This window comes from Amblyraja radiata, chromosome 40 (assembly GCF_010909765.2).
Source record: "Amblyraja radiata isolate CabotCenter1 chromosome 40, sAmbRad1.1.pri, whole genome shotgun sequence".
Taxonomy (NCBI): Eukaryota; Metazoa; Chordata; class Chondrichthyes; order Rajiformes; family Rajidae; genus Amblyraja; species Amblyraja radiata.
In genome coordinates this window covers 1,168,236-1,240,324 of record NC_045995.1, presented here as the reverse complement: position 1 = coordinate 1,240,324, position 72,089 = coordinate 1,168,236, and the positions used below count along the sequence as shown (strand labels likewise).

The window sequence follows — 72,089 nt, the reverse complement described above, 5'->3', positions numbered from 1 at the left end:
GCCATCTTTCAGCCCATTCTTCCAAATGGCCTAAATCACTGTAGACTTTGGAAATCCTCTTCATTATCCACAACACCCCCTATCTTGGTATCATCTGCATACTTATTAATCCAATTTACCACACCTTCATCCAAATCATTGATGTACATGACAAACAACAAAGGACCCAACACCGATCCCTGAGGCACCCCACTAGTCACCTGCCTCCAACCCGACAAACAACCATCCACCATTACCCTCTGGCTTCTCCCATTCAGCCACTGTTGAATCCATCTTGCTACTCCTGCATTTATACCCAACAGTTGAACCTTCTTAACCAACCTTCCATGAGGAACCTTGTCAAAGGCCTTACTAAAGTCCATATAGACAACATCCATTGCTTTACCCTCGTCAATTTCCCTAGTAACCTCTTCAAAAAATTCAAGATTAGTCAACCATGACCTTCCAGGCACAAATCCATGCTGACTGTTCCTAATCAGACACTGTTTATCCAGATGCTTATATATATTATCTCTAAGTATCTTTTCCATTAATTTGCCCACCACTGAAGTCAAACTAACAGGCCTATAATTGCTAGGTTTACTCTTAGAACCCTTTTTAAACAATCGAACAACATGCGCAGTACGCCAATCCTCGGGGACTATTCCCGTTTCTAATGACATTTGAAATATTTCTGTCATAGCCCCGGCTATTTCTACACTAACTTCCTTCAATGTCCTAGGGAATATCCTGTCAGGACCTGGAGCCTTATCCACTTTTATATTTTTCAAAAGTGTCAGTACTTCTTTTACTTTGAAACTCATAGTATCCATAGCTTCTCTACTAGTTTCCCTTACCTCACATAATTCAATATCCTTCTCCTTGGTGAATACCGAAGAAAACAAAATTGTTCAATATCTCCCCCATCTCTTTTGGCTCTTTGCTTCAGACCCCGGCGTCTTTGCATCACACCCCGGCGTCTTTGCTTCACACCCCGGCGTCTTTGCTTCACACCCCGGCGTCTTTGCAACAGACCTCGGCGTCTTTGCTTCAGACCCCGGCGTCTTTGCTTCTGACCTCGGCGTCTTTGCTTCACACCCCGGCGTCTTTGCTTCACACCCCGGCGTCTTTGCATCAGACCTCGGCGTCTTTGCTTCAGACCCCGGCGTCTTTGCTTCAGACCCCGGCGTCTTTGTTTCAGACGGTGGGGGGGGGGGGGGGGGGGGGGGGGGGGCGGGAAGAAGAAAAGAAGCGGAGACTGTCGGCTGTGGGAGAGCTGGGAAGGAGCGAGAAATTGGAGAAGTCAATGTTGATACTTATGTTCGTATTATCTGAATGGTGGCCAATTAGGAAAGGGGGAGATGCAACGAGACCTGGGTGTCATGGTACACCAATCATTAAAAGTAGGCATGCAGGTGCAGCAGGTAGTGAAGAAGGCGAATGGTATGTTAGCATTCATAGCAAAAGGATTTGAGTATAGGAGCAGGGAGGTTCTACTGCAGTTGTACAGTGTCTTGGTGAGACTACACCTGGAGTATTGCGTACAGTTTTGGTTTCCTAATCTGAGGAAAGACATTCTTGCCATAGAGAGAGTACAGATAAGGTTCACCAGACTGATTCTTGGGATGTCAGGACTTTCATATGAAGAAAGACTGGATAGGCTCGGTTTGTACTTGCAAGCATTTAGAAGATTGAGGGGGGATCTTATAGAAACTTACAAAGTTCTTAAGGGGTTGGACAGGCTAGATGCAGGAAGATTGACCCGATGTTCGGGAAGTCCAGAACAAGGGGTCACAGTTTAAGGATAAGGGGGAAATCTTTTAGGACCGAGATGAGGAAAACATTTTTCACACAGAGAGTGGTGAATCTCTGGAATTCTCTGCCACAGAAGGTATTGAGGCCAGTTCATTGGCTATATTTAAGAGGGAGTTAGATGTGGCCCTTGTGGCTAATGGGATCAGGGGGTATGGAGAGAAGGCAGGTACAGGTTACTGAGTTGGATGATCAGCATTGATCATATTGAATGGTGGTGCAGGCTCGAAGGGCCGAATGGCCTACTCCTGCACCTATTTCTATGTTTCTATACCGTTGGGGTGTAAACTGTCCAAGCGGAATATGACGTGCTGCTCCTCCAATTTGCGGTGGAACCCACTCTGGCCATGGAGGAGGCCAAGGACAGAAAGGTCGGATTCGGAATGGGAGGGGGAGTTGAACTACTGAGCCACCGGGAGATCAGGTTGGTTATTGCGAACCGAGCGGAGATGTTGGGCGAAGCGATCGCCAAGCCTACGCTTCATCTCACCGATGTAGAGCAGCTGACATCTAGAACAGTGGATTCAATAGATGAGGTTGGAGGAGCTGCAGGTGAACCTCTGCAAAGACTGCTTGGGTCCTTGGATGGTGTCGAGGTGGAAGGTAAAGTGGGAATGTAGCATTTCCTGTGGTTGCAAGGGAAAGTATCAGGGGTACACAAAATTGCTGGAGGAACTCAGCGGGTGCAGCAGCATCTATGGAGCGAAGGAAATAGGCGACGTTTCGGGCCGAAACCCTTCTTCAATTGCCTCAAAGTATCAGGGGTTTGGGTGGGAAGGGACGAATTGACCAGGGAGTTACGAGGGGAGTCGTCCCTGCGGAAAGCCGAAAGGAGAGATGAAAGATGTGGCCAGTGGTAGGATATTTCTGTCCTGGGCCTCCTCATGGCCAGTCAGTCCCACTGCAAATCGGAGGAGCAGCACCTCATATTTTGCTTGGGTAGTTTACACCCCAGCGGTATAAACATTGATTTCTCCAATTTCAGGTACTCCTTGCCTTCTCCCTCCTTCCCCACCCCTACCCAGCTCTCCCACAGCCTACTCTCTCCGCCTCTTCCATTCTTCTTTCTGCCCCCACCCCCACTGGAGGATCCTCAGAGACACTGAATTTCCTCAATTGCCTCAGGTGGTAAAGGCGCTGCCTTGCCTTACTCACGAGTGCTGCAGCGTGTGATGTCCATGTCATATCCTCGGAGATGTGGACTCCCAGGTATTTAAAACAGCTCACCCTATCCACAGTATCCCCATTTATCTTCAATGGAGTGTACGTCCTCGGATGATGTGCCTTCCTAACGTCCACGATCAGCTCCTTAGTTTTTTTGATATTTAAGAGGAGACTGTTGTCCTGACACCAGAGTGCCAGATCAGCCACCTCCTAGAAGGCCTTCTCTTCATTGTCTGAGATCAGGCCCACCACCACAGTGTCATCAGCAAACTTGATTATCGAGTTGGAGCTGAACCTGGCCACACAGTCATGTGTGTACAGGGAGTACAGTAGGGGGCTGAGGACGCAACCCTGGGGGGATCCTGTGCTCAGGGTGAGGGACTTCGATGTATTTCCTCCCATCTTAACTACCTGGTGAGAAAGCCCAGGACCCAGGCACACAGGGGGGTGTTGAGCCCCAATTCCAGCAGCTTTTCGGACAGTCTGGTGAGGACTATCGTGTTGAAGGCTGAACTGTAGTCTATGAACAGCATCCTCACATAGCCCCCCTTCTGGCTTTCAAGATGATAGAGAGCGGTGTGCAGAACCTGGGAGACTGCATCGTCCATGGATCTGTTTGGACGATATGCGAATTGTAGCGGGTCCATGTTGCGAGGGAGTAGCTGGGGTATGGAGATAGCTGGGGTATGGAGGTACCACTGGTCAACAGAGTGATGAAGACAGGAACCCCAAGCACATTTACACTGGGTGGAGCTGGGCAGCCATTGTTCCACCGTTCCTCAGAGTCAGAAACAAGCCACCCCAGAAACACACCGACCACCACCCCAGTCACAGATTCTGACCCCTGGTTCTGGATTCTTCACTCAGGGGAAAAACCAGGAGTCAAGAGTGTTAAATTCTCACACGTACAATGGAACAATTAAATTCTTACGTGCAGCATAACATAACACCCGGCATAATCCAATCTATGGACATTTCATTCAGGTCACCCCTCATTCCTCCAAACACTAAAGAACAGAGGCTGAGCATCGGTCTCGCTACACACGGCAACACCAGTCTGATGAAACTTGATACAATATTATTCCTTATTTATGTCAATAAATGCTATCTAATACTGGTGCTTCTACAGCAAGGCATCGGGATAATTGTATAATAGTACAAAACACATTCACACAATACAGCATTGCTGCTTCATTGTCTGCTGGCGAGGATGGCCTCACATTTCCCACAGTCACCCCATCTGGCACCATGCTGTCACCCACCCACTCTGTCCCCACCCTGCTGAGCCCCCTCGACACCCTCCACAAACTCCTGAACCCTCCCCACTCCACCCTCCTGAACCTTCTCTTCACCCTCCACCTCTCACCCTCCCCTGAACCCTCTCCTCACCCGATCCTCACCCCCCTGAACCCACTCGGCATCCTCCACACATCCTCCCCTCCTGAACCCCCACCCCATCCTCACCCTCCTGAACCCTCTTCACCGCATCTTCCCCTCCTGAACCCTCTCTTCACCCTGCACGCCCCATTACCCCCATTCTGAACCCTCTCTTCACCCTCCACACCCCACCCCCCATCCTGAACCCTTTCTTCACTCTCCACATCCCACATCCCCCTCCTGAACCCTCTCCTCCCCCTCACCCCATCCTCCCCCTCCTGAACCCCCTCTTCACCCTCCACCCTCCACCCTCCACCCCCCTCCTGAACCCTCTTCACCTTCCACACCCCATCCTCCCCCTCCTGAACCCCCTCTTCACCCTCTACACACCATCCTCCCCCTCCTGAACCCTCTTCACCCTACACATCCCACCCCGTCTCTCCCAAACCCTCTCTACACCCCCCAGACCACATCAAATAGTGAAAGGCCTGGATAGAGTGGATGTGGAGAAGATGTCTCCACTAGTGAGAGGGTCTAGGACCAGAGGGCACAATTTCAGAATTAAAGGATGCACCTTTAGAGTGGAGAAGAGGAATTTCTTGAGCTGGAGGGTGGTGAATCTGTGAGATTCATTGCCGCAGGCAGCTGTCATTAGGTATTTTTTAAAGTGGAGATTGTCAGGTTCTTCATTCGTATGGATGCTAGGGCTATGGGGAGAAGGCAGGAGAATGGGGTTGAGAGGGAGAGATAGATCAGCCATGATTGAGTCTGACAAAAATCATCATCTATATCTCTCGTTTCCCTTATCCCTAACCAGCCTGTAGAAGGGTCTCGACCCGAAACGTCACCCATTCCTTCTCTCCAGAGATGCTGCCAGTCCTGCTGAGTTACTCCAGCATTTTGTGTCTAACCATGATTAAATGGTGGAGTAGACTAGATGGGCCGACTTGCCTAATTCAAGTCGTCAAATCAAGTTTATTTGTCACATACACATACGAGATGTGCAGTGTAATGAAAAGTGGCAATGCTCGCGGACTTTGTGCAAAAAGACAAACAACCAAACTATAAACACAATCATAAACACACATATTCTTTTACATAATAAATAATGGAAGGGAAAAACGTTCAGTAGTTAGTCCCCGGTGAGATAGGCGTTTACAGTCCGAATGGCCTCTGGGAAGAAACTCCGTCTCAACCTCTCCGTTCTCACCGCATGGCAACGGAGGCGTTTGCCTGACCGTAGCAGCTGGAACAGATCGTTGCATAGCTGGAAGGGGTCTCTCATGATATTGTTGGCTCTGGAGTTGCACCTCCTGATGTATAGTTCCTGCGGGGGGGGGGGGGGGGGTGAAGTTCCCATAGTGCGGCTGAACGCACTACTGTCTGCAGACCCTTCTTGTCCTGGGCAGAGCAATTCCTAAACCAGATGGTAATATTCCCGGACAAGATGCTTTCCACAGCCGCTGCGTAGAAGCACTGGAGGATCCTCGGAGTCACTCTGAATTCTGTGCTCCTAGTATGAACATCCCCACGGCATAAACTCGGGGTGTCACTGGGCGGCTGCAGCTGCAGGAACCCCTTCATTGAGCGGGGACTCGGTTGACAAACGGCGCCACTCTCCCCGGGGATTCACGGTGGCGCAGCGATAGAGTTGATGCACTACAATAAAATGCAGCGCTGGAGACCCGGGTTCGATCCCGACTACGGGCGCTGTCTGTACGGAGTTTGCACGTTCTCCCTGTGACCTGCGTGGGGTTTCCCTGAGATCTCCTCTTTTCTACCACATTCCAAAGACGTACAGGTTTGTAGGTTAATTGGCTTGGAGAATGTAAAAATTGTCCCTAGTGGGTGTAGGATACGTTTGCAACAACCAGTGATGGTGACTATAGTCAAAGATACAGATGCAGAATGGGGTTAGGTTAGGTAAGGGGGAGGTACAGCGAGACCTGGGCGTCCTTGTACACTGGTCACTGAAGGTTGGCGTGCAGGTACAGCAGGCAGTGAAGAAAGCTAATGGAACGTTGGCCTTCATAACAAGAGGGTTTCAGTATAGGAGTAAAGAGGTTCTTCTGCAGTTGTATAGGGCTCTGGAGTATTGTGTCCAGTTTTGGTCTCCTAATTTGAGGAAGGACATCCTTGTCTCCTAATTTGAGGAAGGACATCCTCTCTCTCTCCCCCCCACTCTCTCCCTCTCCCTCTCCCCTTTCTCTTTCTCCCCTCTCTGTCTGTCTATCTCTGTCTATCTCTCTCTCCCTCCCCCTTCTCCCTCCCCTCTCTCTCTCCATCTCCCCCCCTCCCCCCTCTGTCCTTCTCTCTTAGTCTCCCCCTCTCTTCTGAAGAATGGCAGACTGCAGGAGTGGGGCGCTGTTGTGTAAGGCTGCTCTGCCTGCAGTCCACCCTTTCACCCTTTTTTATTTTTAGTCCTGTTAAAAAAAAAACAAATGTTAGTTGGAGGTCTTTTATGTGGTGGGTGGGGGAGGGGAAGGGGAAAACTTTATTTCCTAGTCCCTACCTGGTCGGAGAGGCGGCTTGCCTCCGAGCTGCTTCTTCGCCACTTCCTCGCGGCCTACCATCGGACTGGAGCGGCGTTTCCTGTCGGGACCGGCCAGGGCTACAGCTTCGACGGCGGAGCAGCGCCGGGACACCATCACGGAGCGGGCGATGCCTTACAGGTCGCCGTGCGGTAAGCTCCGGAGTGCTGTGACCTCCGTCTCCAACATTCGAGGAGCTGTGGCTGCGGGCGTCCAGCCGCGGGTGGCGCTGGATTTAAGACACCGTGGAGCCTGGGATCCGCGGTCGCCAGAGTCGGAGCTCCAACCAGCGCGGCCGGAGGACTTCAGGATCCGCGGTCTCCAGGGAGGAAGAGGCCGTTCCAGACATTCCAAACCGCTGAGGAGTGTTTCACCCGATGCCAGAGTTCCAGCTTTCTGGCAAGAGGGCCTGAAAACATCGGACTGGCTGCGGAGGCCACAAATTGGCCCCGACCTCGGGTGATTCACAGAGGAAGAGGACTTAACTTTCTGATGCCTTTCCCCACAGTGGAAAATTTTGATTCTGTTGTGGGGGGACGTTCATGTTGAATTCTATGGTGTGTTGTGCCATTTTTCTTTCTTTTAATTTTTCTATGGATGTACAGAAACTTAATTATTTATTTTATGTAAAGAACTTTGGTTTCAACGCGAGTTGATTTAAACGTGGTATATAAATAAAATGTACTTACATACTTGTGATTGAGGCAGTGCAGCTTAGGTTCACGAGATTGATCCCTGGGATGGCGGGACTGTCATAAGAGGAAAGATTGAAAAGACTAGGCTTGTATTCACTGGAGTTTAGAAGGATGAGGGGGTATCTTATAGAAACATATAACATTACAAAAGGACTGGACAAGCTAGATGCAGGAAAATGTTTCCAATGTTGGGCGAGTCCAGAACCAGGGGCCACAGTTTAAGAATAAAGGGGAGATCATTTGAGACTGAGGTGAGAAAAAAAGTTTTCACCCAGAGAGTTGTGAATTTGTGGAATTCCCTGCCACAGAGGGCAGTGGAGGCCAAGTCACTGGATGGATTAAGAGAGAGTTAGATAGAGCTCTAGGGGCGAGTGGAGTCAAGGGATATGGGGAGAAGGCAGGCACGGGTTATTGATAGGGGACGATCAGCCATGATCACAATGAATGGCGGTGCTGGCTCGAAGGGCCGAATGGCCTCCTCCTGCACCAGGTTTCTATGTTTCTAGCGAAGATCCTGTAGCGGATCTTTGGTTTCTAGAGCAACGGAGACGCGCTGCGCCTGCGCGCGGGATTGGACCCGCATGTCCGGGGGAGGGAACTGCGTGACGTGCACGCGCAAAGGACGCGACTCCGGGCGGTGACGTGACAGCAGGAGAGCTGTGACGAAGCTGCCCGGTGATTGACAGCGGTTGGGGACGGGGCCCATCGGCGCGGCACCGCCCTGAATCTCCAGCGCCCTGAATCTCAGCTCAGGCGGTGCCCGCCCCGGCCCCCCCCCCCAGGCCCCTCCCCCACCCCACTCAGTGCGGCAGGTTCAATCCCAAGCCCCGACCACAGCTACACATGCATCCGATACATTAATAATATTTAATTAATGGAGACTGAAATTCATCTTCATACAAATATTAATACAATCTTAATACATCTTAATACAAATATTAATATAATTTGTAAAATAAAGTGCTGGAGTAACTCAGCAGGACAGGCAGCATCTCTGGAGAGAAAGAATGGGTGACGTTCCTGGTCGAGACCCTTCTTCAGTCTGAGAGTAGGGGAGAGGGAGACACAGAGATAAGGAAGTGTAAGGTGTGAAAACGAGACATAGAAGGGGTTAGGGATCAAGGAAAATGTAGAATAGATAATTGTTAATTGGGAGAAGGTGATAACGAAACTCACAGTGATAACATTTAATCACGGGTCAGTCAGACTGGTCGGAGAACTAGGAAGGGGGTTGGGGTGGAGATAGAGGGAAAGCAAAGGTTAGGGACGGCACTATTCATACTGCTGGAGTGTAAGCTGCCCAAGCCAAATATGAGGTGCTGTTCCTCCAATTTGCTCTGTGCCTCACTCTCACAGTGGAGGAGGCCTAGGACAGAAATGTCATTAACTCAGCAGGACAGGCAGTAATTCTGGAGAGAAGGAATGTGTGGTTTCGGTTTGAGACCTTCTTCAGACTTCTAATCTGCCTTGCCGAGTTACTCCATTCATTTAATTTACTTGTCTGAGGCTTTTATTCAACCATATTAATCAGCAGAGAAGTCGCCCCTTAGCCTAACAAGGACGGCACGCGCTGAGGATTGCCTCAGCGCAGAGGGAAAGCAAGGAGGGAAGAGACAATGACTTTGGGACTTTAAACTGTGTTGAGTATTTGTTATTTATTCTATGTTATGACTGCAGGCTAAACCATATTGTTTGTTTTGTTTTTGTTTTTGTCTTTTGTTTTTACCTTGTTTGGGATGTGTTTACCTTGTGTGGGACTAAAGATGGAAATTAGCTACTGGCTACAATCTTGCATATTACATGCAAATGTTTATTAATATGCACTGTCCCTAATAAAATCAATTCAATTCAATTCAATCCCACCTTTCAATAAGAACACAGCTGATCTGATTTGAACCTCTCTCCTAACGGCTCACATGGCTCTTTGCCTCATTTCTTATAAACAATATATGCAATTGTGCCTTCAGCATAATAGACAATAGATGCAGGAGTAGGCCATTCGGCCCTTCGAGCCAGCACCGCCATTCAATGTGATCATGGCTGATCATCCCCAATCAGCCTTGATCACATTGAAGCTGCCCAAGCCAAATATGAGGTGCCTTCTCCCGATATCCCCCGACTTCTTATTTTTAAGACCGCTATCTAGCTCTCTCTTGAAAGCATCCAGAGAGCCTGCCTCCACCGCCCTCTGAGGCAGAGAATTCCACAGACACACTCTCTGTGAGAAAAAGTGTTTCCTCGTCTCCGTTCTAAATGGCTTACTCCTTATTCCTAAACTGTGGCCCCTGGTTCTGGACTCCCCCAACTTCGGGGACATGTTTCCTGCCTCTGGCGTGCCCAAACCCTTAACAATCTTATATGTTTCAATGAGATACCCTCTCATCCTTCTAAACTCCAGAGTGTACAAGCCCAGCTGCTCCATTCTCTCAGCATATGACAGTCCCGCCATCCCAGGAAATAATCTTGTAAACCTACGCTGCACTCCCTTAATAGCAAGAATGGCCTTCCCCAAATTAGGGGACCAAAACTGCACACAATACGCCAGGTGTCGTCTCACTAGGTCTCTGTACAACTGCAGAATGACCTGTTTGCTCCTATATTCGATTCCTCTTGTTATAAAGGCCAACATGCCATTCGCTCTCTTCACTGCCTGCTGTACCTACATGCTTACTTTCATAGACTGATGAACAAGGATCCCCTAGATCCCGTTGAACTTCCCCCTTTCCCAACTTGACGCCATTTAGATAGTAATCTGCCTTCCTGTTTTTGCTACCAAAGTGGATAACCTCTCATTTATCCGCATTAAACTTCATCAGCCATGCATCTGCCCACCACCCCAACCTGTCCAAGTCACCCTGCATTCTCATAGCATCCTCCTCACAATTCACACTGCAACCCAGCTTTGTGTCATCTGCAAATTTGCTAATGTTACTACGAATCGCTTCATCCAAATCATTGATGTATGTTGTAAATAGCTGCGATCCCAGCACCGAGCCTTGCGGTACCCCACTAGTCACTGCCTGCCATTCTGAAAGGGACCCGTTAATCCCTACTCTTTGTTTCCTGTCTGCCAACCACTTCTCTATCCATGTCAGCACTCTACCCCCAATACCATGTGCCCTAATTTTGCCCATTAATCACCTATATGGGACCTTATCAAATGCTTTCTGAAAGTCCAGGTACACTACATCCACTGGCTCTCCCTTGTACATTTTCCTCGTTACATCTTCAAAAAATCCCAGAAGATTTGTGGGTCGGGACCCTTCTTCAGACTGGCACGATGTTAACAGATGAGGGGATGATTGGCAGGTGAGTGGAGTAAGTGACAGAGGCGAGAGAAAATAAGGAGATAACAGGGTGTGAGATAAAGAGAGAGGAATGTATATGTGCAGTTTTAAGGGACATTGGTCAGGTAGCATTTGGAGTATTGCCTACAGTTCTGGTCACTTCATTACAGTACTGATGTGGAGGCTTTGGGGAAGGTGCAGAGATGGTTAACCAGAATGGTTTAAAAACAAGGAACTGCAGATGCTGGTTTTCAAAAAAGGACACAAAATGCAGGAGTAACACAGCGGGACAGGCAGCTTCTCTGGGTAGAAAGAATTGGTGATGTTTTGGGTCGAGACTGAAGAGGGTCTTACTGAAGAAGGAAACATTACCCATTCCTTCCAGCATTTTGTGTCTACCTAAACAGTGCCTATCCACGTCGCGGTGTGCCAGCAGGCTGGAGAAGCGGGCAAAGGCCTTGCCACAGAGCGGGCAGGTGATGGGGCGCTGGCCAGTGTGGACTCGCCGGTGCTCCAGCGGGTGGTCAAGGCGGGTGAAGCCGTTACCACAGGACGGGCAGGGAAAGGGACGCTCACCGCTGTGGGCACACTGGTGCTGCCACAAGCTGGACATGCGGGCGAAACCCTCGCCACATTCAGTGCTCTCAAAGGGTTTCTCTCTGGTGTGTATCCACTGGTTCTCCCGCAGCCCCCGTGCTCTCTTGAAACTCTTGCCGCAGTGGGTGCAGCTGCTCGCCGGCGTGTGCCCGCCGGTGCTGCCGCAACCCCCGCGAGCTGTCAAACGACTCACCGCAGTACGGGCAGTCGTAGGGCTGGCCACTGGTGTGCACGCGCTGGTGAGACAAGGCATGGGAGGCCATGGAAAAGCGCTCTCCACACATCGGGCTGGGGAAGGGACGGTCGCTGTCGTGCACCCGCTGGTGGGACAGCAGGCTGTTGGAGCAGATGAAGCCCTTGCCGCAGTCGCTGCAGGTGTAGGGGCGCTCGCCGGTGTGGGTGCGCTGGTGGGACAGCAGGCTGCTGGACTGGGTGAAACTCTTGCTGCACTGGGTGCAGGTGAAGGGGCGCTCCCCGGTGTGGGTGCGCTGGTGGGCCAGCAGGTTGCTGGAATGGTTGAAGCCCTTGCCACAGTCGCTGCAGGTGTAGGGCCGCTCCCCGGTGTGGGTGTGCTGGTGGGACAGCAGGGTGCTGGACTGGGTGAAGCTCTTTCCACACTCGCTGCAGGTGTAGGGCCGCTCCCCGGTGTGCAGGCGCCTGTGCACCTTCAGGGTCTTGCACGACTTGAAGCCTTTGCCGCAGGCGGAGCAGGAGAAGGGCTGCTCGCTGCTGTGCACCTGCCGGTGCTCCCGCAGCCTCCACAACTGGCCAAAGCTCTTGCCACAGGTGGAGCAGCCATGGGGCTTCTCGCCCATGTGTACCCACTGATGCTCCCGCAGCCCCGACAACCAGGCAAAGCTCGTCCCGCAGGTGGAGCAGCCATAGGGCTTCTCGCCCGTATGCACTCGCCGGTGTCTCTCCAGTTCATGTGCCGTCTTGAAGCTCTTGCTGCAGTTGGAGCATTCAAAGGGGCGTTCTTCCGTGTGCACCTGCCGGTGCACCCGCAGCACCGACAAACAGGTAAAGCTCTTGCCGCAGTCGGAGCAATCAAAGGGACGTTCTCCTGTGTGCACCCGCTGGTGGACCTCCAGCTCGCTCGGGTACTGCCAGGCTTTGCCACACACGTCGCACTTATAACGCTTCTCCTTGTTGTGCCCCGTCATGTGGTCCTCCACTGAAGCTTAGGTCGCACACCGAGCAGATGGGGAGGGGTGGGGGGTCTCACCAGCACCCTGGCCGCCCTCAATGGCCGCTCACATCCCCGTCTCTCCGTCCACAGCAATGGCTCCTCAACCCTGCAGGAGGGGAACACAGAGGGTCAACAAGCTGGCAAACAGGACATTACTAACACGAGAACATTTCTGGTGCTTGAAGGGGGGGGGGGGGAGGGGAGCGGGGGGGGGAGCGGGGGGGGAGGGGAGCGGGGGGGGGGGGGGGTAAGGTGGAGGGTGGGAGGAGGTGACTGGGGGAGATACGAGGTGGGTAGGAGGGGAGAGGCGGTGAGGAGGCAAGGGGGGGAAGTGGCGAAAGGACAGTGGAAGTGAGGGGAGGGGGAGAAGGGAGAGGGGTTATGAGGGGAGAGCGGGAGGGGGAGGGGAGTTGTGGGAGGGGGAGATGGGAGGGGATGAGGAAGCAAGTGGGAGAAGGGGGGTGCTGCATGATCAGCGCATTGACGTCACCACCAATCCGAGGGGGACTGCTGGCCACGCACCCTGCCATTGCGCAGAGTCACATGGGGGGGGGGGGGGGGCGCAGCATGCATCATGGGAAGAAGGTCACACAGTGCTGGAGTCACTCAGCGGGTCGGGCAGCTTCTGTGGAGAGAGGGGATGCGTGATGTTTCGGGTCGAGATCCTTCTTCAGTCCGATGGGAAATACGGAGATAACGAAGTGTAAGGAGTGAAAACAGGACAAAGGGAATGGGGTTCAAGGAAAATGTAGAATAGATCATTGTTAGTTGGGAGAAGGTAACAGGCAATAGGTGCAGGAGTCGGCCATTCAGCCCTTCGAACCAGCACCGCCATTCAATATGACCACGGCTGACCATCCAGAATCTAAATACTCTGTTCCTGTGTTTTCCCCATATCCCTTGATTCCATCAGCCTTAGAGCTAAATCTAACTTAAAAATCTAGTCTTGAAAACATCCAGTGAATAAGCGAGTTCGGTATTCTGACTGCGCATGCCCAGGTCATAGGTCACTCGCTATAAACATTCTGGGCGGCTGTGCTGCTGTGTGGGTGCAGTTCTGCGTTTCGCCCGTGGTTGGGCCCGGGTCTCTGGCACTGCATGCTCCGTTGAGTTGCTGCTGGACCTTCCCAGTCAGAATACCGAACTTCCCCGTCCCCTCCCGGGTGTCCCGTCCCTGTCCGGGAGTGTCCGGGTTGGCCCTGAGCTGGCGGGGCGGTGGTGGCCCCGGGCTTGCAGCTGGCGTGGGGAGGGCAGGCACTGGCTCCAGCTCGGTTCTGCCTGTCCCACCGGGTTGGTCTGCAGCCCTGGACTGGTGGGGCGCCGGCCCTATGCGATGGTGGCCCTGGACTTGCAGCCAGCGCTCGGCTCTGCTCCAGCTCCCAGGGGGTCTATTCCTGGGCGGGCCGGGGACCGTCGGCTGCACTTCTTGCCTTGTCCAGTGGCTGTCGGTTGGTCACCTCGGTGCCGGCGGGAGCCGAGCGCCGATCATCGGTGGGGATGCACACGGGATGCTGCGGTGGCTCGGCGGGTCAGGCAACATCTCTGGAGAAGGGTCTCGATCTGAAACGTCACCAATTCCTTTTCTCCGGAGATGCTGCCTGTCCCGCTGAGTTGCTGCAGGGTTTTGTGTCCCTCCCCGTTGATGGCTGGTGCTCGGCTTTCACCGGCGCCCGGTGGAGTTGGCCGGTGGCCTCTGGGTGGGGCGGCGAGTGCGGTTGTCTACTGCGGGAATTAACCTAGTGAACCTACGCTGCACTCCCTCAATAGCAAGAATGTCCTTCCTCAAATTAGCAGACCAAAATTACACACAATACTCCAGGTGCGGTCTCACCAGTGCCCTGTACAGCTGCAGTAGGACCTCCTAAACTCAAATCCTCTCGCAATGAAGGCCAACTTGCCATTAGCTTTCTTTACTGCCCGCTGCACCTGCATGCGTACTTTCAGTGACTGATGTACAGGAACACCCATGTCTCGTTGCACCTCCCCTTCTCTTAATATTGGCTCATTACCGTTCCGTGTACCAAGATACGGGTGTCAGTGGTTACGGGGAGAAGTCAGGAGAATGGTGTTAGTAGGTATGTTGCAAAGCGTACCTGAAGCGTCGCTGAAAATCTGTCGCTGCGGGTGTGCGCGATTTTGGCGCCGTTTAGAGGGGGACGGGTTTAAAACGCGATTTTCTCTAGGCTGTTCCAATCGAGGATGTTCAGCCTGGTTAATTATTAATGAAAAATCGCAGGAAGATTACGTCGCTTCAGCTATTATTAGTTTTAAAGGCTTTATTTAGCTTATTATTATAGTAGTTCAAAAATTAACCTTTAAACCCGCGACCACCGGCAAACGGCAGGGTCTCATAGAGCAGACAACAGAAGGTAAGCTGTTTATTTTTACATTAAAAAGGGCTTCATAAGATCCCTTTATACAAAGTTTAATATTGCGAGTAGCTAATTTTGGGCCCATTATATCCCGCAGTATTTTTCTGGGCATTTGGGGGTACAAATCTACCGCAATGTGAACGTTCTAAACCAGCGCGTTCACAGAATCCCACTAGAAAGCTGATTTAAATGGACTTTAATTTACAGCAATTGAACACTAAATTCCTTCCATTTGGTCTATAAATTAATGTAAATAAGATTTAAAAATCATGTTTTATTGTGAATTATTTGTGAATATTATTTGGACACTTAAGCTATTTAAAAATGTTAATCATTTATTAAGAAATGGATAGATGTTTAGATCTAGTAATTGAAGTTTGAAATTAGCTACAATTGGGTAACTAACTAATTATATGCTTTAATTCCAGGTCATCCAAGTAAGATTATTTTATATTTGTTTCAGAATGGTTCAATCTATGATAACTGAAAATTTCATTCAGTTCTCTTATTTTTTAAGAAAGTTATGGGCTTTTGACTGTCCACGATCACAGCTTTTTTGTTATGTCCATAGAAAATCAATAGGGAACAAGATGCTAATTTCCGAGTATGAAAATGTCCATAACTTTTTAAATACTTGAGATATGAAAGTGAATTAGGTGTCAAATTAAACTTCTTTTTATGCTTTATCTGATGGGATAAATTGCAGACTTGATTTTTTAAATCTCAAAATTTTGTAACATTGCTAGTGTTAGGAGGAAGAAATAGATCAGCCATGATTGAATGGCGGAATAGACTTGATGGGCCGAATGGCCTAATTCTGCTGCTATCACTTTTGACCTTATACAGGGAGAAACCTTGTCTCCGCACTGGAGTCACACAAGTCTTACACTCAACGTTATTCTCTTCATCCCGTATCCGTACACTGTGGACGGATCGATTGTGATCACGTGCTGTCTTTCCGCTGACTGGTTAGCAACAACAAAGCTATTCACTGAACCTCGGTACACGTGACACTAAATTAAACTCAACCCTCCCGCCGCCAGGTGGCGCTGCAAACAGTGGGACAAAGACGGTGCGTCACGGACTCCCGCCGCCAGGGGGCACTGCACTCGGAGGACCAGAGACGCTGCACTCGGAGGACCAGAGACGCTGCACTCAGAGGACCAGAGACACTACACTCGGAGGACCAGAGGGCGCCCAGACTGCCTCTCCTTCCTCACTCACTTACAACCCCCGCTCCTCACTGCCCGCACGCCTCGGGCTCCAGCTCCTCGGGTCGCCGGCCGCAGGATGGCGCTGGGGAAGGGAGGAGCGGGTGGTGAAAGGACGCGGGGCCGAGCGGCGGCGGCGGTTGCTCCCACCTGAGCTCCTGGCGCTGAGCGGGGCCTCCCTCCTCCCGTCGTTCGCGGCGACGCATCGTCCCGCCTCACGTGACCGGCGACCAGGTCCCGCCCCTCCCACTGACGGGCAGCGCCAGCGGCCAATGGGAGACAATCCCGCCCCCTCATAACCACGACCAATCAGAGCCGCGTCCCCGCCGCCGGTGACCGCATCCTATTGGTCGAGTGGTAGCCCCGCCCCTCGGACAGACCGCTCCCTCCGCCAATCGGACCCGCCTCCTCACACGTGACCCTGTTTGATATTCAGTTGCAGCCAAAGTTCCCATCTTTGGTTGCAGCCTCGTCTCTGTCAATGATTATAGAGCAGCGCTATAAGGTGGGAAGAAGTGTAGTCCAGATCAAAGATCATATAGTAGGTATGTTGCAAAGCGTACCTGGAGACCCAACTTCATACGCTGCGGTACATCAGGGAGGGGGAGTATTACCTGGATGTTTTGTGCCAGGGGATGGTCACACCGACCAGTTTAACTAATTCAGTAGTTAGTGAGCAAGGAAAGGAAGGTGTGGCCATAAGCGAGGCAGGTAGGGGGAACCAGGAGGAGATGCGGCAGGAGCCACAGCCCTTGTCCCTGACGAGCATGACCGAGGCTCTTACTCAATGTGAGGACGGGATCAGGGGCTGTGGGAGGGATGAGCAACCTGGCTGCAGCACCGTGGATCAGGGGGCCATTCAAGAGGGGGGAGTTAGAAGAGATGCCGTTGTGATAGGGGATAGTATTATTCGGGGGGTAGATAAGGTTCTCTGCGGCCAGCAGAACATGTCCCGAAGGCTGTGTTGCCTACCCGGTGCTAGGGTTAAGGATATCTCTGCGATGCTGGAGAGAAATTTGCAGAGGGAGGGGGAGGATCCAGTGGTCGTGGTCCATGTGGGGACCAATGACATAGGAAGGACGAGGAAGGAGGATCTGCTGAAGGAGTTTGAGCAGTTAGGGAATAAATTAAAAAGCAGAACCTCGAGGGTACTGATCTCCGGATTGCTACCTGAGCCACGGGCCAAATCGGCGAGGGTACGTAAAATTAAAAAGCTGAATGCGTGGCTCAAAGACTGGTGTGGGAAAAATGGGTTTGGTTTCTTGGGCCACTGGCACCAGTACTGGGACAGGGGGGATCTGTTCTGTAAGGACGGACTTCACCTGAACGGTGCTGGGACTGGGGTCCTGGCAAATCATATAACTAGGGCAGTAGAGAGGTCTTTAAACTAAGTAGCGGGGGGGAGGTATCAAGGGGGGTAATAACGGCAGGGGTAGAGGAAATAGAGCAGGGTATCAGTGGGGAAGCGGTAAATCAAAATGTGACAGGAGGATCCAGAATGTGTGAAGATAAAGCTCTAGATGTAAAAGGGGCAAAAACGGAAAGGAAGGGTAGTAAAAATCATCTGAAAGTGCTTTATCTAAATGCACGGAGTATTCGAAATAAGATAAATGAATTAACGGTGCAATTAAGTATATATAGTTATGATATCGTGGCCATTACGGAGACATGGCTGCAAGGGGATCAGGACTGGGAGTTAAATATAGAGGGGTACTCGACAATTAGAAAAGATAGACAGGAAAGAAAGGGAGGAGGGGTGGCCCTTTTAATAAGGGAGGGAATAACGGCAATAGAGAGGAAGGATAGTGCGTTGAAGGATCAGGATAGTGAAACAGCTTGGGTACAGATAGAGAATAACAAGGGGAAAAAAACACTAGTGGGTGTAATTTATAGACCTCCAAATAGCTGTGACGCTGTTAGTCAGAACATAAATCTGCAAATAGTTGACGCATGTAAAAAGGGAACTGCTGTAATCATGGGGGACTTCAATTTTCATATTAATTGGGCAGACCAAACTGGGCAGGGTAGACTAGAGGAAGAGTTTATAGAATGTATTAGAGACGGGTTCCTAGAACAGTATGTCACAGAACCGACAAGGGGGGAGGCAATCTTGGATCTGGTCCTGTGTAATGAAGCAGGATTAATTAAAAATGTCATAGTTAGGGACTCGTTGGGAACAAGTGACCACAATATGGTCGAATTCCATATTCAAATAGAAGGGGAGCAGGTTGAAACTCAGGCTAGGGTGCTTAGTCTAAATAAGGGGGATTATGAAGGTATGAGGACTGAGCTGATCAAAGTTGACTGGGATAGCAGACTCAAGAATAAGACGGTACATGAGCAGTGGTGTACGTTTAAGGATCTACTGTATAACCTTCAAGAAAAATTTATTCCTATGAAGAAAAAAAGGGGTAAGGGTAAGAACAGTCAGCCATGGCTCAGTAAAACTATAAAGGATAGTATTCGGCTGAAGGCAAGGGCATATAAGGTAGCCAGAGATAGTGGGAGGGTAGAGGATTGGGAAGCATTTAAAGGTCAGCAAAAAATAACTAAGAGATTAATTAAGACGGGGAAAATAGACTATGAAAGGAATTTAGCGAACAACATAAAAACTAATAGTAAGAGTTTTTATAGCTATATAAAAAGAAAAAGGGTGGCTAAGGTGAACGTTGGTCCATTGGAGGGTGAGACTGGAGAGTTGTTGGTGGGGAACATGGAAATGGCAAAGGCATTAAACGAGTATTTTGTATCAGTCTTCACCATAGAAGACACAAAAAATATTCCAACGCTGGATAAACAGGGGGCGGTAGGAATGGAGGAGCTAAATACTATTAAAATCACCAAGGAGGTGGTATTAGGGAAATTAATGAGACTGAAGGAGGATAAATCCCCTGGGCCTGATGGATTACATCCAAGGGTCTTGAGGGAGATAGCGGTGGGGATTGTGGATGCATTGGTGATAATTTTCCAAAACTCCCTGGAGGCAGGAACGGTCCCAGTGGATTGGAAAATGGCCAATGTAACACCTATATTTAAAAAAGGAAGTAAACAGAAGGCGGGTAACTATAGACCGGTTAGTTTAACATCGGTGGTGGGTAAAATGTTAGAGACAATTACTAAAGAAACACTAACGGGGCACTTGGATAAACATGACTTCATCGGACAGAACCAGCATGGTTTTGTGAAGGGGAAGTCCTGTTTAACGAATCTGCTTGAATTCTTTGAGGAAGTAACAACCCGGGTGGATAAAGGGGAACCGGTGGATGTGGTATACTTGGACTTCCAAAAGGCTTTTGACAAGGTGCCACATAAGAGACTATTGCTAAAAATAAAAAATTATGGGATTGGGGGTAATATATTAGCATGGGTAGAGGATTGGCTAACAAATAGGAAGCAGAGAGTGGGGATAAATGGTTCATACTCGGGATGGCAACCGGTAACTAGCGGGGTTCCGCAAGGGTCGGTGCTGGGACCCCAGTTGTTCACAATTTATATAAATGATTTGGAGGAGGGAACCAAGTGTAATATATCAAAATTTGCGGACGATACAAAAATGGGAGGAAAAGTAGGGGATGAGGAGGATAGGAAGAGTCTGCAAAAGGATATAGATAAGCTAGGTGAGTGGGCAACAACTTGGCAGATGAAATTTAATACTAATAAATTTGAAGTCATTCACTTTGGGAAAAAAAATGACAGGGCAAGTTATTTTCTAAATGAGGAGGAGCTGCGTTGTAATGCAACGCAAAGGGATCTAGGGGTATTAGTACATGAATCACTAAAAGTTAGTATGCAGGTGCAGCAAGCAATCAGGAAGGCCAATGGAGTTTTGGCCTTTATTGCTAGGGGGATTGAGTATAAAAACACGGAGGTCTTGCTGCAGCTGTACACAGTATTAGTGAGACCACATTTGGAATACTGTGTACAGTTCTGGAGTCCATACTTAAGAAAGGATGTACTAGCCCTGGAGGCAGTGCAGCGAAGGTTTACAAGATTAATTCCTGCAATGAGGGGATTGACATATGAGGAAAGGTTAAGTAGGCTGGAACTCTACTCTTTGGAGTTTAGAAGAATGAGAGGCGATCTCATTGAAACATATAAGATCGTGAGGGGCCTTGATCGGGTGGATGCACCGAGGATGTTCCCAATGATCGGGGAAACTAGAACTAGGGGACATAGTTGCAGAATAAGGGGGGGCTCTTTTAAAACTGAGATGAGGAAGAACTTCTTCACCCAGAGGGTGGTTAATTTATGGAATTCACTGCCCCAGGGAGCAGTGGAAGCAGAAACGTTAAATATATTTAAGTCTAAAATAGATGGTTTTTTAGCTGCCAAGGGGATAAGGGGCTACGGGGAGAGGGCAGGGATATGGACCTAGGTATGGTTAGTATAGTAGACCTGAGTGATCTCCTGGACAAGTGTCGATCGCCTGGATTGGGGTCGGAGAGGAATTTCCCGGATTTTTTTCCCGAATTGGACCTGGGTTTTATCCGTTTTTTTGCCTCCCCCAGGAGATCACGCGGTTCTTGGGGTGGAGAGGGGTGATAGCGGTATAAAGGGGAGGGTAGTGTCTTGTGTTCTGTGTCTTGTGTCTACTGTTTGTGGGTAAGTGTGTCTGTTTAGTGTTCAGCCATGAGCGAATGGCGGTGCGGGCTCGACGGACCTGGTGGTCTACTCTCGCACCTACTTTCTATGTTTCTATGTTTCTATGAAGCGTCGCTGAAAATCTGTCCCAGCCCGTGTGCGCGATTTTGGCGCCGTTTAGAGGGGGGCGGGTTTAAAACGCGATTTTCTCTAGGCTGTTCAAATCGCGGTTTTTCAGCCTAGTTAATTATTAACGAAAAATCGCTGGAAGATTCCCTCGCTTGAGCTATTATTAGTTTTAAGGGCTTTCCTTACTTGTTATAGTAGTTTAAAAATTAACCTCTAAACCCCCGACCGCCGACAACGGGCCAGATCTCATACAGGGGAAAACGGAAGGTAGGCTGTTTATTTTTACGTTAAAAAGGGCTTCTTAAGATCCCTTTATACAAAGTTTAAAGTTGCGAGTAGCTCATTTTGGGCCCATTATATCCCGCAGTATTTTTCTGGGCATTTGAGGCACAAAACCACCGCAACGTGAACGTTCTAAACCAGCGCGTTCACAGGATCCCACTAGAAAGCTGATTTAAATGGACTTTAATTTACAGCAATTGAACACTAAATTCCTTCCATTTGGCCTATAAATTAATGTAAATGAGATTTTAAAATCATGTTTTATTGTGAATTATTTGTGAATATTATTTGGACACTTGGGCTATTTAAAAATGTTAATCATTTATTAAGAAATAGATAGATGTTTAGATCTAGTAATTGAAGTTTGGAATTAGCTACAATTGGGTAACTAACTAATTATATGCTTTAATTTCAGGTCATCCAAGTAAGATTATTTTATATTTGTTTCAGAATGCTTCAATCTATGATAACTGAAAATTTCATTCAGTTCCCTTAATTTTTAAGAAAATTATGGGCTTTTGACTGTCCACGATCACAGCTTTTTTGTTATCTCCATAGAAAATCAATAGGGAACAAGATGCTAATTTCCGAGTATGAAAATGGCCATAACTTTTTAAATACTTGAGATATGAAAGTGAATTAGGTGTCAAATTAAACTTATTTTTATGCTTTATCTGATGGGATAAATTGCAGACTTGATTTTTTAAATCTCAAAATTTTGTAACATTGCTGCATATAGCAGAGGATCTTTGGTCCAGATAGCCATGGGAGTCAGTAGGTTTATTACCGACACTTCCCTACCATTCCTTGACCTCACTATCTTTGCGCTGTAAATAATTATGGAAATTGGGGTACGCGTGAGAGACATTTGTCCTATTTCACAATTCTAAAAGTGAGGAGAAACGACGGTAGGGAGAAGCGGCAGCGGAAGGGACAACAAAATTAGATTAAAATTAGATCCTTTATTTGTCATTCAGACCTTATGGTCTGAACGAAATGTCGTTACCTGCAGCCATACATACAATAATAAACAACAAAACAGACAGTAAACGCAAATTAACATCCACCACAGAGAGTCCACCAGGCACCTCCTCACTGTGATGGAGGCAAAAAAATCGTAGGGCTGCTGCCTCTTCCCCCTCTGCGCTGAGGCGATACCCCACCGGGCAATTGTAAATCAGTCCCGCGGCTCTCCGAGCTCCGCGAACGGGCCGGTTCAAACACCGCGGCCCGGGGTGGTCGAAGCTGCCGCCCTCCAGTCCAGCGGATGCAGCTGTTGACGACGTCGTCCACTGGTCCGCGGCCGAAACCCGGACTCAGGCCGCCGCCGCCAGAACGCCGTCTCAGCCACCGTTCCAGCCCCGAGGTGGGTCGCCCTCACGCGAGCGTCTCAGCCGCCCTCACGGGAGCGCCGTTACTCTCGAGCTGGGCCGCCCTCACGGGAGCGTCTCAGCCCCGCGCCAGGCCGCCCTCATGGGAGCGTCTCAGCCCCTCACAGGAGCGCCGTTCCAGCCCCAAGCCGGACCGCCCTCACGGGAACGAGCCCAGGGCGAGTCCTGACAGGCTCTGCCTCCGGAGCCTCGAGGTCGCCAGCTCCGCCATTGGGCCTCAGCGCAGACGGAGGCAGAGAAGGGGGATACGACAAGAAAGTCGCATTCCCCCGAAGGGAGAGACAGCAAGCCCTGTTTCAACCCCCCCCCCCACACACACATAACACAACCTAAAAACCAAAAACTTAGCTAGACAAAACGAAAAAAACAACACAAAAAAGTAAAAACAAACGGACTGCAGGCGAGCCGCAGCCGTTCACCAGCGCCGCCACTTCCGGAACAACAGCTAAAGCGGTTGGCGAACATTGGCGGTGCAGATATCAAGATGGAAAATATTGGGAATTATCACGTTTGCTCACTGCATTTCATCAACAATTGGGGAGAAGGCAGGCACGGGTTATTGATTGTAGATGATCAGCCATGATCACAAATAAATGGTGGTGCTGGCTCGAAGGGCCAAATGGCCTCCTCCTGCACCTATTTTCTATATTTAACAGCAGAGCTGCCAACTCTCACGCTTTGAACGTGATTCTCACGCATTTCAGCCAATTCTCACGCCCTCACGCTGAAGACAGAATTCTCACGCTGCCAGGCTGTCTTCAGTCCCTGCACAGCAAAGATCCTATAGCGGAGCTGAAGGGTCTTTGCTGCACAGTTTGTCTCAAGTTTGCGTCGCATGACATTGATCTATCTGCACGGATTGGGGAAGCGCGTCGGTCCCGGGCAGCGAGTGTCAGCACTTTTGTGCGCCATCTGCGAGCTCTGCGCTTCCGGCTGCCGCGGCAACCTCGCTCCCTCACTCCCTCCCTCCTGCCCTTCAACTCACACGGCAGCGCCAGCACCGCCAATCCACGCTACACCGTGCCCGCCAGACACACAGGGACACACACACACACACACAGGGAGGCACACACACATTGGGCGGCCGGGGAAAGAGAGGGAGGGGAGAAAGAGAGAAAGCAAAAAAGGGAGGGATGGAGGCAAAGAGAGACAGGGGGAGGGAATGTAGAAAGGGGATGAAGAGAAGGAGAAAGAGGAAGCGTGAGGAAAAAGAGGGAGGGGGAGGAAAGAGGGAGGGAGGGGGAGGATGGAGAGGAAAAGGAAAGGTGTGTGTGTGTGTATCCCTGTGTGTGTGTGTGAGTATCTCCATGTGTGCACGTGTCTCCCTGTGTGTGTGTGCGTGCGTGTCTCCCTGTGTGTGTCTCCCTGTGTGTGTGTGTGCATGTCTGTGTGTGTCTCCCTGTGTGCGTGTGTGTCTCCCTGTGTGTGTGTGCATGTCTGTGTCTCCCCGTGTGTGTGCGCATGTGTCTCCCTGTGTGTGTGTCTCCCCGTATGTGTGTGTGTCCCTGTCCCTGTGTGTGTGTCCCTGTGTGTGTGTGTGTGTGTGTGTGTCTCCCTGTGTGTGTCTCCCTGTGTGTGTCTGTGTTTCCCTGTGTGTGTGTGTGTGTCTCCCTGTGTGTGTGTCTCCCTGTGCGTGTGTGTGTGTGTGTCTCCCTGTGTGTGTGTGCATGTCTGTGTGTCTCCCTGTGTGTGTGTCCCTGTGTGTGTGCTCATGGCTGTGTGTCTCCCTGTGTGTGTGTGTGTGTGTCACCCTGTGTGTGTGTCTCCGTGTGTGCCACCCTGTGTGTGTGTCTCCCTGTGTGTGTGTGTCTCCCTCTGTGTGTGTGTCTCCCTGTGTGTGTGTCTCCCTGTGTGTGTGTGTCTCCCTGTGTGTGTGTGTCTCCCTGTGTCTGTGTCTCCCTGTGTGTGTGTCTGTGTCTCCCTGTGTGTGTGTGTGTGTGTCCCTGTGTGTGTGTGTGTGTGTCCCTGTGTGTGTGTGTGTGTGTCCCTGTGTGTGTGTGTCCCTGTGTGTGTGTCTCCCTGTGTGTGTGTGTGTCTTCCTGTGTGTGTGTGTGTGTGTCCCTGTGTTTGTGTGTCCCTGTATCTGTGTGTGTGTGTCTGTCTCCTTGTGCGTGTGTGTGTGTCTTCCTTTGTGTACTTGTCTTGGCAAATAATAAAACATTTTCACTTAAAAACTTTCAGAAGTGATAAATCTGGCTATAAAAATTTAACATCGCCCATGTTTCTCAAATGGGTTTTTACATGCAAAATATATCATTAAAAAAATTGCAAACCATATGTGGGTTTTGAATAACATTTCACTCGGATGCAAGCCAAAGAATGGCATAATTGTTAGCTGTTAATTGGGCATAATCGACTTCAGCAAATTAAAAGGGAGTGGGTGTTTAAGCTGTCAGGACAGCTTGGGCGATGTTAAATTTTTATAGCCAGATTTATCACTTCTGAAAGTTTTTAAGTGAAAATGTTTCTCAAATGGGTTTTTACATGCAAAATTTATCATTTAAAAAATTTGCAAACCATATGTGGGTTTTGAATAACATTTCACTCAGAGGCAAGCCAAAGAATGGCATAATCGTTAGCTGTTAATTGGGCATAATCAACCAGCAAATTGACAATATCTTTGAAAGGGAGAGGGTGTTCAAGCTGTCAGGACATTTTATTATTTGCCATAATATACATCTCAATAGCACAATGATAGAAAACTTACTTTTCCACACACCACTCGTAAGTCTGGAGATTTTTTAATGATTAACTTAGCTTCAGAAGTGTTTTTTATTTGCATGTAAAAATCCACTTCAGAACCATGGGTGATTTTACAGACAGATTTATCACTTCTGAAAAAGCACAAATAATGCCTTACTGTTGAAGAAATGCAGTGAGCAAATGCGATAATTCCCAATATTTTCCATCTTGAAATCTGCACGGCCAATGTTCGCCAACTACTTTAGATGTTGTTGTCCCTTCAGCCCTCGCTTCTCTCTACCATCATTTCTCCTCACTTTTGGAATTCTGTAGGATAAATGTCTCTCACTCTTACCCCGATTTCCACAATTATTTACAGCGCAAAAAATGACCATTCCTGCGTTTTTTAGCGGGTAAGAAAGTACGCGTTTCCTGTATTAACAATATATTCCGGAAGCTGCCATACAATACAATACAATACAATTCAATTTATTGTCATTTGGACCCCTTGAGGTCCAAACGAAATGCCGTTTCTGCAGCCATACATTACAAACAAATAGACCCAAGACACAACATATTTTACATAAACATCCATCACATTGCTGTGATGGCAGGCCAAAAATACTTTTCTCTCCACTGCACTCCCCCCCGCCATGTCAGAGTCAAAGTCAAAGCCCCCAGCGGGCGATGGCGAATTGTCCCGTGGCCATTAAAACCACGTCGGGTGATGCAAGGTCGCACACCGGGTCTTGGTGTTAGAGCCCCCGGCGTGCGCTCGCAGAGACCCGCCGCCATTCCAAGCCGCGCGGGGCGGTGCTGTAAGGCCCCGCTCCAGGAGCTCTTCAACCCCGCAACTCGGGCGGGAGAAGTCGCCGCTGCGGAAGCCCCGAAAAGCGGTCTCCCTCCAGGGACCCGCGGGCTCCCGGTGTCACTGTCCGCCAAACCCCCAATTGCAGCCACCGAATCTCCGGGGGTCGGGTCGCAGCAGCGTCCACCACAGCTCCACCCGCTCTGGACTCGGCCAGCCCCGCGACGGTGAGGTGAGTGTCGGCACCAGAGCCCCCGGTTTTCCTGTTGGAGGCCGCTCCTCGTTGCAGCCCCAACGACAACGGAGACCCGACAAAGAAAAGGTCGGGTCTCCCGTGCAGGGAGAGATTTAAAAGTTACCCCCAACCCCCCCACACCACCCCCACCCCCCCACACACATACCCCAACAAAAAATAACAAAAACTACATAAAAACATAGACATAAAATAATAAAAACGCAGACGGACTGCAGAGGCCGCTGCAGACGAGTCGCGCCGCCCACCGGATGTACTCCACATGGATTGTGCTGCTCCGTGCATCACGCCCTTTGACTTGATGACCTTACGTGCATCCCCCTATAGACAATAGGTGCAGGAGCAGACCATTCGGTCCTTCGAGCCAGCACCGCCATTCACTGTGATCACGGCTGTTCATCCACAATCAGTACCCCATTCCTGCCTTATCCCATATCCCTTGCCTTTGCTATCTTTAAGACCCACTGCCTTCTGAGGCAGAGAATTCCAGATTTACAACCCTCTGGGCTCTGTTCTAAATGGCCTTCACCCTTGGTAACTCAAATGTTTCATGTTTTATGTGTCATTCTTAATTGTTGCTGTCTATATTACTAAAACTCTGTTCTTGACCGGTTTTGGCTTTCTGGGCTGCGGTTTCCGAGAGTACGCCGCCACCTACGGCCGTCATTTTTGGCCACCTCGCTCAGAGCCCCCCTCCGCCGCATGTGTGCCGAAGATTTTTCCCGTCGATGAAAATTGACAGAGATATTAATGTTTTTACAACATTCCCCATTCTCTCTGCTGCCCCTGCTAGAGGGAGGGAGAGGGACTATAAAACCAGGAAGTGGTGTGCCTCAATCAGTCTCTGCAAGTGGTGTGCCTCAATCAGTCTCTGCAAGTGGTGTGCCTCAATCAGAGCTTTGAATGACACTGACAAATGTCTACAGCACTGAGAGTACCCTTAATTTGGTTTGAAAATGAAAATATGGTTAGAGGTAAAAAAGCACTGCCTGCAAATGGTTGTTTGGGTTGAAGTAAAAAGGCACTCTCTCTCCCCCACCCCCCTCCCTCTCCTCTCCCCCTCCCTCTCCTCTCCCCCCCTCCTCCATCTCCTCTCCCCCCTCCCTCTCCTCTCCCCCCTCTCCTCCGCTCCTCCTCTCCTCTCCCCCCTCTCCTCTTCCCCCCACTCACCGCACCCCCCCTCTCCTCTCCCCCCCACCACCTCCTCCTCCTCCTCCCCCCCTCCTTCTCCTCCCCCCCTCCTCCTCCCCCCTACTCCTCCTCCCCCCTTTCCTCCTCCCCCCCCTCTTCTCCCCCCCTCTCCTCCAATCCCCCCCTCTCCTCCAATCCCCCCCTCTCCTCCCCTCCCCTCCACCTACCCCTGCTCCCCACCTCCCCCTCTCTCTCTCCCCCCCCCTCTCTCTCCCCCCTCTCTCTCCTCCCCCCCCTCTCTCCCTCTCTCTCTCTCTCCCCCCTCCTCCCCTCCATTAGCGTGAGTGCGGGAGGGGGGTAGTTAGTGTGTGATGCTGCATGCCGCCTCCCCCCCACAACCGCACGTTGGGGGAACAGACCCAACGGGTCTGCATTTGGTCTAGTATGTCATGTTGTTACTGGCTAGTGGAGCACCAAGGCAAATTCCTTGTATGTGTACATACTTGGCCAATAAACTTATTTATTAATTCATCTCACTGTACCCAAGGTAGACTGGAAAGGGAAACTAGCAGGAATGGCAGTGGAACAGCAATGGCAGGAATTTCTGGGCATAATCAGGAAGACGTAGGATCATTTCATTCCAAAAAGGAAGAAAGATTCTAAGGGGAGTAGGAGGCAACCGTGGCTGACAAGAGAGGTTAGGAATAGAATAAAACTAAAAGAAAAGATGTATAACACAGCAAAGAGTAGCCAGAAGCCAGAGGATTGGGAAATTTTCATAGGACAACAGAAGGAAACAAAACGGGCAATACGGGCTGAAAAGATGAAGTACGAGAGGAAGCTGGCCAGGAATATAAAGGACAGTAAAAGCTTCTTTAGATATGTTAAGGGAAAAAGAATAGCAAAGTCAAATGTGGGTCCCTTGAAGGCAGACAGGGGTGAAATTATTATGGGGAACAAGGAAATGGCAGAAGAATTGAACAGGTACTTCGGATCTGTCTTCACTAAGGAAGACATAAACAATCTCCCAGAAGTACTGGAGAACAGAGGATCTAAGGGGGTCGAGGAACTGAAATAAATTTTCATTAGGCGAGAAATAGGATTGGGTACGCTAATGGGACTGAAGGATGATAAATCTCCTGGGACTGATGGACTGCTACCCAGGGTCCTCAGGGAGGTGGCTCTAGAAATAGTGGACGCATTGGTGATCATTTTCCAATGTTCAATAGATTCAGGATCAGTTCCTGTGGATTGGAGGATAGCTAATGTTATCCTACTTTTCAAGAAAGGAGCGAGAGAGAAAACGGGGATTTACAGACCAGTTAGCCTGACTTCGGTGGTGGGAAAGATGCTGGAGTCAATTATTAAAGAGGTAATAATGGGGCATTTGGATAGTAGTAAAATGATTAGTCCAAGTCAACATGGATTTATGAAAGGAAAATCATGTTTGACTAATCCTTTGGAATTGTTTGAGGATGTGACAAGTAAAATGGATGAAGGGGAGCCAGTGGATGTAGTAGAAACATAGAAAATAGGTGCAGGAGTAGTCCATTCAGCCCTTCGAGCCATTCAATATGTCATGGCTGATCATCCAACTCTGTATCCTGTACCTGCCTTCTCTCCATACCCCCTGATCCCTTTAGGCACATCTAACTCCCTCTTCAATATAGCCAATGAACTGGGCTCAACTACCTTCTGCGGCAGAGAATTCCACAGATTCACCACTCTCTGTGTGAAAAATGTTTTTCTCATCTCGGTCCTAAGACTTCCCCCTTAACCTTAAACTGTGACCCCTTGTTCTGGACTTCCCCAACATCGGGAACATTCTTCCTGCATCTATCCTGTTCAACCCCTTAAGAATTTTGTAAGTTTCTATAAGATCCCCCCTCAATCTTCTAATTCCACCGAGTACAAGCCAAGTCTATCCAGCCTTTCTTCATATGAAAGTCCTGCCATCCCAGGAATCAGTCTGGTGAACATTCTCTGTACTCCCTCTATGGCAAGAATGCCTTTCCTCAGATTAGGAGACCGAAACTGTACGCAATACTTCAGGTGTGGTCTCACCTGTACAACTGCAGTAGAACCTCCCTGCTCCTATACTGAAATCCTTTTACAATGAATGCTAACATACCATTCGCTTTCTTCACTGCCTGCTGCGCCTGCATGCCTACTTTCAATGGCTGGTGTACCATGACACCCAGGTCTCGTTGCATCTCCCCTTTTCCTAATCGGCCACCATTCAGATAATAGTCTACTTTCCTGTTCTTGTCACCAGTAAATAACCTCACATTTATCCACATTATACTGCATCTGCCATGCATTTGCCCACACACCCAACCTATCACAGATAACACTGCCCCCCAGCTTTGTGTCATCCGCAAACTTAGAGATGTTGCATTCAATTCCCTCGTCCAAATCATTAATATATATTGTAAATAGCTGGGGTCCCAGCACTGAGCCTTGCGGTACCCCACTAGTCACTGCCTGCCATTCTGAAAAGGACCCGTTTACTCCTACTCTTTGCTTCCTATCTGGCCGCCAGTTCTCTATCCACATCAATACTGAACCCCCAATACCGTGTGATTTAAGTTTGCATACTAATCTCTTATGTAGGACCTTGTCGAAAGCCTTCTGAAAGACCAGATATAACACATCCACTGGTTCTCCCTTATCCACTCTACTAGTTACATCCTCGAAAAATTCTACAAGATTCGTCAGACATCGTGTATCTAGACTTTCAGAAAGCCTTTGATAAGGTCCCGATAAGTAGGGGTGAACGGGTCATTTTCAGAATGGCAGGCAGTGGTGAGTGGAGTGCCGCAAGGCTTGGTGTTGGGGCCGCTACTGTTCACCATATATATTATGATTTGGAAGAGGGAATTAGGAGCAAGTTTGCGGATGACACAAAGCTGGGTGGCAGTGTGAGCTGTGAAGAGGATGTTACTAGGTTGCAGGGTGACCTGGACAGGTCGAATGATTGGGCAGATGCGTGGCAGATGCAATATAATATAGATCAATCTATTGGAGGTTATCCACTTTGTTGGCAAAAACAAGGGGGCAGATTATTATCTCAACGGGGTTAAGTTAGGTAATGGGGAGGTACAGCGAGACCTGGGTGTCCTTGTACACCGGTCACTGAAAGTTTGCGTGTAGGTACAGCAGGCAGTGAGGAAAGCAAATGGAATGCGGGCCATCATAACAAGAGGATTTCAGCATAGGAGTAGAGAGGTTCTTCTGCAGTTGTATAGGGCTGGTAAGACCACATCTGGAGTATTGTGTACAGTTTTGGTCTCCTAATTTGAGGAAGGACATCCTTGTGATTGAGGCAGTGCAGCATAGGTTCACAAGATTGACGGAACTGCCACATGAGGAAAGATTGAAAGGACTAGGCTTGTATTCACTGGAGTTTAGAAGGATGAGGGGGTATCTTATAGAAACATATAAAATTATAAAAGGACTGGACAAGCTAGATGCAGGAAAAAAGTTCCCAATGTTGGGCGAGTCCAGAACCAGGGGCCACAGTCTTAGAATAAAGGGGAAGCCATTTAAGACTGAGGTGAGAAAACACTTTCTGTATTTCTGTATTTTTTTATTATTCTGTATCCTCTTTTTTTTAAATTTTTTTTTTTAAATTTCTATATTGCACTACTACGGACTGACGCAAAACTGCATTTCGTTGTACCCATACTCAGTATTTGTGCAATGACATTAAAGTTGAATTGAATTGAATTGAGTAAACACTTTTTCACCCAGAGAGTTGTGAATTTGTGGAATTCCCTGCCACAGAGGGCAGTGGAGGCCAAATCACTGGATGGATTTAAGAGAGAGTTAGATAGAGCTCTAGGGGCTAGTAAAATCAAGGGATATGGAGAGAAGACAGGCACGGGTTATTGATTGGGGACGATCAGCCATGATCACAATAAATGGCGGTGTTGGCTTGAAGGGCCGAATGGCCTCCTCATTCACCTATTTAATAATACCTTAAATGGTGAAGTGACAATTAAATTGAATCTTGAATCGTGAAATTGTCACCCCCCCTTATTGTTAAAGTAGCGATGTTACAAAACCTACCTTCAGCGGTGCTGCAGTTCTGCTAATGGCCGTGTGTGTGACTCCGGCGCCGTGGGGGGGGGGGGGGGGGGGGGGGTGGGGGGGATTAAAATGCAGATTAGCCCCGCTTGTCAGAGGCGGATTTCCTCGGGCAGCTAGCTGATGAAGAAAAATCGATCGGACTTCCGTTCCCAGATTATTTTTAAAAAAATTAGTGGACAATTTAATAATTGGATTAAAATAAAATGCGACATCTAACGCCCTTCACGCCTACAATGTGACAGATCGCAAGAACGGGACAAAACAAAGGGTAAGGTGTGTATTTTACATATAATCTGTCTTCTTGGGATGGCTTTAATCTAAGTCTACATTGCGAAAATGTTATTTGGGCCCCATACTATTCGGCCATGTCTTTCCTGCCGATATGGGGTTCAAATTCACCGCAAATGCAACGTTCCAATCGATGGTGTTCAAGAATCACCCACTAGCAAGATGATTAAAATGCCCATTTTATTGGACAATCAGGTCATGTCGTCTAAATTGTCTATATTTTGTGTTATATTCTCTCCATGATCATTATTTTCAAACTAAATATTCACAACAGTTTGAGTCACATGTATTGTTCAAAAAACAACAATTTTGATTATATTGAGTGGATGTTGCTGGATTAATTTATGGGAATTAAACATAAATTCCTTCCATCTGGCATATAAATTCATGACTGTGATTTTAAAATCACATTATATTGTGAATTCTTGTGTGAATGGGATTAGTTTGTATTTGGATACTTAGGCTATTTAAATAAATTATCCTTTTCTTAAGAAACGGAATCTACAGGACATTCTTAATGGGAAACTAGTGGGCAGAAAGGCATGTCATGCGTGGTTTGAAGAACAAAAACATGTAGTTTACAATGCCAAAATTGAAAAAAGTTGAGGAAAAACAAGGTGTACAGAGTTGCTTATTGGTTACAATCTGAGGAGTATTATGATGCTACTGATTATGACATGCCAATGTACCAGCTAGCAACTGATCTTCTACATGGTCTATTAGCCATATAACAATTACAGCACAGAAACAGGCCATCTCGGCCCTTCTAGTCCGTGCCAAACACTTATTCTCCCCTAGTCCCATCTACCTGCACTCAGACCATAACCCTCCATTCCTTTCCCGTCCATATACCTATCCAATTTATTTTTAAATGATAAAATCGAACCTGCCTCCACCACTTCAACTGGAAGCTCATTCCGCACAGCTACCACTCTCTGAGTAAAGAAGTTCCCCCTCAAGTTACCCCTAAACTTCTGTCCCTTAATTCTCAAATCATGTCCTCTTGTTTGAATCTTCCCTACTCTCAATGAAAAAGCTTATCCACATCAACTCTGTCTATCCCTCTCATCATTTTAAAGACCTCTATCAAGTGTCCCCTTAACCTTCTGCGCTCCAAAGAATATAGATCTAACTTGTTCAACCTTTCTCTGTAACTTAGTTGCTGAAATCCAGGCAATATTCTTGTAAATCTCCTCTGTACTCTCTCTATTTTGTTGACATCTTTCCTATAATTTGACGACCAAAATTGTACAACATACTCCAGAATTGGCCTCACCAATGCCTTGTACAATTTTAACATTACATCCCAACTTCTATAGAGAGGTTTCACGGCAGTCGGGTCACAACCCATGACCCGTACTGTTGCTAGGCTACTCCAAATGGATTACACGCGATGTACTGCAGGTAGGCACTTATCATTGTTTCCAGCGTAGCGGGCCCGTTAAACCCGCTGAATGTCAATTTTTGCGCTGTAAATAATTATGGAAATCGCGTTAAGCGTGTGAGACATTTAGCTGACTTCAGAATTCCAAAAGTGAGGAGAAATTACGGTAGATAGAAGGAAGAACTGAAGGGACAACAACAGACAGAGTGCTTAGCGAACATTGGCCGTTTACTCACTGCATTTCATCAACAGTAAGGCATTATTTGTGTTTTTTCTTGATTCCTTTGGCATCTAAAAAGTTTCAGAAGTGATAAATCTGGCTGCAATTTTTTTTAATCGCCCATGGTTCTCGTGGGTTTTTAAGTACAAAATGAAAACACATCTGAAGAAAAATTTACAGCCAGATTTATCACTTCTGAGAATTTTTAGATACCAAAGGAATCAAGAAAAACACAATGCCTTACTTGATGAAATGCAGTGAGCAAACGCGATAATTCCCAATATTTTCAATGTTTACCAAGCACTTTAGCTGCTGTAGTCCCTTCAGTTCTCGCTTCTCTATTCACAATGCTGTTATTCCTAGATCCCTCTGTTCAACTGCATTCCTCAATTCGCTACCATTTAAAATTGCTAGCAATTGTAATTTATTTACCTATCTGTTACGGATTTACAGCATAACACAATAATATTAAAGTTGTGATATTGAGAATATCACATTTTTGAATTTTCAAGGCAGTCTGGGTGTTTATTACTATTTCCGTCACAACGGTCACTTTTGTAATTAGCTACAATTAGGTGATTAACTAATTATATGCTTTAATTTCAGGTCATCTAAGTAAGATGTTTTATATTTGTTTCAGAATGCTTCAATCTATAATAACTGAAAATTTCATTCAGTTCTCTTAATATTTAAGAAAGTTATGGGCTTTTGATTGTCCTCGATCACAGCTTTTGTGTTAAGTCAATGGAAACGCAATAGGGAACAAGATGCTAATTTACGAGTATGAAAATGGCCATAACCTTTTTAATACTGAAGACATGAAAGTGAATTAGGTGGCAATTTAAACTTCGTTTCATGCTTCATCTGATGGGATAAATTGCAGGCTTGATTTTTAAAATCTCAAAATGTTGTAACATTTAGTTAAAGCGCCTGAACTTATAGTTAAAGTAGGTATGTTGCAAAGCCTACCTGAAGCGTCGCTGAAAATCTGTCGCTGCGGGTGTGCGCGATTTTGGCGCCGTTTAGAGGGGGGCGGGTTTAAAACGCGATTTTCTCTAGGCTGTTCAAATCGAAGATGTTCAGCCTAGTTAATTATTAACGAAAAATCGCTGGAAGACCCCGTCGCAAAAGCTATTATTAGTTTTAAAGGCCTCGTATAATAGTTATAGTAGTTTAAAAATCAATCTAAACCCGCGACCACCGGCAGCTGTCAGGGTCTCATAGAGCAAACAACTGAAGGTATGCTGCTTATTTTTACATTAAAAAGGGCTTCTTAAGATCCCTTTATACAAAGTTTAATATTGCGAGTAGCTCATTTTGGGCGCATTATATCCCGCAGTATTTTTCTGGGCATTTGGAGGCACAAATCTACCGCAATGTGAACGTTCTAAACCAGCGCGTTCACAGGATCCCACTAGAAAGCTGATTTAAATGGACTTTAATTTACAGCAATTAAACACTAAATTCCTTCCATTTGGCCTATAAATTAATGTAAATGAGATTTAAAAATCATGTTTTATTGTGAATTATTTATGAATATTATTTGGACACTTAGGCTATTTAAAAATGTTAATCATTTATTAAGAAATGGATAGATGTTTAGATCTAGTAATTGAAGTTTGAAATTAGCTACACTTGGGTAACTAGCTAATTATATGTTTAATTTCAGGTCATCCAAGTAAGATTATTTTATATTTGTTTCAGAATGGTTCAATCTACTATAACTGAAAATTTCATTCAGTTCTCTTAATTTTTAAGAAGGTTATGGGCTTTTGACTGTTCACGATCACAGCTTTTTTGTTATGTCCATAGAAAATCAATAGGGAACAAGATGCTCATTTCCCAGTATGAAACTGGCCATAACTTTTTAAATACTTGAGATATGAAAGTGAATTAGGTGTCAAATTAAACTTATTTTTATGCTTTATCTGATGGGATAAATTACACACTTGATTTTTTAAATCTCAAAATTTTGTAACATTGCTAGTTAAAGGGCCTGAAGTTTCCACACTCATCACTCAATCACTCCATGACAAAGTGACTCCAGCATTGCATTTCTTGTGTCTACCTTCAGTCTGAAGAAGGGTCTCGACCCGAAACGTCGCCCAATTAATTGATTCTGTGCAGAGATGGAGATGCTGCCGCTGCCGCTGCTGCTGTTGTCCGTCTGTCTGTCCCGCTGAGTTTCTCCGGCATTTTGTGTCCACCTTCAAATTACAAACAAACGCACCGAGCGTTGGCGTAGACGTCACGGCGCACGGTGGGCGGGCGGACAAACGTCGCAGGGGTCACGGCACAGACGGGCAGCGACAGCGGCCAATGGGAGAGAGTCCCGCCCCCTCATAACCTCCGACCAATCAGAGCCGCGTCCCCGCCGCCGGTGACCGCGCCCTATTGGTCGAGCTGTAGCCCCGCCCCACGGACAGACAGCGCCCTCCGCCAATGGGAGCCGATTCCTCACACGTGACCCTGTTTGAAGGCCGTCAACCAATGAGCCTCCGCTTCCAGTCTGAAGAAGGGTTTCGGCCCGAAACGTCGCCTATTCCCTTCGCTCCATAGATGCTGCTGCACCCGCTGAGTTTCCCCAGCAATTTTGTGTACCTTCGATATTCCAGCATCTGCAGTTCCCTTTTGAACAATGAGCCTCCGCTGTTGTGTGAATCAAAGTTTCTAGAGGAGCTGTAGAGGAGCTCTGCTCTATAATCTTTGGTGTGAATTGTCCCTGTACTGCACTGCAGTGCTGTGTGTATACAATACAATACAATACAATACAATACCGTTTATTTGTCATTTCAACCTCACATTAAATTCAAACGAAAATTGGTTTCTGCAGTCATACAAGAAAAGAACCAAGACACACACCAACAGGGCCGGCCTTAGCAGAGCCGGGGACCAATTGGGAAATGTTTTTCGTAGAAATATAAATAAATAATTATAAATGAGTCACGTGTCGTGAGTAACTTGACAATTCGGGGGAGAGTTCCTTTCACAGCATTTGGGGTATTCTTATCGGGTCTGAATCTTGGCTGGACCCATCAATCAAATCTGCTGAGATTTTCCCTCCTCACCTCCAAATTTTTAGAAAGAACAGAAACACGCATGGAGGCGGTGTCTTCATCGGAATTAACAATACCATTCCTTGTTTTGAAAGAACAGACTTAGTCAGCGACTGAGCAAATCTGGTGTCAAGCTACATTTGAGGGTCAGTCGTTACAGATCGGAAGCTTTTACCGACCACCTGACATGAAAACGGAGCCTCTTTTAGATCTTGGATCAAACATCTCCAAAATTAACGCCTCATCACGCTCTCAACTTATCATCCTGGGGGGCGATTTCAATGTCCCGGGTGTAGATTGGTCTGATGGCATACAAAGCGAACTAAAAGGGGCTCTCCAGGAAGCCCTAGCTGACCTTACTCTGGAAAATTACCTGTCCCAAAAAGTCTCTTTCCCTACCAGGCGTGATGAGACAAGTGGCACCGAAAATACTTTAGATTTACTGTTCACTTCACATCCAGATTTAATCTCGGAAGTTTCATCTTGTACAGGAATTAGCGATCATTATATTATCCAAGCAAAACTGCACTTAAAGCTTAAAGTTCCTTCAAACCCACCGCGTAAAATATCCCTCTGGAAAAAAGTGAACAGCAAGGAATCTAAAGGCTTAGCAAAAAAACTGGCAAAAGATTTCTTCAACCTGCAACCAGATAAAAGATCCGTAGAAGACAACTGGGTGTGGCTGAAAAACTCTTTAAATAATATTGTCACAAATCCTGTTCCTCACAAACTAATCAAGGGCCGCATGCATCCTAGGTTTTTGGCAAAACTGAAACGTCTCTGCAGTAAGAAAGAGAGGTTTTATAACCGTGCCAAAAAAAGGGGTACAATATTGGACTGAGACAATTTTACTAGAGTGCGAAAGCAAGGCGATCGTGCAATTAGGAGTGCTCATAGACAACATGTTTCTTCTATTTTTGGGGGAGAGCAGCCCAAGGCTTTTTGGAGATATGTGAAATCCAGACGGACAGACAACACTAGTGTCCAGATGCTTAAAGTGAACAACTGTCTGATCACTAAGGACCAGGCGAAAGCAGAAGCTCTTGCAAACCAATTTCAACACATTTTCACCCGGGAAGATGTGGAGCCTTCTTCATTTCCAGTCCTTCCGCCCAGCCCATATGCTGATATGCCTGCTATTAAAATTGAGGTTGAAGGTGTCAAGAGGTTATTGCTCAACATCAATGCCACAAAAGCAATTGGACCAGATGAGATACAGAATCAAGCCCTCAAGATCGCAGCCGAAGAACTGGCTCCAGTTTTGCAGTTCATTTTTCAACAATCACTTGACTCGGGCGATGTTCCGCTGGATTGGAGGAAGGCTAACATCACTCCTCTCTTTAAGAAGGGTTCAACCACCAACCTACACACTTACTGAAGTTCCCCTTTAAAATCGCAACAGAAAAATTTAAATATTTGGGTATTCAGATTACTAGAAAATATAAAGCATTATTCAATGCTAATTTCATGCCTTTATTAAATAAACTTAATACTTTGATTAAATTTTGGAAAACACTTCCCTTATCATTATTAGGTGGAATAAATGCAATAAAAATGATCTTCCTACCACAATTACTATACCTATTTCAATCTATACCGGTATATATACCAAAATATTTTTTTTTTAAATTAGACTCTAATATTACTAATTATATTTGGGACTATAGATCACATAGAATCACAAAAAAACACTTATGTAAACCAAAAGAGGTCGGGGGACTTTCACTTCCGAATTTTATGTATTATTACTGGGCAGTGCATATTAAGAATATGATTTATTGGTTGGATAGTTAAACCCAACAGACAGAATGGATAAAAATGGAGAAGGAGGATTGCCATCCTTGTAATATAGGAACGATCCTCTTCTCCCCAAAAAAACTGAATAATACAATATATAAGAATAACCCAATTATATATGGTACAATAAGAATTTGGAAACAAATAAAATTATCTTTAAAATTAAGAAATCTATCACTGTTAATGCCAATAGCGAATAACCCTTTATTTAAACCATCTCTAGTTTAGACATATAACCAATGGGAAAATCTCGGAATTAGAAGGATCGGGGATATGTACGAAATGGGAAACTTACTATCATTCCAACAACTACAATTAAAATTTAAATTGAAAAACAACCAATATTTTAAATATCTTCAGATTTGCGATTTCGTGAAAAAATATATACAAGGATATCACAAAGTAACTCCTGACATTGGAAGAAGCAATGAATATTGAAGCTGACTCACAAAAATTAATATCATATTTATATAATAGTATTCTAAATATAGACCTACCATCGACAGAGGTACTTAGAGAAGAGTGGGAACGGGAACTAATGATAAAAATTACGAAGGTTAAATGGGAAAAATACCTGATATATATTCACAAATGTTCAATTAATGTAAGACATAATCTAATTCAATTTAAAATTGTACATAGATTATATTATTCAAAAACAAGATTGAACAAATTTTATCCAAATATATCCGCCACTTGTGATAAATGTCTAGCCCAAAAGGCAACTATAACACACTCCTTAGTTTCCTGCATAAAACTTTATAGATTTTGGAATATTTTTGAAATATTTATAAAATTATTCAAGACAAGAATGGAACCTAATACTGAAATGATTATATTTGGCGTAATGGAAGATGGGAATAAATTGAACACATCTCAAAATCTATTCCTTAACTATGGTTTAATAATAGCAAAAAAATTAATTCTTAAATTTTGGAAGGGTACATCAATACCAACGCTTAAAATGTGGATTGCAAGTATGTTGGACACCGCTCATCTTGAGGAAATGCGATTCCTCCTAATGGATAAATCAGACCAATTCATAACGAGTTGGTCTCCATTCGTCGTTTTTTTGGAATCATATGGTGCAACACAATTGTAAAATATAACTGTTTCAGGACTGGACGAGGGTTGGTCAAGATTATAAATAATGATCTCCTTTTCTTTTTTATTTAATTTTATTTTCTCTATTCTCTCTCTCAACTTTCTTCATTTACTCGTTTTCTTTTTTCACACACTATATATTTCACATCTTTCTATCCTTTACTATCTAACTTATTTTTCTTATTCTAATCTTTTTTCAGTGTAACAAAAAAAAAAAAAAAGAAGTTGTACATAAAATGGATTATGAAAATATATATTAGGCACTTTGGTGCCATATGACTGTACTTACTTCTAATAAAATAAAATATAAAAACATTTTAAAAACCACCAACCCAGCGAATTATCGTCCTGTTTCACTAACAAGTACTTGCTGCAAATTGCTGGAGCATATCATTGATAGTAATCTGATGCGACACGTGAGCAAACATAATATTCTTGCCGACAACCAACATGCATTTAGGAGGCATAGATCATGCGAGTCTCAGCTTATCCTGACGACAAATGACCTGGCCAAGCACCTTGACAGTAACATCATCATGGATTTAGTTGTGCTGGACTTTTCTAAAGCATTTGATGTCATCCCACACCAGAGACTGCTTCGGAAGCTTGACTTCTATGGTATTCGTTCCAACACGAAACGATGGATTTCCAGTTTCCTGACAAAACGTCTTCAAGAACGTCTGTGTGTGAACGGAAAGAGCTCCAATTGGCATCCAGTGTTGAGTGGTACACCCCAGGGCACAGTACTTGGCCCACACCTATTTTTGCTTTACATAAATGACATCCATGAAAAAGTCGCAAGTACGACCAGCCTATTCGCTGATGATTGTTTGCTGCACCTTCCAATTAAGTCAGCGGATGATGAAGATGCTCTCCAAAAGGATCTCGATACTATGGTTGTGGTCACAACAATGGGGCATGCAGTTCAACCCTTCCAAATGTGAAACCATGCATGTCACCAGAAAGAGGAATCCAGGCGAAACATCTTACAACATACTTGGTGTCACCCTTGAAGAATCCAAACAAACAAAGTATCTTGGCATCAAATTGCAGAATGATCTGCATTGGAATGGTCAGACTCATCATACAACAGTGAAAGCAACAGGTGTCCTAAACTTCCTGAGGCGCAACTTTCATCATTGTTCAACTTCTGTCAAGGAGAAGCTGTATTTCACCCTCGTTAGACCTCATTTGGACTATGCAGTTGCAGCATGGGACCCATACACAACTCAAAACATTTCTTCCATCGAACGTGTCCAAAGACAGGCAGCTTGATTTGTTGCTAACACCTATGAGAGAGAAGCGAGTGTCACCAAACTTCTGAATTCTCTCGGGTGGAACCCTCTCCAAGACAGACGTGAAGATCACCGTTTGACCTGTTTTTACAAAATGTTAAATGGTCAGCTAGACATAGATTACAAGACCTACACCAAACCCAAACCAATTAGGAGCAGACAAGGGCATTCGATCCAATTTGTGATCCCAGCTACAAAGACAGATGTGTACAGCAATTTGTTCTTCCCACGCACAATTAAAGCATGCAATAATCTCCACCAAACTATAGTTACCCAACCAGATGCAACTAAATTTAAAGTAGCACTTTCTTCCCAATAACCCTTTCTGGCTTAATCCCTCCCTTCACCACCTCCAGTTTAAATTCCAGTTGGAATATTTTGGAGGACCAAGAAACCAAGAACCAACCAAGAACCAAGGAGAGTCTAGCCAGTAGCAATTAACACATCGTTTATTATTCACAGCGGTTGTTATCCATGTTCGTTTTGTAAAAAAATCCGTATGGCGAATGTTTTTTTTAAATTCTTCATTTAACAAAGCGAATTTGTATTTCCATATGAAATACGGAAAATTAACGCGGGGCCCCCCTTGGGCGCGGGGGGTGGGGGGTTTTGTGAATGTGTAGGGGGTAGTGTGTGAGGAGGGGGGGAGTGTTTGAGGGGGGTTGAATGTGTGAGGGGGGTTGAATGTGTGAGGAGGGGGTGAATGTGTGAGGGGGGGTTGAATGTATGAGGGGGAGTGTGTGCGGGGGGGTTGAATGTGTGGGGGGTTGAATGTGTGAGGGGGGGTTGAATGAATGAGGTGGGTTGAATGTGTGAGGGGGGGTTGAGTGTGTGAGGGGGAGTGTGTGAGGGGAGTGTGTGAGGGGGCAGTGTGTGAGGGGGCGGTGTGTGAGGGGGGAGTGTTTGAGGGGGAGTGTGTGAGGGGGGAATGTGAGGGGGGAATGTGAGGGGGGAGTGTGAGGGGTGGAGTGTGTGAGGGGGTGAGTGTGTGAGGGGGGGGTGTAAGGGGGGGTGAGTGTGTGAGGGAGGAGAGTGTGTGAGGGGGGAGTGTGTGAGGGAGGGTGAGTTTGTGAGGGGGGTGAGTGTGGTCTGGTCCGCTCCCCGGCTACAGGGGCCGTTCCGGCGGGAAAGGAAATGTCCGTCGAACACACTGTCTGCGAGGCTGCTGCTGCCATATAACCATATAACAATTACAGCACGGAAACAGGCCATCTCGGCCCTACAAGTCCGTGCCGAACAACTTTTTTTTCTCCCTTAGTCCCACCTGCCTGCACTCATACCATAACCCTCCATTCCCTTCTCATCCATATGCCTATCCAATTTATTTTTAAATGATACCAACGAACCTGCCTCCACCACTTCCACTGGAAGCTCATTCCACACCGCTACCACTCTCTGAGTAAAGAAGTTCCCCCTCATGTTACCCCTAAACTTCTGTCCCTTCATTCTGAAGTCATGTCCTCTTGTTTGAATCTTCCCTATTCTCAAAGGAAAAAGCTTGTCCACATCAACTCTATCTATCCCTCTCATCATTTTAAAGACCTCTATCAAGTCCCCCCTTAACCTTCTGCGCTCCAGAGAATAAAGACCTAACGTATTCAACCTATCTCTGTAACTTAGTTGTTGAAACCCAGGCAACATTCTAGTAAATCTCCTCTATACTCTCTCTATTTTGTTGACATCCTTCCTATAATTGGGCGACCAAAATTGTACACCATACTCCAGATTTGGTCTCACCAATGCCTTGTACAATTTTAACATTACATCCCAGTTTCTATACTCAATGCTCTGATTTATAAAGGCTAGCATACCAAAAGCTTTCTTTACCACCCTATCTATATGAGATTCCACCTTCATGGAACTATGCACGGTTATTCCCAGATCCCTCTGTTCAACTGTATTCTTCAATTCCCTACCATTTACCATGTACGTCCTATTTTGATTTGTCCTGCCAAGGTGTAGCACCTCACATTTATCAGCATTAAACTCCATCTGCCATCTTTCAGCCCATTTTTCCAAATGGCCTAAATCACTCTGTAGACTTTGGAAATCCTCTTCATTATCCACAACACCCCCTATCTTGGTATCATCTGCATACTTACTAATCCAATTTACCACACCTTCATCCAGATCATTGATGTACATGACAAATAACAAAGGACCCAACACAGATCCCTGAGGCACCCCACTAGTCACCTGCCTCCAACCCGACAAACAGCCATCCACCATTACCCTCTGGCTTCTCCCATTCAGCCACTGTTGAATCCATCTTGCTATTCCTGCATTTATACCCAACAGTTGAACCTTCTAAACCAACCTTCCATGAGGAACCTTGTCAAAGGCCTTACTAAAGTCCATATAGACCACATCCACTGCTTTACCCTCATCAATTTCCCTAGTAACCTCTTCAAAAAATTCAAGAAGATTAGTCAAACATGACCTTCCAGGCACAAATCCATGTTGACTGTTCCTAATCAGACCCTGGTTATCCAGATGCTTATATATATTATCTCTAAGTATCTTTTCCATTAATTTGCCCACCACTGAAGTCAAACTAACAGGTCTATAATTGCTAGGTTTAATCTTAGAACCCTTTTTAAACAATGGAACAACATGCGCAGTACGCCAATCCTCGGGGACTATTCCCGTTTCTAATGACATTTGAAATATTTCTGTCATAGCCCCGGCTATTTCTACACTAACTTCCCTCAATGTCCTAGGAAATATCCTGTCAGGACCTGGAGACTTATCCACTTTTATATTTTTCAAAAGTGTCAGTACTTCTTTTACTTTGAACCTCATAGTATCCATAGCTACTCTACTAGTTTCCCTTACCTCACATAATTCAATATCCTTCTCCTTGGTGAATACCGAAGAAAAGACATTGTTCAATATCTCCCCCATCTCTTTTGGCTCTGCAGATAGCTGTCCACTCTGTCTCTCCAATGGACCAATTTTATCCCTCGTTATCCTTTTGCTATTAATATAGCTGTAGAAACCCTTTGGATTTACTTTCACCTTACTTGACAAAGCAACCTCATATCTTCTTTTAGCTTTTCTAATTTCTTTCTTAAGATTCTTTTTACATTCCTTATACTCCTCAAGCACCTCATTTACGTCATGCTGCCTATAATTATTGTAGATCTCCCTCTTTTTTCGAACAAGATGTCCAATTTCCCTTGAAAACCAGGAATCTTTCCAATTTTTACTGTTTCCTTTCAACCGAACAGGAACATAAAGATTCTGTACTCTTAAAATTTCCCCTTTAAATGTCCTCCATTTCTCTTCTACATCTTTCCCATAAAACAAAATGTCCCAGTTCACTCCTTTTAAATCATCTCGCATCTCACCAAAGCTAGCCTTTCTCCAATCAAAAATCTGAACCCTAGGTCCAGTTCTGACCCTCACCATAATTATATTGAAACTAATGGTATTGTGATCACTGGACCCGAAGTGCTCCCCAACGCATACCCCCGCCACCTGTCCCGTCTCATTTCCTAACAGGAGGTCCAGCACTGCCCCTCCTCTAGTAGGTACCTCTATGTATTGCTGCAAAAAACTATCCTGCACACATTTTACAAACTCCAAACCATCCAGCCCATTTACAGAATGTGTTTCCCAGTCTATGTGTGGAAAGTTGAAATCTCCCACAATCACTACCTTGTGCTTACTACTAATATCTGCTATCTCCTTACATATTTGCTCTTCCAATTCTCGTTCCCCATTTGGCGGTCTATAATACACCCCTATAAGTGTTGCTACACCTTTCCCACTTCTCAGTTCCACCCAAATAGCCTCCCTAGATGAGCCCTCCAATCTATCCTGCCAAAGCACTGCTGTAATATCTTCCCTGACTAGCAATGCAACACCTCCACCTCTTGCCCCTCCAATTCTATCACACCTGAAGCAACGAAATCCTGGAATATTTAGTTTCCAATCACAGCCCTCCTGCAACCATGTTTCACTGACCCCCGTCTCTTATTCTCTGTTTCATTCCTTTTTTTTCTTTCTCCTCTTGTGTCCGACATTTGAAATATTTCTGTCATAGCTGCCTCAGCTGCAATGTTGCACCAGTGCCTCTGGACACGTGTTTGGGCAGCAAAACCCGTCCCTCACGCTTGGTTGAGACAAAGATAGTAGAGGAGCTCCTCTAGTGTGTGTGGGCAGGAGGCGGCGGCGGCTGCCACTTTGTCGGCGGGCGGGCGGCTGAGGCATAGACGGGCCTCGCCCCACCCACCCACCGCTGCAGGTTGGGACCGGCTCCACCCGCCCGCGCCCTCCCTCCCCCTCACTCTCTCCCTCTCCACCTTCCTCTGTCCCTCCCTCTCTCTATCCCTCCTTCATTCACTCTTTCCCCCTCTCCCTCCCCCCCTCCGATATTTTTTACCGATATTTGGGTAAAATCCCCTGTCGTTCATCCCGTACACATTCCTGTCCATAAAACCCAGCTAGTAGTGGAGTCGTAGAGCGTGGAAACAGGCCTTTCAGCCCAACTTGCCCACACTGGCCAACATGCCCCATCTACACTAGTCCCAACTGCCCGCGTTTAGGATTTGAGATCCTTCGCAAAATCCACCCCTCTGTCCCCCTCCCTCCCTCCTCGCCCTCTCCCCCATCTCTACCACTAACCCTCTCTTCCTCTCCCTTTCTCTCTCTCGCCCTCTCTCTCCAAGACAATACTAACTCACCCCTCCCTATCTCCCTCCCTCTCTCCCCTCTCTCTCACAATACTAGTTCTCTGAATAAGGGTCTAGACCCGAAACGTCACCCATTCGTTCTCCAGAGAGATGCTGCCTGACCCACTGAGTTACTCCAGTACTTTGTGTCTATCTTCGGTTTAAACCAGCATCTGCAGTTCCTTCCAACACAATCTATTCCTGTCTCTCCCCTATCCCTCCTTCTCTCGCCCCCCTCTCCTTCTCCATCTTCTCCTTCTCTCCCACTCTGCCCACAGTACTAACTCTCTCTCTCCCTCTCCCTCCTCAATTCCCTCCTGCTCTCTTTCCCAGTCTCCACCATCGTTCACCTCCAGTTTGAGGGGCAGGGCGAGGAGGAGGGCGACGCGGGGGGGGGGGGGGGGGTTAATCGAGTTAAAACTCTCTCCGTTTGCAATAAGGGGTTGGGCGGGGGATGCAAAACGCTGAAATCAGGGGGGGGAGGTCGGTGTGGGTGGGGATAAACAATTCTCCGTTTCACACTCTCTCCCTTTCACGCTCTCTCCAGGAGGGAGGGAGGGCAGTCGTTCAAACCGGGACGAAAAGGCAACAACAATCCCATCTAAAGCTGTAAGATATCGTAGAGTTGATAAACTCGGAGTAAAACGCAACGAGACACATAGAATTTTAAAATGCTGCTGCTTTCTTGTAGAAACATTGTTGTTGATTATGTAAATATTGAAAGATCCATTATAAGGTCATCAGTGATAGAAGCAGAATTAGGCCATTCGGCCCATCAAGTCTACTCTGCCATTCAATCATGGCTGATCTATCTCTCCCTCCTAACCCCATTCTCCTGCCTTGACCCCATAACCCCTGACACACATACTAATCAAGAATGTGTCTATCTTTACCGTCTCCTCCCTTTCTCTCTCTTCCTCCATTCATTTCTCTTTATATGTCCTCCCCTCTCTCTCTCTATCCCCTCTCTCATTCCCTCCTCTAACCCCGCCCTCCTTCTCTCTCCACCATTTCTCTTTATCTCTCTCTCGTCCTCTTCCTCTCACTATCTTTCCCACTCACACCCTCTCTCTCCTCCCCCACATTCTTCTCTCCCACCACCCCACTTCTCTTTTCTCTCTCTACCACGCCCCCTCTCACTATCTCCCCCTCTCTCTCGTTCACTCCCTCTCTCATTCTCTCTCCCTCTCCCTCTTGTTCTCTCTCGTCCTATATCTCTTGTTCGTTATCTCTCTCTCTCCCCCTCCCCCCCCCCCCCCCCCCCCCCACCCACCGATCGCACAAAGCGCATGGGGGGTCCTGGGAGCGACGAGGGGACCTTTCAGACCCCCGCATGTTTTGAGAGGTGGGGAACAATCCCCTCCCATGTTTTGTGAAACATGTTGCAGCGAAACCGAAGCCTCCGAAGTCGAGTCGCAGCCGCAACCACAGTCACCGCAGCCTCCGAAGTCAGCAGCTCCGTGATGGTACGTCCACAGTCTCTGCGACCGGAGCCCTCAAGGTCGATTCCAGTTGGAGGCCGCCAGCTCCTAGAATCTAGCAGCCCCGGGACTGGCTGTAGTTCCCAGGTCAGCTCGCCTGCCCCGGGACTGGCTGTAGTTCCCAGGTCAGCTCGCCTGCCCCAAAACTGGTTGTAGTTCCCAGGTTGCGAAAACCAATTGAAAAAAAATACGCCTGCGGGCCAGACGATTTCGGGTTACGGGCCGGACTCGGCCCGTGGGCCGTAGGTTGCCGACCCCTGTCCTCTATCTCAGGTCTCATTGTGACCCACCTCCCCCCGTGTTTTAAAACGATTACCGCCTTTGTGAAAGCAGCAATTCATTCACTCAAACATTAGTTTTTCTGTTACATCGCCGACAATCGAAGAACGATTGAGAAAACAAAGAATAACTCATGGTTTGGGAGGTGCGACATATTCCCGCTTGAGGAGCTGCCTCATAAATTGGCAACGAGCAAGATATCGATGCAACCATTAGTGATCAACCGATTGCCCGCGGGCTGGCGAGGCCACTGTTTGGTGTTTAAATGTTTATTGTACATGATTGCTTCACGTTGTGGATTGGGAGACCCGTTCACAGTCACTCGCAGCTTCGCCGTTATCGCTACCCCGGACATTGTCCCAGACCGCTGTCCTTCAGATACGGTAGCATCCTGCCCACCCGTGTCCCAGAGCCGGAGCCCCGGTCGCCAACACACCCTATCACCCAGATACCTGCCCTACAGATGGGGAACGATCCTCAACCTCCCCCGAGCGCTCCCGACCGCCTCTCCCCTCTATCCCAGACTGGGATCCACGATGCCGGCCACACTCTCGACTCCAGCCACTTGCCCACAGCTCCAGACACCGTGCCGACGCCAGACCCCCTTGTCGGCCACGTGAGACGTCTGGCGACCCCCGCGGCCACGGGGCGGCGAAGGCTGGATACACACGTATTGGCTGCGAATACGCACTCGGGACATTGGCTGAGGACGGGGCATCCACCACCCCCCCCCCCCCCCCCCCACCACACACACACACACACACACATGTGGTCAGTTTGGAGGGATATGGGGCAAACGCGGGCAGGTGGGACTAGTGTAGATGGGGCACGTTGGTCAGTGTGGGCAAGTTGGGCCGAAGGCCTTGTTTCCACACTATATCACTCTATGACTCCCGGGAGTCTGGAATTATTGAGTTCTGCAAATATTAGTAGGCCAGACATCCACTGACTTACAATATTTATTACTGTAATAAACTATTTACATGTGATTTAAAGATGATAAAGCATTAACAGACATTGCTGTGTGAATGAACAGTTTGAACAATGCTGCTGACGTCATCATCAATCCGCAGCAGGAGCGTGGGCCGCTGATGAAGACGTCACATCCGGGATCCTGCAGTTCCAGCTGTAATTCCCCTGTCCCCCACTGGGGGCAGCACAGGATATCCGGCACCAGCAGCAGCTCCGTGTATCCGGGTCACGTGACAGCAGGCATAGCCGTCTCTGACGTCACCGCCCGCCCGGCCCGGGAACCGTTGGATCGTGGCCGCTTAAAGGGGAGGGCGGCCGCTTAAAGGGGAGGGCGGCCGCTTAAAGGGGAGGGCGGCCGCTTAAAGGGGAGGGCGGCCGCTTAAAGGGGAGGGCGGCCGCTTAAAGGGGAGGGCGGCCGCTTAAAGGGGAGGGCGGGCTGAGGAAATTCAAACAGGCCTCTCTCCCCACCAACATCCCCATTATTTTTACAGGGGCACGGTGGAGTCTGTACTCACGTACTGCATGAACACGTGGTACTCCAACTGTAACTGCTCAGACAGGACGTCTCTGCAGAGGGTAGTGAGGGGAGCAAAGAGGATCATTGGCGTCTCCCTACCCTCGGTATAAGAACTGTTCCAGAGCCGCTGTCTTACAAAAGCTCAGAGAATTGCTAAGGACAAACTGCACCCCCTCCACTCACACCTGGATCTCCTGCCATCAGGCAAGAGATATCGCAGCATCAAAGCCCGGACTACCAGACTGCTAAACAGCTTCCTACCACAGGCTGTGAGGCTGCTAAACAGTCACTCTGTACTCACAGTCACTTGATTCTGCGGCTTTGCACTGACATTTTAATAACTGGCACTGGCCACTCAAATCAGCTGCCCTGGACATTTTAATGATTGGTTTTACTGTATTTTAATGTTGCTGTTTTACCTGCTTTTAACTATTTATACTGTTTCATCAGGGACTGGATTGTTTTTATTGTTATTATTGTGAAATGTTTTATGTGTCATGTGCGATGCCCTGGGAAACGTCTTCTCATTTTGCACTGTACAACTGTTGCTTTGCAAGATGACAATAAAGGTTGATTTGATTCGATTTAGATTTAAAGGGGAGGGCGGTCGCTTAAAGGGGAGGGCGGGGAATCGGCCAACAATATTCCGGTCCCCAGGGCGGTGACGTTCACACCCAGAGATGTTCACACGTACACAGTCAGTCCGGGTCTGGCTTCCTGCAGCGACATCAGTTCCTTCTGCCCGATCGGACCAAACTGATTCCCCTCCAGCCTGAAACAAGACCAGGAATAAAGAGGCAATAAACAGATTAAACAAGTGTCAATAACAGGGACTGGCGTTAATGTTTCAACATTTACAGAACAAAATCACAGAAGCCCGCGCTTCCCCTGATATTTTATCACATTAAACATTAACACAAACACTTACCAGATCCACTCCAGACTCAGTATGAGGGTCAGTATGAGGCGGCGGAGAGCAGGGACACATCGGTCTGTGAGGGAGTTGTTTCTCAGCTCCAGCTCCGTCACCGTGGGGTTTGTACTGAGAGCGGAGACGAGATCTTCGACTCTAGAATCTGTGAGACCGACTTCCCACAACCTGGAGATGAGAGAGAGTGAGGGTGCAGGGCACAGAGAGGCAGGAGACGGTGCAAATCCCCAGTGTTTATCAGTGACACAATTACTGATCATATTAATGTTCAGTGTCAGACACACAGTGAGTGTAAACACAATCTCTCACAGTCTGGGACTTACCACAGTCTCTGTATTTTACAGTCCGGGTTCCTTAGAGCCGCAGACACCAGTTTCACTCCGGAATCTCCCAGGTCGTTGTCTCCCAGTCTAAACACAAACAGACAGAGTAAGAAACAAACTGATACAAACCCTGGGGCTGAGATAACGTCTCCCAAACGGATATTTCTGCAAGCACATCAGCAAGTTATTGAATAAATCTCCGTGGTTGTGGTGTTTGGTGACTCACCATTTATTCACATTCCCCAATGTTTCCCGTGCAGAGAACATAGAAATTATGTGCAGGAGTAGGCCATTCGGCCCTTCCAGCCTGCACCTCCATTCAATATGATCATGGCTGATCATCCAACTCAGTATCCTGTACCTGCCGTCTCTCGATACACCCTGATCCCTTTCGCCACAATGGCCACATCTAACTCCCTCTTAATTATAGCCAATGAACTGGCCTCAAATACCTTCTGTGGCAGAGAATTCCACAGATTCACCACTCTCTGTGTGAAAAATGTTTTTCTCATCTCGGTCCTAAAAGATTTCCCCCTTATCCTTAAACTGTGACCCCTTGTTCTGGACTTCCCCAACATCGGGAACAATCTTCCTGCATCTAGCCTGTCCAACCCCTTAAGAATTTTGTAAGTTTCTATAAGATCCTCCCTCAGTCTTCTAAATTCTAGCGAGTACAAGCCAAGTCTATCCAGTCTTTCTTCATATGAAAGTCCTGACATCCCAGGAATCACTCTGGTGAACCTTCTTTGTACTCTCTCTATGGCAAGAATGTCTTTTCTCAGATTAGGAGACCAAAACTGTACGCAATACTCCAGGTGTTGTCTCACCAAGACCCTGTACAACTGCAGCAGAACCTCCCTGCTCCTATACTCAAATCCTTTTTCTATGAATGCTAACATACCATTCGCTTTCTTTACTGCCTGCTGCACCTGCATGCCTACTTTCAATGACTGGTGTACCATGACACCCATGTCTCGTTGCATCTCCCCTTTTCCTAACCGGCCACCATTCAGATAACAGGCTACTTTCCTGTTTTTGCCACCAAAGTGGATAACCTCACATTTATCCACATTATGCTGCATCTGCCATGCATTTGGCCACTCACCCAGCCTATCCAAGTCACCTTGCAGCCTCCTAGCATCCTCCTCACAGCTAACGCTGCCCCCCAGCTTCGTGTCATCCGCAAACATGGAGATGTTGCATTCAATTCCCTCGTCCTAATCATTAATATATATTGTAAATAGCTGGGGTCCCAGCACTGAGCCTTGCGGTACCCCACTAGTTACTGCCAGCCATTGCGAAAAGGACCCGTTTACTCCTACTCTTTGCTTCCTGTCTGCCAGCCAGTTTTCTATCCACATCAATACTGAACCCCCAATACCGTGTGCTTTATGTTTGTATACTAATCTCTTATGTGGGACATTATCGAAAGCCTTCTTTTTTTTTATTTTGTTTTTTTTTTTGTTTATTTTATTAGAAGTTAATACAGTACAAAACAATACAGTGGAACCTAATTTTAGGTGCCAACTATGTCATACCGTGATCCATTCTATGTACAACCTCTAGTTTTATGTTTTGAAAAGGAAGTAAGCAAGACAAGAAAAAGAAAACAATGGAAATGGGAAAAAGAGGAAAAACAGATGGTAGAGAATAGAAAAACGCGAAGTGTGTATATAAAAAAAGAAAAAGTGGAAAGTAGAAATAGGAGAGAAGGCCCCTTAAAAGAGAAATTTTCAAATCTTTATTCAGAGATGTAGATCTATCCACGGCATGAACTGAAATCAGCAAACTTTACGGTACCGCTGCATCACATGATTCCAAAAAGTCGATGAAAGGAGACCAACTCCTTAAGAATTGGTCATATTTATCTATTAGTCGGAGTCTCATTTCTTCAAGGCGTGCTATGTCCATCATATTCCTAATCCACATTTTAACAGTTGGTATATCTGTATTTTTCCAAAATTTAAGTATCAATTTCTTTCCAATTATTAACCCATAATTTAAAAAAACTTTTGGTCTTTATTTAAATTGATATCTTCTACTATTATTCCAAATATAATCCATTCCGTTTTAGGTTCTATTCTTGACTTGAAAAGCTTTGTAAATATATCACTCTAAAATGTATTCAACTTTGTACATCTTACAAATGAATGTGTTATATTAGCGTTTTGAAACAAACATTTATCGCATCTGGGAGAGACGTTTGGGTAAAATTTATTCAACCTCGGTTTTTGAATAATATAGTCTATGTAATAATTTGAATTGAATTAAATTATGTCTTGCATTAATGGAACAATTATGTGTGTTCATCAGATACTTTTCCCATCTATTCTTTGAGATCTTTATCATTAGCTCGTGTTCCCAATCTTCTCTTAGTGCTTCTGTTGAGGGTAATTCTCTATTTAATATCTATATTACTAAAACTCTGTTCCTGACCGATTTTGGCTTTCTGTGCTGCGGTTTCCGAGAGTACACCGCCACCTACGGCCGTCATTTTTGGCCACCTCGCTCAGAGCCCCCCTCCGCCGCATGTGTGCCGAGGATTTTTCCCGTCGATTAAAATTGACAGAGATATTCATGTTTTTACAACATTCCCCATTCTCTCTGCTGCCCCTGCTGGAGGGAGGGGGAGGGACTATAAAACCAGGACGTGGTGTGCCTCAATCAGTCTCTGCAAGTGGTGTGCCTCAATCAGTCTCTGCAAGTGATGTGCCTCAATCAGTCTCTGCAAGTGGTGTGCCTCAATCAGTCTCTGCAAGTGGTGTGCCTCAATCAGAGCTTTGAATGACATTGACAAATGTCTACAGCACTGTGAGTACCCTTAATTTGGTTTGAAAATGAAAATATGGTTAGAGGTAAAAAAGCACTGCCTGCAAAGGGTTGTTTGGGTATGGGTTGAAGTAAAAAGGCACTATCTCTCCCCCCCCCTCTCCTCTCCCCCCTACATCTCCTCTCCCCCCCCCCTCCCTCTCCTCTCCCCCCTCCGTCTCGTCTCCCCCCCCCCCTCTCCTCTCCCCCCCTCTCCTCTCCCCCCTCCTACACCCCCCTCTCCTCTCCCCCCTCTCCTCTCCCCCCCTCTACTCCCCCCCTCTCGTCCCCCCCTCTCCTCTCCCCCCACTCCACTCCTCTCCTCTTCCCCCCCTCTCCTCTCCCCGCTCCCTCTCCTCTCCCCCCTTCCACTCCTGTCTCCCCCCTCCCTCTCCTATCCCCCTCCCACTGCTCTCCCCCCTCTCCTCTCCCCCCCTCCTCCTCCCCCCCTCTCCTCCCCCCCTCTCCTCCTCCCCCCCTCCTCCAATCCCCCTTCTCCTCCCCCCCTCATCATCCCCCCCTCTCCTCCCCCCCCTCCATCCCCTCCCCCACCATCCCTCCCCTAAACCCCCCTCCCCTCCACACACCCCTACCCCCTCGCTGCTCCCCACCTCTCCCCCGCCCCTCATCTCACGCCCCTCTCAACACTCCCTCTCTCTCCCCCCTCTCTCTTCCCCCCCCTCTCTCTCTCTCTCTCCCCCATCCTCCCCTCCATTAGCGTGAGTGCGGGAGGGGGGGGGTTAGTTAGTGTGTGATGCTGCATGCCGCCTCCCCCCCCCCCCCACAACCGCACGTTGGGGGAACAGACCCAACGGATCTGCACTTGGTCTAGTATTATTATAAAAGTATGATATTAGTTTTTGGGAATCAGCCTTAATATTCATTGCTTCTTCTAAAATATATGTGTATATTTCTTCATAAAGTCACATATCTGTATATATTTAAAATATTGATTATCCTTCAGTTTAAATTTTAAATGTTGAAATGATAACAGTTTGCCCAATTCATACATATCTCCTACTTTCCTAATCCCCAGTCTATCCCATTGTTGATGTGTTTTGTCGATGAGAGATGGTTTGAATGCGGGGTTGTTCAGTAGTGGGGTTAGTACTGATAGATTATTTAATTTCCAGGATACTTTTATTTGTTTCCAAATTCTTATTGTATTGTGAATAATTGGATTCTTCTTATATATTATACTATTCAATTTTATCGGTGAGAGCAAGATCGTTCCTATATCGTACGGATAGCACTCCTCTTTCTCCATTCTTATCCACTCCAACTGCTGAGTGGAACTATCCAACCAGTACATTATGTTCTTAATATCTCTCACTCAGCACGTCACCTTTCCCACCCATGACAAAGGTCACATCCTTGACCTGGTCTGCTCCACAAATCAACCGGTACTCGACCTCCATCCTTGCCTCTTCCCCCTCTCTGATCATAAGCTTATACGGTTCACCATCCCTTCTCCGACACCTCGCCCCCGCTTCCTCCGAGAAATCACCTTCCGTAATCTAAAATCCATTGATTCCCACCATCTCTCTGACCTGCTCTCCACCACTCTCCCCCTGGACTCAACCCCCATCTCACCTGATGATCTCACAAACCATCTCAACTCCACCTTGTCTACCTCCCTCAACACTCTGGCCCCCCTCAAAACAAGAACCGTAACTTTCAACACATCCTCACCCTGGTACACACCTGCACTTCGTAAACTGAAACAGACTGATCGCCAACTCGAACGACTTATAAAGAAATAATCTCTCACAGTCCACCTTGAAGCTTACAAACTCCACCTCACTGACTACAAAGATGCCCTCATTGCTGCAAAATCTGCCTACCTCTCCTCCATATTCACCGATCCCTGCCTAAACCACAGAACCCTCTTCTCCACAGTGGGCAACCTCCTCGAGCCTCGAGCCAACACGCTCCCTACCTCTACTCCGGTTCTCTGCAACTCATTCCTCCACTTTTTCGCTGATAAAATCAGCACCATCTATCAATCTTTATCCCCTGTACCCGACTCCCCAGAATCTACTCCACCACCTACCAAGGCCCCTCCTTTCAACATCTCCACTGACCTCCTTACCCCTCCTCCACACTGCTTCCTCTCCCAGTTTGACCTGGTCACCCCTATTGAATCTCCAAACTCATCAGCTCTTCCAAACCCACTACCTGCTCCCTCGACCCTCTCCCCACTCCCCTGTTGAAGTCCTGCCTCCCCGTTCTCTGCCCCTACCTCACTAATCTCTTCAACTCCTCATTGTCCCAAGGAATTGTCCCCTCCGCTTTCAAAACTGCTGCCGTTACACCAATCTTAAAGAAACCTGGTCTTGATCCCTCCTCTCTCATTAACTACCGCCCAATCTCAAACCTCCCCTTTCTTTCAAAAACCCTGGAGCGAATCGTTGCGTCGCAACTTCATTCCCACCTCCTTGCGTATAACCTACTTGAACCCCTCCAATCTGGCTTTCGCCCCCTCTATAGCACAGAAACTGCTCTCCTCAAAGTCCTCAACGACCTCCTCACCTCTGCTGACACTGGTTCCCTCAGCATCCTCACCCTCCTCGACCTGAGCGCAGCCTTCGATACAGTGAACCATAACATCCTGCTCACCAGGCTCAAAGACCTCGGCATTGAAGGCTCTGCACTCAGCTGGCTCCGTTCCTACCTTTCCAACAGATCCCACTTCATCTCTCTCAACAACCACACCTCTGCTACAGCCGCAGTCACTCAAGGCGTTCCCCAAGGCTCCGTACTCGGCCCCCTCCTCTTCATCATCTACATCCTCCCCCTTGGTCAGATACTCCGCCACTTCAATCTGGACTTCCACTGTTACGCTGATGACACCCAGATTTACCTTGGCACCAAATCCCCCCACACCCCCCCCCCCCCTCTCCCATATCAACTCCTGTTTGTCAGCTATAAAAACCTGGATGCAACATAATTTCCTCAAACTCAACAGCGATAAGACAGAATTCCTCCTCATAGGCTCCAAAGCCACACTCAGCAAAATCAATAACCTAACTCTCACCATCGACGGCACCACTGTCTCCCCATCTCCCCAGGCCCGCAACCTTGGCGTGATCTTTGATTCCACCCTCTCCCTTGAGCCTCACATCCGCCATGTCATTAAAACCTCCTTCTTTCATCTCCGCAACATCGCCAAACTCAGACCCTCTCTCATACCGCCTGCTGCTGAAAGACTCATCCATGCCTTCATCTCCTCCCGACTGGACTATTGCAACTCACTTCTCCTTGGCATCAGCTCCACCTACATCAACCGACTCCAACTGGTCCAGAACGCAGCCGCCCTTCCTGAGGAATTCGGCTCTTTTTCAGGTTATAGAATAAATTGGAACAAAAGCGAAATTATGTCTTTAAAACCACAGGATTCGAGACACTTACTAAAATTCCCCTTCAAAATTGCAACAGAAAAATTCAAGTATCTGGGTATTTAAATTACGAGAAGACACAAATCATTATTTAGTGCCAATTTTATGCCACTATTAAATAAACTGAATGATATGATTAAATTTTGGAAAACGCTCCCGCTCTCATTGATAGGTAGAATTAAAGCTATAAAAATGACTTTCTTACCACAATTATTATATTTGTTTCAAGCGATCCCAATATATATTCCAAAATACTTTTTCAAAAAACTAGATTCTACTATCACTAATTTTATATGGGATTACAGAGCACACAGAATTCAACGAAAGCATTTGTGTAAACCTAAAGAAGTTGGGGGTTTATCATTACCTAACTTTATGTATTACTACTGCGCAGTGCATATTAATAATAATAATAATAATAAATTTTATTTATGGGCGCCTTTCAAGAGTCTCAAGGACACCTTACAAAAATTGAGCATGTAGAGGAAAAACATGTAAGGGGAATGAAATAAATAGTAGAGACATGACTAGTACACAAAGTAACTCGTTTGTGTATTAGTAATATATAAAAGAATATCATCAGCGTATAATGAAGTTTTATTCTTCCAGTCCTTGTCGAAAGCCTTCTGAAAGTCCAGATATAACACATCCACTGGTTCTCCCTCATCCACTCTACTAGTTACATCCTCGAAAAATTCTATAAGATTCGTCAGACATGGTTTACCTTTCATAAATCCATGCTGACTTTGCCCTATGATTTCACTACTTTCCAAATGTGCTGCTATCCCATCTTTAATAACTGACTCTAGCAGTTTCCCCACCACCGATGTTAGACTAACTGGCCTGTAATTCCCCGTTTTCTCTCTCCCTCCCTTTTTAAAAAGTGGGGTTACATTAGCTACCCTCCAATCCTCAGGAACTACTCCAGAATCTAAAGAGTTTTGAAAAATGATCACTAATGCATCCACTATTTCTGCTGCTACTTCCTTAAGTACTCTGGGATGCAGTTTATCTGGCCCTGGGGATTTATCGGCCTTTAATCCATTCAATTTACCTAACACCACTGCCCGGCTAACCTGGATTTCACTCAGTTCCTCCATCTCATTTGACCCCTGGTCCCCCGCTATTTCCAGCAAATTATTTATGTCTTCCTTAGTGAAGACAGAACCAAAGTAGTTATTCAATTGGTCTGCCATGTTTTTGTTCCCCATGATCAATTCACCCGTTTCTGACTGCAAGGGACCTACATTTGTTTTAACTAATCTTTTTCTCTTCACATATCTATAAAAACATTTGCAGTCAGTTTTTATGTTCCCTGCCAGTTTTCTTTCATAATCTATTTTCCCTTTCCTAATTAAGCCCTTTGTCCTCCTCTGCTGGACTCCGAATTTCTCCCAGTCCTCTGGTAGGCTGCTATTTCTTGCCAATTTGTATGCTTCATCTTTTGTTTTGATACTATCCCTGCTTTCCCTTGTTATCCGCGGATGCACTACCTTCCCCGATTTATTATTTTGCCAAACTGGGATGAACAATTGTTGTAGTTCATCCATGCAGTCTTTAAATGCCTTCCATTGCATATCCACCGTCATCCCTTTAATAATCAATTGCCAGCCTATCTTGGCCAATTCACGTCTCATACCCTCAAAGTTACCTTTCTTTAAGTTCAGGACCTTTGTTTCTGAATTAACAATGTCACTCTCCATCTTCATGAATAACTCAACCATATTATGGTCACTCTTGCCCAAGGGGCTATGCACGACAAGACTGCTAACTAACCCCACCTCATTAACCCTACCTAGTAGACAAAATGGGAGGCAGGAAGCAGAAAAGGGAAGCACTCAGACACAAGAGGAGAAAGAAAAAAAAGGAATTAAACAGAGAATAAGAGACCGGGGGGTCAGTGAAACATGGTTGCAGGAGGGCTGTGATTGGAAACTAAATATTCCAGGATTTCGTTGCTTCAGGTGTGATAGAATTGGAGGGGCAAGAGGTGGAGGTGTTGCATTGCTAGTCAGGGAAGATATTACAGCAGTGCTTTGGCAGGATAGATTGGAGGGCTCATCTAGGGAGGCTATTTGGGTGGAACTGAGAAGTGGGAAAGGTGTAGCAACACTTATAGGGGTGTATTATAGACCGCCAAATGGGGAACGAGAATTGGAAGAGCAAATATGTAAGGAGATAGCAGATATTAGTAGTAAGCACAAGGTAGTGATTGTGGGAGATTTCAACTTTCCACACATAGACTGGGAAACACATTCTGTAAATCAGCTGGATGGTTTGGAGTTTGTAAAATGTGTGCAGGATAGTTTTTTTGCAGCAATACATAGAGGTACCTACTAGAGGAGGGGCAGTGCTGGACCTCCTGTTAGGAAATGAGACGGGACAGGTGGCGGAGGTATGCGTTGGGGAGCACTTCGGGTCCAGTGATCACAATACCATTAGTTTCAATATAATTATGGAGAGGGTCAGAACTGGACCTAGGGTTGAGATTTTTGATTGGAGAAAGGCTAACTTTGATGAGATGCGAGACGATTTAAAAGGAGTGAACTGGGACATTTTGTTTTATGGGAAAGATGTAGAAGAGAAATGGAGGACATTTAAAGGGGAAATTTTAAGAGTACAGAATCTTTATGTTCCTGTTCGGTTGAAAGGAAACAGTAAAAATTGGAAAGAGCCCTGGTTTTCAAGGGAAATTGGACATCTTGTTCGGAAAAAGAGGGAGATCTACAATAATTATAGGCAGCATGAAGTAAATGAAGTGCTTGAGGAGTATAAGGAATGTAAAAAGAATCTTAAGAAAGAAATTAGAAAAGCTAAAAGAAGATATGAGGTTGCTTTGTCAAGTAAGGTGAAAGTAAATCCAAAGGGTTTCTACAGCTATATTAATAGCAAAAGGATACCGAGGGATAAAATTGGTCCATTGGAGAGACAGAGTGGACAGCTATCTGCAGAGCCAAAAGAGATGGGGGAGATATTGAACAATTTATTTTCTTCGGTATTCACCAAGGAGAAGGATATTGAATTATGTGAGGTAAGGGAAACTAGTAGAGTAGCTATGGATACTATGAGGTTCAAAGTAAAAGAAGTACTGACACTTTTGAAAAATAAAAAAGTGGATAAGTCTCCAGGTCCTGACAGGATATTCCCTAGGACATTGAGGGAAGTTAGTGTAGAAATAGCCGGGGCTATGACAGAAATATTTCAAATGTCATTAGAAACGGGAATAGTCCCCGAGGATTGGCGTACTGCGCATGTTGTTCCATTGTTTAAAAAGAGTTCTAAGAGTAAACCTAGCAATTATAGACCTGTTAGTTTGACTTCAGTAGTGGGCAAATTAATGGAAAAGATACTTGGAGATAATATATATAAGCATCTGGATAAACAGGGTCTGATTAGGAACAGTCAACATGGATTTGTGCCTGGAAGGTCATGTTTGACTAATCTTCTTGAATTTTTTGAAGAGGTTACTAGGGAAATTGATGAGGGTAAAGCAGTGGATGTTGTCTATATGGACTTTAGTAAGGCCTTTGACAAGGTTCCTCATGGAAGGTTGGTTAAGAAGGTTCAACTGTTGGGTATAAATGCAGGAATAGCAAGATGGATTCAACAGTGGCTGAATGGGAGAAGCCAGAGGGTAATGGTGGATGGCTGTTTATCGGGTTGGAGGCAGGTGACTAGTGGGGTGCCTCAGGGATCTGTGTTGGGTCCTTTGTTGTTTGTCATGTACATCAATGATCTGGATGAAGGTGTGGTAAATTGGATTAGTAAGTATGCAGATGATACCAAGATAGGGGGTGTTGTGGATAATGAAGAGGATTTCCAAAGTCTACAGAGTGATTTAGGCAATTTGGAAAAATGGGCTGAAAGATGGCAGATGGAGTTTAATGCTGATAAATGTGAGGTGCTACACACTGGCAGGACAAATCAAAATAGGACGTACATGGTAAATTGTAGGGAATTGAAGAATACAGTTGAACAGAGGGATCTGGGAATAACCGTGCATAGTTCCTTGAAGGTGGAATCTCATATAGATAGGGTGGTAAAGAAAGCTTTTGGTATGCTAGCCTTTATAAATCAGAGCATTGAGTATAGAAGCTGGGATGTAATGTTAAAATTGTACAAGGCATTGGTGAGACCAAATCTGGAGTATGGTGTAGAATTTTGGTCGCTCAATTATAGGAAGGATGTCAACAAAATAGAGAGAGTACAGAGGAGATTTACTAGAATGTTTCCTGGGTTTCAACAACTAAGTTACAGAGATAGGTTGAATAAGTTAGGTCTTTATTCTCTGGAGCGCAGAAGGTTAAGGGGGGACTTGATAGAGGTCTTTAAAATGATGAGAGGGATATACAGAGTTGATGTGGACACGCTTTTTCCTTTGAGAATAGGGAAGATTCAAACAAGAGGACATGACTTCAGAATGAAGGGCCAGAAGTTTAGGGGTAACATGAGGGGGAACTTCTTTACTCAGAGAGTGGTAGCGGTGTGGAATGAGCTTCCAGTGGAAGTGGTGGAGGCAGGTTCGTTGGTATCATTTAAAAATAAATTGGATAGGCATATGGATGAGAAGGGAATGGAAGGTTATGGTATGAGTGCAGGCAGGTGGGACTAAGGGAAAAAAGTTGTTCGGCACGGACTTGTAGGGCCGAGATGGCCTGTTTCCGTGCTGTAATTGTTATATGGTTATATGGTTATATTACTCAATACCCAATCTAGAATAGCCTGCTCTCTCGTTGGTTCCTCTACATGTTGGTTTAGAAAACATACATTCCAAGAAATCATCTTCCACAGCACCCTTGCCAATTTGATTCACTCAATCTATATGTAGATTGAAGTCACCCATTATAACTGTTTTACCTTTGCACGCATTTCTAATTTCCTGTTTGATGCCATCCCTAACTCCACTACTACTGTTAGGAGCCTGTACACAACTCCCACTAGCGTTTTCTGCCCCTTAGTGGTTCGCAGCTCTACCCATATCGATTCCACATCCTCCAAGCTAATGTCCTTCCTTTCTATTGCGTTAATCTCCTCTCTAACCAGCAACGCTACCCCACCTCCTTTTCCTTTCAGTCTATCCCTCCTGAATATTGAATATCCCTGGATGTTCAGCTCCCAGCCTTGGTCACCCTGGAGCCATGTCTCCGTGATCCCAACTATATCATAGTCATTAATAGCTATCTGCACATTCAACTCACCCACCTTATTACGAATGCTCCTTGCATTGAGACACAGAGCCTTCAGGCTTGTTTTTTCAACACTCTTACCCCTTATACAATTATGCTGAAAAGTTTTGATTTTTGCCCTGGATGTGTCTGCCAGCCACTTTTACTTTTCACCTTGCTACCTATTGCTTCTACCCTCATTTTACACCCCTCTGTCTCTCCGCTCACACATTTAAGAAACCCTTTCCCTTTAACTCCATCATCGACTATCCCATTTGTCACCCCACCACCCTTATTCAGTTTAAAACCACCCGTGTAGCAGTGGCAAACCTGCCTGCCTCAATGCTGGTCCCCCATCTGTTAAGATGCAATCTGTCCCTTTTGTACAGTTCCCCCTTACTCCTAAACAGATCCCAGTCATCTAAGAATCTAAATCCCTGCCCCGTGCACCAGTTCCTCAGCCACACATTCAGATCCCATATCTCCCTGTTCCTGCTCTCGCCAGCACGAGGGACTCGAAGCAAACCGGAGATAACAACCCTGGAGGTCCTGCTTTTCAGCATTTTTCCGAGCTCTCTAAAGTCACGCTGCAGAATATTCATCCCCTTCTTTCCGACATCATTTGTGCCGACATGCACTGCCACTTCCGGCTGTTCACCTTCGCCCTTGAGGATTTTCTGCACTCTGTCCGTGACATCCTGGATACTGGCACCAGGAAGGCAGCACATCAACCTCGAATCCCGTCTGTTGCCGCATAAACCCCTGTCCGTACTTCTCACAATGGAGTCTCCCATTACAATGGCGTTGCCTGACGTTGGCCTCTTTGGTTTTGGCTCAACAGCCCTATTTGCTTCGCAAGCCAGTCCGCCGCTCAGTGTAGTAACGTCTTCTGTCCCGACAGCTTCTAAGTGGGTGAACCTGTTCACAAGAGGTACAACACCCAGGGACGTTTGCATTCCATGCTTCCCTCCCTTTCTCACCGTCTCCCACCTTCTCTCTTCCAGTACCTTAGGTGTAACAATCTTACTGTAGGACTTGTCGAGGAACGACTCAGTTTCTCGGACGAACCCGAGGTCATCCACTTGCTTCTCCAGTTCCCCAACACGGTCCTTCAGGAGCTGTACCTGAATGCACTTCTCACATTTGGAGCAGCCAGAGGCACCAGCAATGTCCTTGACCTCCCACATACTGCAAGCATCACACTGAATCAGCTTGCCTGACATCTCCTGCTTTCGTCTCTCCCTCTCCAGCGTTTTGCGTAGCCTCCTCGCCTCAGCCTCCTCGCCGATGACTCTCGAGCCAAAGACTCACACTTTTCTCACAGGGCACTTCCCTCACAAGGCCGCTCACTCACTGCTGCTCCCAAAGAGCCGTCTTGCTTATATTGACTGATAAATTGCCTAATTTACCAATTTACAAACCAGATTCCTCAGTTTTCAACTGTTTTCCCCCTCTGACTCACTTCTAACTGTCCTCCCACTTGGGCTAGAGCCAACAAGTGTTTTCTCTTACTTATTTTTCTTGCTGTTGCTTACAAATCAACAGGAGCTCTGAGTAAAGTCTGCCTGTGCTTTGCCTCTCCTTTTCAACTGCTTTCCCCCTCTGACTCACTTCTAACTCTCCTCCCACTTGGGCTAGAGCCAATCAGTGTTTTCTCTTGCTTATCTTTCTTGCTGTTGCTTCCAAATCACCGGGAGCTCTGAGTAAAAGAACGGATGCAATACGCGAGGAAGGGGGGACGGAGTCGACTACCGGCAATCCGGGGGAGGGGAGGTGTGGAGTCGACCACCGGCGATCCGGGGGGAGGGGGGACGGAGTCGACCACCGGCGATCCGGGGGAGGGGGGGGATAATATAGGAGGGGTGCACAGTGATGGCCGCTCGGCCCCATAGAAGGGGTGCTGGACGGAAGAACAAAATAGTGAAACAATTTTCCAGTTCAGTGTTAGCATCAAACGGACAGTTACCCCAAGTACTGACACTTATGCAGAGCCGGTACCAGCCGCTGGAGATCTTCACACTGAATGCGGCAGCTCTCCAGATCGAGGTGTTTGATTGTATTACAGGGCCTGATGGCATGAGACAGGACCGAATAGTCAATCGGGGTCAGACCCATTCCACGGAATGAAAGTGTTTCCACAGATCCCAGTGTCTGCTGAGCCAGTGCAGGATTTTGAGACTCAAACAGGTAGTGCATTGTGTTTAGGAGGCTCCTTTGACCAGCTTCACTCTCTGTGTTTCCAGCCTGGCGTTTAACCTCCTCCTGCACCCAGTCAATCACTCGGCAGGTTGTTTGATTAGGAAATGGACCCAGAAACTCCTCCAGGACCCGAGCTGCCCATGGGGAGGAGAGACCAGCGACAAAACGGAGAAATACTTCAAATCACCCGTCTGTCGTGCTGTGGGCTTCAGACAGGAATTTAATGATATTTCCGGGATCTACAGTCAGGAATTGTGTGAGTGCGGCTACAAACTCCTGGATGGTGAGGTGAGGGAAGGTGTACACCACGCTCTGGGCTGCAGATTATATTTGATCAAATCTCCATCTGTGAACACAATGTTCTTCTCGGACACTCCAGTGAAGGCCATCTGACCAACCCTCAGTAACACCTCACGGAGGTTCTCAATCTCACGGCCGTGGTTTTTGAGGATGTTGTAAATAAAGTAGCAATATAGTTGGGTTATGGTCTTGGGAACTCGCTGCAGGTCCCGGTGTGTTTGTGTGAAGAAGGGGCCCAATGTCAGGCCGAGGATCCAGCAGTAGGAGGGGTTGTAGTTCATGGTGTACAGGATCTCGTTCTCCTTCACATGTTTGAAAACAGCTGCTGCCACCGTCTGATCTTCAAAATACCTGGTGAAATATTCCTTCCGTTCCTCACCAACAAATCCCAGGATTTCAGCCCAGACACTGATCTCTGCCTTTTCCAGTAAATGTAACGCAGTGGGGCAGGTGGTCACTAGCACTGAACACCCTGGGAGCAGCTTATGCTGGATTAAACTGTACACAATGTCAGACACTTCACACTACCACTCGGGATCTGGGCACTGGTGCTTAGGTTCTGTATCTCTCCGACTGTCAGCAAAATCGATTCTGCCCTTGAATTCATCCAAACCATCGAATATAAACAGCAATCCCTCTGGGTTCTTCCAGACCTCTCCCAGGATATTCTTAAAGTAAGGATACTGTTCCAGAATCAGTTCCCTCAGGTTTACTGTGCAGTTAATAGTGTTCAAATCCCGGAATTTGAAACTAAAGACAAACTGGAAGTGTTGGTATATTTTCCCCGTGGCCCAGTCATGAACAATCTTTTGCACCATTGTTGTTGTTCCGATCCCCGGGACTCTGGCCACTGGTGCTGAACTCCCAGTTCGGGATTTCCTCCGGGTAAAGCTGCTCTGGAACAATTGATCAGTCCTGATTTTTTCCAGTTCACTCCAGAGACATGTCTCTCTCCACTCTTCATGGTCCCGGCCTCTTGCCAGCAGCTCATGTTCCACTAGTGTCCGATCTCGAACAGTGGAGATGATTGTGAGCTCAGCGTATCGATCAAGCAACTGGAAAACCTTAACCTTCTCCTTCATCAAGATCGTGTTCATGCTCAGTGTTTCAGTCTGTGCTCGCAGAGTCTCCTTGTGTTTCTGTTGAACATCTTGCACGGGAAAAGGCAGATAATGGACACAATGTTAGGTGGCTCAACTCAAAACATTCATGATTACAGGAATGAGTTCAATGCCCTTAAATTAAATCAATTCACTGATGGATTTCAGTGGAGTGAGGTAAACCTGTTTACAAGACACACGAGATGACAGTGAACCACGGCTGAGAAAATCACCAGCCAAGCAGATTGTGATATTAACTGCGCCGTGAAAGTGAGACCGTTCCCCAGACAGTTCTCTGGTCCCTCCATGTCCTATCGTTGATTCTCCCATGACAAACACAGCTCTCATTTCTTTTGGGTTTGAACACAGACTTTGAAAAAGCCAGTGTTGATCTGCTGGGCACAGAAAGGGTAAAGGGCATGGGGTGTTCTGTCAGAGGGACATCTGGAGAGAAATACCCTCAGGCAAGATCAGCTCAGCACATGTGGGGAGGGGGGAATCAGGGTGGGAGGAAGGAGGTGGGCACGGAGGAGGAGCAGAAGGGGAGGAGAGAGCGAGAGAAGGAGGGGAGGGATGGAAGGGGAAAGGGGATGCTGATCATTGAAACGTATTGCGATCAATGTTGAGTCCAGAAGGCTGTCATGCATTGTACTGGGAGATGAGATACTAATCTGTGATTCAAGCATGGTTTGTGTGGTGGACCAAAGACAGAGGGGACAGAGTGGGACTGGGATGACCAGAAGTGACAGTCAATTGTTCAGAGTCATCGGTGAAAACTGCAAGTAGCTTCAACTAGAAATACATTTTGTTTCCCTGCATGGTTGGAAGCAAAGTGAGGAAAGGACAGGTGTTCATGGAGAAGTGACATTATAAATGGAATGGGTGCTGGACATGGAAGAGCAGGCCAGGGAGTCATGGAGGAAGCAATGCATTTAACATACAGGTGGAGGTAGGATGTTGTATCTAGAGGTGAGACATTATTGTGAATTGTCAACAATTGTGAAAAATCATCAATTGAGCAAGAACGATCGTGGGGTAGACAGTGAAGACCAGGGAAACGCTGTTCTTGCCCATGTCCAGGAGCTGGGGAGTGAGACATAGATCAGATTCATTCACGTTTCTGTCCAATGTGGTGGAAGGAACCTCGTGATTCAAGACCATAGACATTGTGGACTTTTAGGAATGTTCTCAGAATTTACATATTTTCTCACCAGTACCCTGCCAGGAGTGTGTGGGGTTACACGGTGTGTCAGGACTCTATCCAGGAGTGTGTGGGGTTACACAGTGTGTCAGGACTCTATCCAGGAGTGTGTGGGGTTACACAGTGTGTCAGGACTCTATCCAGGAGTGTGTGGGGTTACACAGTGTGTCAGGACGCTGTCAGGAGTGTGTGGGGCATCACTGCACACAGTCTCTCCGGGAGTGTACTGGATTTCACAGATCTGTCCCACAACCTGATACATTACAGCCTTGTACAATTAACGCTTGGATGAGATGAAATAATGCAGTGTAATAGTTCCAGTGTTTGTCAGAGAACAAGTGATCTGGGAACTACTATCAACCTCTTTGGTTACGCTCGGACTATTCTTGATCGGATTTTCCTCGTTTTACCTTGCACTAAACGTTAATCCCTTATCATGTATCTTTAGAGTGTAAATGGCTCTATTGCAATCATGTATTGTATTTCTGCTGACTAGGCAGAATGCAACAAAAGCTTTTTGCTGTACTTCGGTTCAAGTGACAATACACTAAACTGTTAAATTGAACCTGAATGTATTGACGAAGGAGTAATCCATAGTAAATTCCCGTATCAGTCCCAATAATTCTTCATCCTTTGATCTTCTGATTACCAATTCTGCAAAACTTTGAATATACAGTTTCAGTATTACATCAATTCTGACGTCATTGGTGTGAACTGCATATTTAAACACTCACCTTCCATATGAGAGGGTAATTCTGATAAACCTCTGAGGATGTTCATGTATTCTTGTGGATCAGGACCTGTTGAAATCAACGAGCATTCATTAAACCAGACTTGAATAACATTGTTAACTCCAGTGTTTCAATGTGATATTCAGTTCAGTGTGTTGATTTACCGTACCGAGCTCCTGGATTTCTTTCAGTATTTTGTTCAGCTTTGGTAATTCATTCTGCATTTTCACAAAGGATTCCCACATCACCCGCCGGGCACGGTTACCCTTCCCCATCACCAGACTGAGGAAGAGTATGGAACTGTCTCTGCGGTGTCCCTTTACCACGAGCTCAGCGACACTCTGTGAAGAACAGCAATGAATATATTGAGAAGTGAATGAGACAATGCGAATGGGGAGGGAATTCAGCTGTTCAGTGATGGGATATTCCTGTAGTTTTGAGCATAGTGACAGGCATTGATTTGCCTATTCATACACACATGACACTGTGCTGACAAACTGTGTACTGCCAGAGTCCTGACAGTGTTGATAAGGCCGAATTAAGTTAAAAATATAAGAAGATATTAAATTGGTTCCTGGGCTAGCTTACAGCTTATATTTAGTCTCAAATTAGGCTTGCCTCAGGTTGCGGTGTGTGAGATAATGGCTACTATAACATTTGTCTCCCAAGTGACGAGAGAGGAAGCAGAGAAGTAGCTAGATGCCTTTGATGTATTTGAGAGGTAAAATGCCTTACGCCAAGTGTTTGAGGGAGGAGGTGACGAGAGAGGAGAAGCTAATTGATCTGAGGGATTTTGACAAATTCCTTTGATGTATTTGAGAGAAAATGCCTTACAACATGTGTCCGATATTTATGAGAGAGGAAGTGACAGAGAGGAAACTAGATTCAAGGGTCAATACCAAATGGCCAATGTTTTTAATATATCTTGTACCATGTGACAAAATGCCTTTGATGTGATGCATTCTGTAGAAACCTTTATTTTCCTGTACCTCCGACCATAACTAACGTCTGTGGAATGTGCTAAGGTGACAAAAAAAACACTATATAATCCGATGTAATTCTGTTGTTCAGAGAAGTGGACTGATGACAGTGAAGTGTCTGTATTGGTCACTTGACTGGAATTCTCCCTCCCTTCCATCGGCCGATAATAAGTAAAGTTTTGAACTGGTCTACCAAACAGTTTGTGTGCTGTCTGTTTATTAAGAAGCGAACCTGTTAAGTTGTTATAAAAGTAACCTTTATTCAGTGTGAAACTCACTTCACACCTGGCAGTGTCTGAGAACACAGCAGAGTACAGCACGGGAACAGGCCATTCATGCCAATGATGGCTGTGTTGAAATTGATGTGAAATTAATCCAATTCCTTATGGCCTCCTATGGACTGTATCCCACTGGGAATGGACGTGTCCAGTCCAACCTGCATTTCTTCCTGCTCTGTAGTTTGAAGCTATGATGTTCTTTCATCTACATTCTTTCCCCCTGAGCCTACATTCACTCATTGACCAGATACATTTTTATTTCTATATCTACCCCAGTTTTACCCGATCAAAGACATCCCTCTCTTGTGCATTTCCTGCAGCTCATCCCCTTTCACTGCACATTAACTCAGCTTCTCTTCCCACAGATGCGTAAATAACTGACGTTTGTTTATATTGTAGATTTTAGCAAATGTACTTTTGTTTATTTTATTTATCAATTGAATGATAAGTGAACAGTTCAATGTCTTAGAATAATTCAGCAGGTCAGACAGCATCTCCAGAAACAGAGTTATTTTGTGCTGCACATTGTGTGTTATTTTGTAAACCAGGATCTGCAGTTCCTTGTGCTTCTGCCCAATGTCCTCTGTGGTTTCATGAACTGAACTAAATGTGACCAATGAAACTGATGACACTTGAAAAGTATTATTGTTTCTGATTCAGGTTTACAAGTTTACTGCTCCCTGACCGTTGTGCTAAGATGCATGTGTAGAAAGAACAACTGGATCAGAATAGACAATTCTCACAAATCCCCAGGTCACAGGTTGTATTCCTGATACCAGATCTACAGGACGCAAACTGATCAGAGATCAGTGTCTCCATTGCGCTGTTCAACTCAGAGAGTGTGAGGTGAGTGTGACTGATGTTGGTCACTCTTCCGCCCTCGATGCCGTCAGTTCTGTGACAGGAAACAAGTCACCATGTTCTTTCCACTTACCCTGTGTTCTTGTTCACTGAAATATCCCTGAGGCCTCATCATGAGACGGAGACTTTCAACCCCTTCTTCAATCGCCTGTTTCAGTCTTTCCCGATAGAAATTTGTCAGTTGGAACAATTGGTAGTCGTTCCACTGTGTCAGGAGCTCAGAGAATGTAGACGTTAGATCTGTGTATTCAAAGAGAGAAACTAAACACCATCTGAATCAGTCCCCTTGGCTCCCGCTACAACAGCAACCCTCATCCTGACTGTTCCAGCCGCCTAATTAGATTGATCAAAGCAGAATATCGGAATAAGACAATGTGCTGGAGGAGCTCAGTGGGCCAACCATCATCTCTGGAGAACATGGATAGGTGACGTTTCAAGTCTGGGCCTTTCATCAGGCTGATTGTGGTGGCTGTGAGTGGGGAGAAATGTGGACAAGAGGAGGGACAGGTCAAAGCCTGATAAGTAAGGTGGATACAGGTGAGGGGAGTTGTTGATAGGCTGATAATTGGACAAAGGCCAGAGATGAAAAGACAGGTGTGAAGCACAAAAGGAGTGAAAAGTTGGAAATTGTGAAGCGAGATGAATTAATGTCTGTGGAAAGGGAGGGAGAAATCTGCGCGAGGAGTAAAAATGGTTAGCAACCGGAAATCTAATAGGTCTTGGAGGATAACACGAGTGTTCAGCAAAACAGTCGCCGAGTCGATGCTTTGTCTCACCAATTGCCAACCATTGTAACTCTCTTCCCATTCCCTTAGCAACCTCTCTGTCCTCGGACACATGCTCACTGGAGGAACAGCATCTCAAATTCCGCTTGTGTAGCCTACTATCCAATGGCATGAACATTGAATTCTCCAATTTTATGTAACAATCCAAACCACACACCCGCGTTATTTCCTCCCAATTTCTCCACTGTCTAGCACCGATTTCTCCCCTCCCCTTTTCCTGCCTCCTATATTCCTTTCAATATATTCACAATCTCCAACACTCAATCTTTCTGCCTAACACCTTGATTTTTCATCTCTAGCCTTTGTTCAGCCACCTACCTATGAAAAATACCTCCTCAATAATATCCATCTCACTTGCCAGGCTTTGTGCTGCCGCTCCTCTCTGCTAGCTTACAGCTGTCCCCTACAATTAGTCTGAATGATCGGGGAGGCTGAGGCAGCGTGTGAGCAGGGGAGGGTTGGATAGTGTCTGACCCAGGGAGGATGAGACAGATCCAGGGAGCATGGGCCCCAGGGAGGATGGGACAGTGTGTGATCCAGGGAGCATGGGCCCCAGGGGAATGGGATAGTGTGTGACCCAGGGAGCATGGGCCCCAGGGAGGATGGGACAGTGTGTGATCCAGGGAGCATGGGCCCCAGGGGGATGGGACAGTGTGTGACCCAGGGAGCATGGGCCCCAGGGGGATGGGACAGTGTGTGACCCAGGGGGATAGGACAGTGTGTGACCCAGGGAGCATGGGCCCCAGGGGGATGGGACAGTGTGTGTGACCCAGGGGAATGGGACAGTGTGTGACCCAGGGAGCATGAGCCCCAGGGGGATGGGACAGTGTGTGACCCAGGGAGCATGGGCCCCAGGGGGATGTGACGGTGTGTGTGACCCAGGGAGCATGGGCCCCAGGGGGATGGGACAGTGTGTGACACAGGGAGCATGGGCCCCAGGGGGATGGGACAGTGTGTGACACAGGGAGCATGGGCCCCAGGGGGATGGGACAGTGTGTGTGACCGAGGGAGCATGGGCCCCAGGGGGATGGGACGGTGTGTGACCCGGGAAGGGTGGGCACTGGGGGACTGTGATCATCTCCATAGCCGGTGTTCAGACAGAGAACAAATCACAGCAAAAACACAGTAGACAAATGCACTGATGAAGAGTTGCAGATGCACTTATCACCTGAGGCAACACTGTAGTTGATGCCAGCTAATCTCCCTAGGATTATCTTCCACATGCATGAAACACCCAGTTTACTCATGGATAATGGAAACACCTTGCAATTGCTCTCCTTCAACCAAGTGTGTCCCACCCATCACCTTCGCTCCACTCTCTGTGGCCTCATGCTCCCTGGCTTCAATGATACTTTGTCATGTGTACACAAGTTCAGTGATCATCCTCCTATACACGGGGATCATGAGAGGAGTAGATACACTATCTATTATATATCATAGATTAATGCACAGTCTTTTACACAGAGGAAGAGAATCAAGAAACAAATGGCATAGGTTTCAGGTGGGGTCGGGGATTTTATGGTAAAATCAGTACATGGATAGGATAGGTTTAGAGGGACATGGGCCTAACGCAGGCTTGTGGGACTACAGTAGATCGGCCATGTTGTGTGACGTGTCCAAGGTGGGCTGAAGAGCCGTGTTCCATGCCGTGTGCCTCTATGACTCTGAGGCACAACTTGGGCTATAATAACTCCAACAGTGCAGACTACACAGAGTCCAAACACAAGAGTCGCCACGATTCATGCACCATTTTATACTCTTCACTTTCTCAGAAAGCCTCTCCCCAGTCACTGCATTAATGCACATCTGAATCTTCAATGAGGATGATTCATCGCCTCTACGATCACTCCCTCTGTCCTTTCAACTACTGCCTGCAGATGTTAACATCCTCTCTTTCTCAGTCCCTTCCTTAATCCCCTATCCTTCTGACCTGTGGACCATGTATTAGATGCAAACCAGATATCAAGACAACATTTATATCGTGAAGAATTCTGCAACAAACCTGTGTCCGTCCTTGTTGTTGAGGTCACTGGAGCCGCAGTCCTGTTTCCAACTTCAGCCGTGGTGTGGCTAGGTGTTACCATATTCTGCTGCTCTGCATTAACCCAAATAATAATAGTGGGATTAGACAATGATTAAGACAAGAATGAAAAGATATCCGTGAACCGTGAACCACTAACCACCACGATCAATCTCCCGGTGTTGGGGGTGGGAGCGGGTAGGTTTGGGGGAGGGGGAGGGTCGTGGAACGTCAACATTGAACCAGAAACTAAACTGAATCAGCCATTTCCATCCTGTGGCCTGGTGGTGTAACAGTATTGAAATCTTGCACTGAGCGACTCGCTTCTTCACATTCAAACCTTTCCCCATGGACCACATCGGACAGGTCAAGAGATG

General features: G+C 46.8%; 1 protein-coding gene and 1 long non-coding RNA gene across 2 annotated transcripts; one reads left to right on the top strand and one right to left on the bottom strand.

Annotated features, from left to right (window-relative positions):
• Positions 1 to 12,005: 12,005 nt before the first annotated feature.
• LOC116967568 (zinc finger protein 391-like) lies at positions 12,006 to 12,605 on the bottom strand (the record flags this gene model as incomplete). Its single annotated transcript, XM_033014186.1, has 2 exons — positions 12,598 to 12,605; positions 12,006 to 12,561 (listed from the first exon to the last, which is right to left on the bottom strand). Coding segments are annotated over exons 1-2 (564 nt in total), but the record flags the coding sequence as incomplete, so codon positions are not given.
• Positions 12,606 to 29,667: 17,062 nt separating this feature from the next.
• On the top strand, positions 29,668 to 49,646 carry LOC116967645. The gene is made up of 3 exons (XR_004410293.1): positions 29,668 to 29,677; positions 30,720 to 30,724; positions 49,587 to 49,646. It is a non-coding gene; the product is annotated as an uncharacterized LOC116967645 (long non-coding RNA).
• The last annotated feature ends 22,443 nt before the right edge of the window (positions 49,647 to 72,089 follow it).